The sequence below is a fragment of the Thermobia domestica genome, chromosome 13 (assembly GCF_964235325.1).
Source record: "Thermobia domestica chromosome 13, izTheDome1.hap1.1, whole genome shotgun sequence".
Classification (NCBI taxonomy): Eukaryota; Metazoa; Arthropoda; class Insecta; order Zygentoma; family Lepismatidae; genus Thermobia; species Thermobia domestica.
In genome coordinates, this window is record NC_137466.1 from 30,736,704 (window position 1) to 30,808,792 (window position 72,089).

Sequence of the window (72,089 nt, forward strand, 5' to 3'; positions counted from 1 at the left end):
GATGTCGATATTACCTCAACAACCTGTCGGTCTTCCCTATAGAGTTGGAGAAGTCCGACTCTTCTTCATCGTTCATTTCAATTGTAGCTCGATAGCCATACATTGCTTTTGTGTAACATGTATTGTATCTGCCAAGTGGTTGAAATAGTATACTTAACCATGGGCTATAATTCGTTCCTTTAATAATTCGTTACAATCTTCTAGTAGTGCAAATGTCCTTAGGTTATCGGTATTGCCCCAAATGATCATAATTTTAAATTCATTTAAATTAAAGTTTCAAAGAAATAAACATTTTTATTGATATAATTATTTCAGGTAATGGAACACCAACTTTCTGATGAATTATCACCAGATCGTGATATAAGAGGTCCAGACCCAGAGGCGTTTTTCTTTTGCTTTATCCGTTTTTCAATCATCGCAAGAAAATATAGGTTAGGTTTGGCTTCTAAAAATGTAGGATATTGTTGGCTTAGCATTGAAGCGAGTTCAGGAGAAAGCATCTCAGCACATGTACGCAACCAATTCTGACAGTTGTTGCTCAATAAAGAATACACTGTATAGTTTAATAAATTTTTCTTCACGCATTCCCAGACCCGTTTAGGGGAAATTTTCAGTTCCATCAATACGTATCCTGAAGATTTCTCATTAGGTACGCCATCAATGTAATTTGGAACAAGGTTCCCCGTTTTCTCGTCCTGTGTACCTGCAAAAGGATAAACCATTTAAAAAGCGCATTCTATCACATTATATTGAATATTTCTTAGCTATTAATTAATGTATAGTTAGCATTTTCTTTGTCGTGCTCTACTGTTATGGTTTTGTGCGTTCATCCGCACTTTCCTAACGTTATCATACTACTACCATCACTATGATAGCTATTATTTATGAACAAGCATTTTGCCAGTATTCATTTAAACTAGCACATCCGCACGTCCTACACAACCGCAGGACACTATTGTTGTCTGAATGATTGAATATGATACAAAATTAAAAATATTTATGACTAGCAAAGTAGTGCTAATAACACGTTAATAATATCTTTAATTAAGACTTTCTCGATAATTACTCGAATTTAAGACGTTCTCGAATCAAAGACGAACCCCGATTTGGCAAAGCGCTCTTTGACATTGGTCATTTTCGGTGATTTTTTATATCCCTCTCCCCTCCTCATGTTACGGGGCACAGCATCGGAATTATCGTTGTTCATCTCAGTGATCCCAAAAACAGAAGTGTCACTGTTCATTTTAGCGACCCCAAAAACTATAGATTCGACACTAATATCGGTCATTTTCGATCATTTTCAAAATGTCTCTCCCCCTCCCTTAAGTTACGCGTCAAAGTGATATGACAAAAACCATCTCAGATTCCAACTTCATTTAGGATGATGAAAATTTGATCGAGCTCGGTCAGGTGGTTGAAAATTTGATCATCTCCTCCTCCCCCTCCCCTACGTTGCATCGCCACACTGAGAAAAAAAGGACTAGGATTTCCGTGTGGATACATCGTATTTACGCCGGTGCGCTCCTTAAGTAATGCAATTTCATGTATAAAAGTACAGCAGGTGGGAACACCATGCCAATTCTGGAGTTCGGCGTCGAACTAGACTCGCTGTGATTGGATAATTTTATTCACATGATTGATGTCGTGTTAAAAACTATTACTCTCGTAAGGTAGGGAGTCACAGATTTAGAAAGAACCAAGAGGGGACACTCGTAGGAAGGTAGTAACAACATTATATACCTAAGTTACCACCGTCGGAATGGGTATGGCGTTAATTCTAGATTTGAAATGGTGGTCCCACAATACAAAATTTTCGCTGGACGGTGGTGCAGATCGTACTACTGATGAAACAACATTACTTAATGTGGTGACGCGCGTAACCTGGTAAAAACAGCATTTACATTCCGACTGGATTATGCATTTTTCTCCGTGCAGGCTCGAACGTCATCTATGTTGAAAATTTGATCGCGATCGGTCAGGTGGTTCAAGAGTTTTAAGTGTTTTTTTTTAATTTTATATATCTCCTTCCTCTCCTTCTCCTACCCTAAGTTCTATCGTCAAAGGGATATGATAAAAGTCACCCCAGGTCCGAATCTCATCTATATTGATAATTTCATTAAGATCGGTTTGGTGGTTTAAGCGTGATGAAGTCACAACGACTGTCACTTTTATTTTTATTTTTTCAACACACATGTCTCCCTTCCCCTCCCCTACATTGTGCCGACAAAGTAAAATGACGAAAACATTCCAGGTCCGAATCTTATCTATGCTGAAAGTTTGATCGACATCGGTCGGGTGGTTCAAGAGTTATTAAGTTTTATTCATTTTCATATATTTACCCTCCTCCCCTCTCCAACCCTAAGTTCTACCATCGAAATGAAAAAATAAAAAGGTAACCTTAATTTTAATTTAAATTCTGGCGTAAGTTTCTTGATTTCTACTTTAAGAATTTAATCTCATTCTAGTAATTTTTGAAATGTCGCAGATCACAAACTGCACAAAACGCAGTGGCGTCTCGTGACATATATTTTTGGTAGTTCGCAGCTGTTACAAATTCTAGAATTCTTCCAACATTCTAAATAAGAAAAATCATAAAAATTAATTAAAGTAACCATATATATATATATATATATATATATATATATATATATATATATATATATATATATATATATATAAAAGAAGAAGAAGTAGTACTCATTCATAAGCTAATGCTCCATTTCATTAGAATACCGAAATCACTTCTAATTTTCTTCTAGGCAATCAACTTGTCAATAACTCTTCTTAAGTTTAGTTTTAACAATTTTTTTCTATGTTGATATTATAGCTAATGCACTGAGACTGTTTTGACCTACAGCACTCCTTTAAATGCTTTTAAATTCTTTAATATCGTAAAACAACTTTCAGTTTCTGAAGTCAACATCGGATTACTTAGTATGATTTTCATTAATTTTGTTGTATGCCATTCTCTTTGTACAGGCTAACCACCAATTTCACGACAATATACTAAATGGAATCTCCATTAGACTGCAAACGTCTGCTACCTTGCATAGTTGAATTGCCAATATGCTGTTTTGTTAATTGTTAACAGTATACACGAAACACGCAATGTATCTAATGATTATGGTAGTTGCAGAAGCATCTTTAATTACGAACGTTTTGTTCGAATACTTTTGCATTGTTGTCTCAAGACACTTCGTAACTGTTTATTTTGTTATTCACGTTCTATGTCAGATATTAGGCTATGTAAGACGAGATGTTCTCCCACTGGAATTGAACCCGGGGCCTGTCCACCAAAGACATCCAGTACTTACTATAGAAATGAGGAGGACAGGACAGTTCATGAAATCAATCAAACCACGGAAAATACCAGAGCTAATAGAATCTTCAGAATCCTAATGGAGACATACAGCATATTCAAATACCTCAAAACCTGATGGAATCAATCAAAAGTGAGTGAATGTGACTTCTTTTTCTACAAGATTATTATGGGTCTTAATAGAAATGACCGTGCGAAAAATCGCGATAAATATTTGACGTACTTTCAGTGGCGGATCTAGAAGGTGAAAACTGGGGGGCCTACCAGAACCCAGACTATGACAGGTATATCAAGAGTTCACTATAACTTTCAAAATATATTAATAATACCTTAAATTATTTTTGTCATTCAAAAAACTCAGGGGGCCTAGGCTCCCTCGGTCCTGTGCTCGATCTGCCACTGCGTACTTTCCAGGAGCGCACCCAGAAAATTTTGTTGGATGAGTTCAATATTCGGGAGAGGTGCTCAATACTATAAGACACTACATCTAATGTACAAGTGATCCGATGTAATTCTACAGCCGACAAACGATATCTAATCGTTAAGTTCCGCCATCTATATTCTAAGAAAAAAATATAGAATTGATTTTTTTTAAAAGAGGAAAGAGTATAGATGAACTTCAGATCTTTAGACTACATCAGTCATTTCTCTGCTAAACAATTATAGTTTTATTATGCCGAACCAGATAGATTCAGCGGGTGGGTGCGTCCCTGGTGCTCATAATTATAATGTGTTTATTACAGTTCTCATACTTCTTTACTTTTCCAATCAGATCTCCCAAATATATTACAAAATTCAGGTCCACTGCTAATTCCATATTCCACTGTAATTCATATAAGACGCAAGAAAAGCTAAACAATGATATTTTCATTTCATAATCTATCAGCCATTTATAAATTAACATTGAAATTTCGACACAGTTTAGTTTTCATCTCCAGATGATAGTTTACTGGATAGGTATCGACCAAATATTTACCATTCGCCAAATACTCAAAAAAAAGTGAGAATACAATACCCTGGTACATCAACTATTTATTGATTTTAGAAAGGCGGTTAAGTTAAGAGAAACATTATACAACGTTCTTACAGAACTTGGAATACCGGGAAAGCTAATTAGATTAATTAAGACATTTTTAAATGAATCCCAAAGTAAAGTCCAGGTAGGAAAATTTTTCTACCACGAGTTTTCACGTCGAAAATAGCCTGAAAAAAAGAGATGCGTTGTCACCATTATTATGTAACTTTGTGCTGGAATACGCTATAAGGAAAATCAAAGATAGCTACCAGGGCCTAGAGTTGAATGGTATTCACCAGGTTATGGCATATGCTGATGATGTAAATTTAATAGGAATTATAGGAGAACAATAGAAAGAAATGCAGAGATCTTATTAAACGCTTGCAGGGACATGGGTTTAGAAGTAAATGCAGAGAATCCTAAAAACGTGGAAGTGCGTCAGGACCGTAATATGGCAAATTATGGATGCGTAGGGATGCACGCAAGACGCGAGAAGTCTCGTCTCGTCTCGCGTCTCGTCTCGCATTTGCGAGACGAGACTCAAAATTTTATGCGAGACGCGAGACGAGACTAAACCATGCGAGACGAGACGCGAGACGAGATTCGGTTAAGTCACGCACGAGAAGTCTCGCGAGACTTCTCGCAGTCTCGCAACATTTATGAATTACATTTAATTGCATATTTAGTGATTTTATATTTATTGACTTTTCTAGGTTGAGCGTTAATGCCTCCAGGAACAAAAAAGTGATTGGGGCAATAGACATTTTATGAGATTTATTATTATTCAAGGTTGATTTTCAGAATTAAAGCCGCCTTTAATTCCTAAACATCATTAAAAAAGAAAAACTTTGTAAATTGGAAATTTATTACAGCATCGATTTAGGACTTTATTTTGCAACACAAACACATACACGCGGGCGCGCACGAATAAATGAACTTCTGTTTTTGGTCTGAAAAGCGAATAAGACTCCCTATTGCTCCGAAATGTGATATTTCTGTTGTTTCTGTCTTTTTCACATTACTACTAGCGATTAATGTTGGGGGATGGCGGGGAAATCCCCTTTCGTCAAAGTTTATCCCCGACCCGGCTCGCAGAAATAACATGATATATTTACATGAAATAAGTATTTTCTTCCCATATATTTATCAAAAACATCCCCCTCTAGTTCGGAAGTTTAATTCAAACACTGGTTTGGTAGGATGGCCCTATAGGTTTGGTGGGAGATGGTAGGAATGGCCCTATATGTCAGTAATTTTATTTTGTAGATCTGGCAACACTATATAAGTTGAAAGCGAAAGTTAATAAAATGCGAATTCTGGCAAAACTGCAGTTAGTTCAACTGTATGATCTGAAAATTGATCCAGAAAGCTTTTTTGGTAAATGAAATGAAATGAAATCTTTGAGTACTGGAAAATATTGCTGGAGACCTCTAAGCTGGAAAACAATGTTGGATCCAGTAACCATTTATGCTGGTTTTGCTGTAAATTATGCTATTAATTTGACGAAAATTAATGGTCCAGCAATCAAATTCCAGCACATCATTTCTTTTAATTTGGAGCGGAGAGGACACAAGTTCGGATACCATGTTGAACTCTAGGTTCCGTCTCCTTAGGATGTTATGAACATTCATCCCATGGAAAGCAATGGCAAACCACCATGGATTTACCATGGCAAGGGACTTTTAGGTCAAATACCTGCCTTCGGACAGAATATCACATCATCATTCATTAACAGCCATAGAATAACACATTGCAAAATTTTGACCCAGAATATATGCGAGACTGCGAGACCATGCGAGAAAGTCTCGCGCGAGACGCGAGACGAGACTCAATATTTTATGCGAGACGCAAGACGAGACTTCACACTTGCGAGACGAGACGAGACGCGAGACGAGACCAACATTTGAGTCTGCGAGACGAGACGAGACTTTTCCATTTCTCGTCTCGTCTCGTCTCGCGTGCATCCCTATGGATGCGTTAAAATATTAAATAATACTTTTGATAAAGTGGATACTTTCAAATATTTAGGATGAATATTAACAGACGAAAATCATGTTTACGAAGAAATTAAATGTCGACTAAAAGCAAGGAATTCGTGTTACTATTCGGTTCAAAATCTCTTGTCGTCGCGAATTCTGTCGAGGAATTTGAAGCTTAAAATATATAAAACGATAATCATGCCTGTTGTTCTGTATGGTTGCGAAACGTAGTCGCTTACTCTGAGGGAAGAACATAGACTGAAAGACAAGAAGAACAAGATCCTGAGACGAATATTCGGACCCAAGAGAAACGGGAATGGGGAATGGCGGAAACTTCATAACGAGGAACTGCATAATTTATACGGTTTACCCAACATTATTAGGGTCGTCAAGTCTAGGAGGCTTAGGTGGGCGGGTCATGTAGCTAGAATGGAAGAAAGTAGAAACGCTTTCAAAGTCTTGAATGGAAGACCAATCGGAAAACGACCATTAGGAAGACCTAGGCGCAGATGGGAGGACAATATTAACATGGATCTCGTAGAGATAGGAATACAAAGTAGAAACTGGATCCAATTGGCTAAGGATAGAAGTCAGTGGAGAGCTTTTGTGAACGCGGCATTGAACCTCCGGGTTCCATAGGACATAGAATTAGTTAGTAAATGATAGTTTACTTTGGTTGATTGTGTATCGTATATTATTTGGTCGTATCTTCTTTCTAAACTTTTACAACCTTTCAGTGCACTAAAAATATACAGTAGTTTGCAATCACTCAACAGAATCCTCTACAAAATAGTATAATAAGATTTTTCTTAGAAGAAATCTTCCGAAAAATGCTGCCGTATCGAACAGACCTTACATTCACTAACATTGAGAAAGTATTTCAGGAAAACCTAACACTACAAACCTATCGAGGAGGGTATACGACATATACGGCATATATCCTTGTAATTCTTTTTATAGTTCAGCATATATTTACTTAATTGAAAGATGTAATGGAGGAATAAGAATGGATATAAGCTATAGTTTTGAAAACGGTGGAGTGCATGCCTATCAAAAATTCTAGCAATACATAGCTGATGAAAATTATGGAAAAAGAAATAATAAACAGTATCTAACACTATCTAACACATTTATAAATCAAACAGAATACCACCACACAACACGTTTTCACTTTTGCTGCTTCGAAATACACTGAGAGAATAATGTTTCTGCTTATAAAGTACAATCTCCGAAGTAAGTTCCGCTCCCCCCCCCCCTCTTAAAGAAAAAACCTCTTCATTTTTTTTAAAGAAGTGTTACAGCTGAACAAACATTACTGTAAATACCAATCACTGTTGCCACAGTCCTAGCCCTGGAGTGGGCTGAAAAATAGTACCAAATTGAAACAAAAAGGGCTGAAATCGTTACTCTATACCAATTGTAATACGTGCAGAGCTGTAGCTACGGAAAGGGGGGGGGGGCGGTTGCCCCGGGCGCTGGTAGGAAGAGGGCGCCGAACGAGCAAGAAGAAAGTAAAGGTGTCGGAAAAAGTAAACGACGCGGCGCCCCGTAAAAGAATTGATGCCCTATTAAATAAATATAGTTGTCAATTTACAAAGAAAGACATTTCTTAAAAATTTTCTTGCTCGCTCCCCTCACAACCCAAAATTTTCAATAACAGTCAGAACAAGTTTTTACTTAGTACTTAAAGAAAGTTATTATATACGATTTGTTAATGACTATGTGATACACAAGGTGTTGAGTAATTACATAGTGTGCGCAGAAGCGGTTTCAAAATCGGAAACTATCAAAGTCTGAAATACGTGTTCAGCGTTGTGATGGTGATGAGTTTGCTTAGTTAATCACGCTTTTCTACCCAATCGAACTAATCACGATGGTGAGAATAAAGGTTTAAAAATGAGAGGAGTGAAGAGACACATGCAAGCTGGAATATTAAAAATGAAGGTAAACAATCGGAATAATAGCATATTCGAAATCTTAGAGTAGGGGCTAAAAGTGTCAAAGCTTAACGCAACGAATTTCGTCTTTTTCAAAGACAAATTACTACCAGTGATTTGATGGCTCCTAAGCGAGTCGTAAGGCTTTCGGGGTATTGTATTCCTATTTTTTCCGAGTATTTTTGGAATGGTAAATATCTGGTCCATAGTTGATTGATTTCGTCTAAATCCAAACTGATAATCTCTAGTAATTTCTTCCGCGTATGGGATCAATCTTGCTAATAATATGTTTAAGAGGATTTTATAGGATGTTGACACAAGACAAATGCCCCGATAATTATTACAATCCACTTTGTCAACTTTCTTGTGAAATGGAACAATGATTTATTCTTTCCACTCTTGTGGCAAGTCTTCCTTATTCCAGATAAGGAGAATGAGTTTGTGTATCTTGTTCCACAATCTTCCCCTTTAGCTAAAATTAACTCGGCCGGAATTTCGTCTACCCTCAGAGATTTGTATTTCTTTAATTTCTTTATAGCAATTTCTACTTCTGTTCGGCTAGGTTCTGAAATTTATGGTTCTGTTGTGCATTTCACTTTCCCCACGAACATTAGATTTGGTTGCGTGTTAAGCAAATCGTCAAATATATATGACCGTTTTTTTAAAACTCGATAGAGCAAAATTTGAGAAACGGAGGTATATATGGGATAGATATGCTATTTATGCTATCAATCGAGCTGTGAATTCAGAACTAGCAAATCTTGAAATGTTCCATGTTTGTAGAATACTAAATCATGAGCACTTTCTCAGAGCTCGATAGAGATTATGTACAATAATAACAAAAATTCAATGCCTGTAAAAAGATCTTTTGTGCTCTACCGAGTTTTGAAAGAATGTTCCTTGTTCCGTCGTCTGTCTTTAATATATACGCTCTAGGTTAATACCCTTCCTTAAATTCGTTGATACCCTTGAACATGTCTCGATTTTTTTACTACATTAATTCATACTTTACTTCATCTTCAAGTTCATTAATTTCAGCTTTCAAAAAATCGCGTTTCTCTCTTCTAAACATCTTGGAAGTTTCACGTTTGATATCAACGAAATGTAGTGTAGTTATATCGTTCGGATTTTGTAGCCAACGCAGTTTCGCCTATTTTCCCTTCTCTGTTAGTCTGGTGCATTCCGGGACGAATCATGATTTGTTCCTACATATTTCCGCATGCCCGCTGAAATTTTAATGCTATCCGTAATTTGAAACCAAATATCCTCAACATTAGTGCTCTTAAAACACTATGGTGGACAAACACCATATGTGTGGATATTCTCTGAATTCTCTCGTTTTCGCTCACTTCCTTCAATTCACCATTTCATTCATCCTCATCATCATCGTTTCCTTTAGTCTCGACGAAGATAACATGGAACGTAAAACTTTTTATTCATTCCGCGTTTACTCAATGTCTCCCAGAGGGGAACCTTATAAAATGATCACAATAATATTAAGTATATGTTGATGTGTTAACTCCCTTTCTTCTCTAGCTCAAAAGAATTCAAAAAGATCATTATTTTTTGCCAGTCAAGAATAAAATAGAACATATTTTAGAATGTAATAGGATAAAATACAAATTTTGCAGTTTAACATTCCACGTTTATGTCCATTAATCTAAGGAAAACGAATGATTAAGGCAAGTAAATAATTATGGACGAATAGGTGGAATGAAAGTGTGGGAGGAAACGGGAGTACCCGACAAAACCCACCGACATCATGATGTACACAACAAACTTATTTAGCAGTGGATCAAACCAAGAACCCCACACACCGGAGGTAACAGCTTTATCAGTGAGCCACGGTGACCTCAAGAGAGAATAGAATGGATTGCGAGATAACAATTTACTTTAATTAATCATCCGTCTCTTCTTTAGCCTATAGTGCAAAACTGTAAGACGTAACAACAGAATAAAATTCATTAACATAATGTGTACTTTACAAAGTGTACATAACCTGGGGAAATAATACGCACCAGAAATGAATATACTACTACGGACTCATTGCATAATACTTTTGTATTTAAAACCAAAAACATGAATGTAGCCTATACATTGCACTTAGGACTCTATATATTTTCCCCATATTAATATGTACATCAATAAGAAGTTATAAATAAATTCTTAAAACTGCTAGTATCCCGTGAAAATTTTATGGAGTATATTTCAACAAAGCTTCCTCGAGAACTGAGATTGGCAGAAAAAACGTGGAGATTGCAACAGTGTTAGTTTTTGCCTCAAGCCCTAATATCAAAACAAGATGCAAAAATAATAACAATGGGAGCAGAGCAACACCATATTATTGAAACTTCATAATAGCACTGAGCCACCATTCACCCCAATGCAACGCTGGCCGTGTCATGTGGTGTACTTCCTCTCCTCACGAGGAATTTATTAAGTTGCGCAGAAAAGAAGTGCAGTAGCCCAAGCGATTCATATGATCGAATAATTCCCACTCAATTCACATGATCGAATAATTCATCTGCGCAAAATAGATGCGCGGAAACCTAACTGATTCAATGAGCGAATCATTCCCAACCAATTCATATGATCGAATAATTCAGCTGCGCAAATTAGATGCGCGGAAACCTAACTGATTCAATGAGCGAATCATTCCCAACCAATTCACTTACGCGAAGGGAATGCGCTGACAACCAATTCATATGAACGAATTAAATGATCGAATCATTTCAGTGAATCAGACTAAATGAATCAAATCTCCGAAATGAACCATTTTGCCCATCACTAATTTTGAACGTTACTAGACCGCAGTTCCTCCCCTCAGCTACCAGCTCTTCTCATCCGTACTACACACAGAACAGTCTATCATGCTCGCTGCTCTGTTGTGAACGTGGTGTGATGATGAGATGCATATATGCAAGGGGTAAAGCAAGCTGAGAGTAGAAACGAAACGACAATATAATAATATTCTAAATATTATTAAATATCTTAAGGAGCAACAAACAGCGCACGATATTATGGCGGTTCACGTGCTCTTGCGAACTGCACAAGGCAACGCCACTGAAGAAACGATTGTTTATTTTAGATATTGATAGCAGCCTCTATTTAGGATCCTAGATCACATAAGTAATGAACAATATTCTTCCTATATTTTTCCAAGGTTTCCCCCTTTCCTCTCACATTCCTCTCATATGCCACTATGATCTGTCTGCTTCAACAAGTAGTACATAAACCAAGGGGATTAATATGAAGATTTCACCTCAGCTAAAGTTTCACACAGTCATTTATATGACGCGTTCAATGCACAAGGGATTCAAATCTACTTTTGGTCATTTTTGATATACTTAAACTTTGAGATCTGTATCTGCAAACTTGTTTCAGTGCTTAAAATAGTCGTATCCAGATATTGCAAATAATGTAAAAATATTATTTTTTTCCAAATATTTAAGCGTATCGTAAAAACTTTGCCCGTTTTAATCCCAACTTTAGCAATTGTACTTGATTCCTTTGTGCTCTAAACGTCCCATATAAAGATAAGCTACCAACTTTTGGTTTATGGTAACCAAATGCTTGCTAAGTAGAATGATATAACCTATGCACTACTGATAATCGTAGAATATTATTGAATTGCTCCAGTAACTTTTAAAATATCAAGGGGGTACAGTGGCTTAGTTGTAAAGCGCTTAGCTTTGGTGAATGGGGTCCTGTTTCGAACCCCAGCCAAGTAAGTTTGTGGTGGACAACATCGTGTCCGGGGTATTCCCATTTCCTCCCATATTCTCATTCCATCATTCACTTGCCTTAATCATCCGTCTCTCTTAGCCTAACATCCATAATCGTGAGATGTTGAACTGAAACATTTCATTTCATTGCATTTTTTTTAATACCAACTGAACATTGCTTCAACACCCATACTATATTTCGTGTTCTCAATAAATGTGGAAAGTTTTCTGAGGATGTTGCTAATTGCTAAGAACTGTTTCATTATCTAAAATCAAAATTTTATGGTACACTATTTTCTTTACCATGAACTTAATGCTACACGACTTTGTTTCAACCATAAAAAATAATAAATTTGAGAAGCTACTTGTGGTATACTTTTTGATCAACTTGAAAGTCAGAGAAGGAAGTATCCCTTCTTTATATTTTACTGTTTCTTGTGTATTATTTAAAAATACAGCCTGACCAATACCGTGCATACTATACCTCCTATGGTTATGGTACGTCCTCCTTCAAAGTCGAAACACAACCCATGATGCGAGCATTCAACTTTGTCGGAATCCACTCCCCCAACAGGAGACTTGAAGAAGATGATGACAGCTAACCGCTCCTTATCATCATACTCCAGTTCAATGACGTATCCGTCCCCGAAAGATCGAGACTTGGAGGTGCTCATATTGGATTCCTGGATAGATCACTTCGTATGCTAAATGAAAAATATAAATTTCATTGCAAACTACTGCATAAATTTCCTCGACTTAATTTCGCATAAAAGACTTGATCATACGATATTTATTTTATTTATTTTGAGATGGAGTTAAAACTTTTATTTTTTCTATTTGGGTGTGTGTGTGTGTGTGTAACATTCGAATAATTTGATTATAGATCAAATATCACAATTTTCTTGATATTTTTCTTATGGATCTATATTCAAATTATTCGAATGTTACACACACACATACACACACAACTGCTTCAGAGCAAACAACTGTGTTGTGGTCCCAATGACTAATTTTAGCTTCTAATACATATAATTAAGATATGTTATTCTGCTCGCGAGGCCCGCGGCCAAGTGGCTCTGTTGCTCTCGGTTCTCAAGTTCACACAACAACATATTGCAATACAGGTATATCCATGGACTCTACAAGGGAGGGTATGTTTTCTCCCTAAGAAGTGAATAAATGGTATTAAGTTTCCGCGCAGAAGCAAATATTTTCTGAATTCAGTGCTGCAGTAGTTTCTTTATTGTTTCATATTTACAACTTCTGTTGTAAAAATAGATATTATGTCCAGGGAGTATTCTGCACACCTAACACCCCTAACATTCACCCACATTTCCTTACACACACCCCTGGGAGTAAAAATATTGTTTTCTGTGAGTTTGTGTAAAAATGTATATCATTATTCAGGGTGTGCAACCTCTTTTGTTTTGAACATTCCATTAAGTAAAACTTCCTGGCGTTCTTACTGATTATGTGTACAGTGAATACCGAGATGGTATCAAATAAATCAGTCTCAGAGCGACTTCTTTGCATATCCTTTCTCTTATTATAGCTATACTAAAAATACAAAACCAGAGCACAAACTTTACCCTCTCTGAGAAAAATCCCGTGGATGTATTTTTTTAAAATTAAGTCACGAAAACTGAATGTATATTAGTGCCTACTGAATAGGTGGCTGTTTATGAAGGTTTGTCTTCTAACTGGAATAATCCAATGGAAAATATTTAATCCATTTTTCGCCAGTTCCTTAAAGTTTGTGATCGTCTCATCAGCATTTCATTTTGTCTGCAGCCGATAACGATTTCAAGCTGATTATACCTTGCATAAGTAGCTTCCTACGATGTTGTCACTAGCGTACATTACGTTTTCCTGACTTGAATTGTTTTTTTTAAAAGATACAGCTATTAAGAAATTTTTCGACCAACGAATTCATATCAATGTGATTTTCATTATGTCTTACAAATATAAACTTATGGAAACAGACTTCACCACTGTCTTTCTCGTAAAATTATAGCCCAATTTGATATATTACATTACTCCTTTTCTATTTAAAAACATCGAGCGAGATACAAGATGGCCGACTTCAGGATGGCAGGCATGATAAGCATACCCTCAAATAGATGTCTACTTCCTCCAGTGTCGGTTAACCCTTTTAGGATTTTTGGTAACTTTTGTTAACATGGCGTAGTATCGTCTTTGACCAGTTATTTAGGTTCTATAACAGGTATTTAATCCGGGTTTTTGTCATTAGTAGAGTCGAGGATGGACCAAAGAACACTCCAGATGTGTTTTGGAACCAGATAGTCAACTTGGAGGAGCCAAGGGGGACGAAGGGTGTGACTTTTTTATTTTTTCTTAAGGCAAATTTCAAAAAAAAAAAAATCACACCTTTAGTTTCCGCGATATCAGATTGCAACTTTGCATACGGATTGTGTGTACCTTTGGGTATTTTTAATTTTTTTTCTGAAATCCTTACATAAAACCGGGGCCGGGTCAGAGGGGCACAAGTATTCCGAGGGGGTGATTTTTTCAGAAAAAAATTCGTTTATTTCCCGACTTTTCTGCTTCAGTTATATGATAAGGACATGTAGATGATACCGTTGGAAAGGGCTTGCTATATTTAAAAAAAAAAAAAAAAAGTTTGAACCATGACTCTAGACCAAATAGTATTGACTAGAGCAACCCAAAATCATAAAAATTCGAGGATGGACCTTTACATAAAACGTAACAGCAATTTTCACATACCTAGAACATGATTGTGGTTGTGTAAGGGTCCAAAGGCAACTAAGTTGAAAAGCATAATAAAGCATAATTTTTGAAAATAAAGCATGAAGCATAATTTAAAATATATAGCACAATTCTTGGAAAAATTTATTTAACTGCAAATTAAGACATTGTATTAATATTTTCTAATTGTATTAAAAATATTGTATTAATAATGTTTAGGTTGAGTCAAAATAAGTGTTACAAGCCAATATCTCGCGAACTGTACATCATATAAGAAAAATATTAAGAGAAAATGTACAATACAGAGGGGCCTAAGAAATGAGTCAATCATTAGGTTTCCCCGGCCCCCCATTTTGGGGGAGGGGGTTAACGTGAAATTTTCAAATGGGAACATAGGTCGAGTGATACCTCGTTCGAAAGAGCTTGAAAAATTGAACAATTTTTGTAGAAAACAATTTTTGATATGGGGCACCGTTTTCAAGATGGGCCCCAAAAATCGTCCTGTATCCGATAAAATTTCCAGTACTTATAAATAAGTGTTACAAGCCAATATATCGCGAACTATACATCATATAAAAAATATTAAGAGACAATGTACAATACAGAGGGGCCTAAGAAATGAGTCAAACATTAGGTTTCCCCGCCCTCCATTCTACTGAGAACATTTGAATGTACCTGTGTGTTGATGTTCATGCAGTGTGAATAGTATGGTATGATTTTTTTCTTATTGATTAGTAGTGTTCAACGTAAAATCATCATTGATGTTACATTGCCTAGCTGTTAGTGAGAGTGTTAGTGACTTAAAGGGAAGTGGCAGTGTGAATATTGTAGGTAGGAGCTGTAGTTGTGTGTTGAACGGTTCAAAAGCGTAGAAAGAACGGGACATCAACTTTGGTGATAAGTTTTCCGTACAAGGAAACGAACACTATCGCATTAATATTATTAGTTTGCTTTGGGTAGCGTTTGAGTAGAGCAATGGCGGTGTTTGATCATTGTGTAGATATGTTGTTGGTGTTGGGCGAATGTAGAAGAAACTATCGTAACGCGGCACGAATGTATGCAATGCGCTATACCCAACGCCAACAAACATCTCACATGGCATTTCTGCGATTGGAGAGACGTTTGCGGCAACATGGTAGTCTTGTCCGGGGACGAGGTATGGGTCGTTACCGCTCTGCAACCAATGAAGAACGTGCAACAGGAATATTGGCAGCAGTGCATGTAGACCCAGATGTTACTACGAGACACCTCACTCAGGCCAGTGGAGTTAGCCAAAGATCTGTAGTGCGTATTTTGCGCGAGTACATGTTTCATCCGTATCATATCATCTTACATCAGGAACTATCTGGCAATGATTTTCATGCCAGATTGCAATTTTGTCTATGGTTGGAAGGTATGGAAAACAGACAGCGCAACTTCATATCCACCATCTTGTTTAGCGATGAAGCTACATTTACAAACACAGGACACGTAAACCGACATAATATGCATTATTGGGCTAGGGAAAATCCACTATGGCAGAGACAAGTTGCTCATCAGCATCGGTGGTCTCTTAATATATGGTGTGGTATCCTTGGTAACCATATCATTGGGTCATACTTTTTGATGGACGTCTTACTGGTGATACCTATGCCGCATTTATCAGTGATGTACTATACCCGGAGTTGTTAGAGAATATTCCTTTCGCTGAACGTATAAGAATGCGGTATCAACATGATGGTGCTCCAGCACACAACGCACGCCAGGTCAGAGCCTTATTGGACCACCGTATGGCGAATAAATGGATTGAGCGTCGAAGTCCTATTCACTGGCCTCCACGATCTTCTGACCTAACCCCACTTGATTTTTTCCTCTGGGGTTATGTTAAGGATCGGGTAATGTCCAACGTACCAAAAACTACTGATGATATGAAGGCGCGTATCCAAGGTGTGTGTGCATCTATCACTCCAGAGATGCTACATGATGTACGAACATCCCTATGTCGCCGCTTACTGAGGTTTGTGGAGCAGAATGGAGGACATATAGACCATCATTTGTAACATGGTAAGTGCTGAAATTATGTGCTTTACAGTGATAGAAATTACAATTTTTAACATCGCACATACCCGTAGAATTACTAAACGTTATTCTACTACTTTACAGGATGGTAATGCTGTGGTAATGCTTTAGGTTGTGGTAATGCTGTTGTGACAGGCTTGCCTGAAATCAAAACAAATTTTGTAGTAAGCTGTTTGGTATTTCACGATCTATCAAAGAGGTATCGCTCGCCCTATGTTGCGATTTGAAAATTCCATGTACACCCCTCCATACAAAAGCGGGGCGAGGGAACTTCTTTAACACAAATTTCAGGCTTTCTGTATTGTACATTGACTCTTAACACTTTTCTTATTTGATGCGTAGTTCGCTTGATATTGGCTTCTAATACTCAATTTGAACACTGCACATTCTATCTGAATGTGGAACCATTTTTGGCGGCCATTTTGATACAGGCTTGCCCAAAATGAAAACAAATTTTGTACGAAGCTGTTTGGCTTTCCACGGTATCACTCAACCTATATTCCCATTTGAAATTTTGAAATTGGTCCCGGGGCCCCATGATTAGGGCCCTGGGGACACAACGACAACATCATTCCACATTGCCTATGATGTTTTCGTTTTTCATTTTTTGTTTAGTCGTTTCCTACTCATACGTTTCCGATTTATAAGTACTGGAAATTTTATCTGATACAGGACCAATTTTGGGGGCTATCTTGCAAACGGTGCCCGATATCAAAAATTGTTTCCTACAAAAATTGTTCAATTTTTCAAGCTCTTTCGAACAAGGTATCACTCGACCTATGTTCCGATTTGAAAATTTCGCGTTCACCCCCTCCACTCCAAAATGGAGGGCGTGGGAAACCTAATGTTTGACTCATTTCTTAGGCCCCTCTGTATTGTACATTGTCTTTTAATAATTTTTTAAATATGATGTACAGTTCACGAGATATTGGCTTGTAACATTTATAAGTACTGGAAATTTTATCGGATACAGGACGATTTTTGGGGCCCATCTTGAAAACGGTGCCCCATATCAAAAATTATTTCCTACAAAAATTGTTCAATTTTTCAAGCTCTTTCGAACGAGGTATCACTCGACCTATGTTCTCATTTGAAAATTTCACGTTAACCCCCCTCCACCCCAAAATGGGGGGTGGGGGAAACCTAATGTTTGACTCATTTCTTAGGCCCCTCTGTATTGTACATTGTCTCTTAATATTTTTCTTATATGATGTATTGTTCGCGAGATATTGGCTTGTAACACTTATTTTCACTCGCCCTATATATATATATATATATAAAAGGTCCATTTAGTTGTAGTGCGACATCTTCAAATTCGAATTTTAACTAGCTCAGAATTTTGTCCAATTTTTGTACGTTTTTGTCCACTCAAGAAAAAAAGTTTGTACCATTAAAATAAACGAGGGAGGGCCATTTCAAAATTTGGGGCACTTCGATCACCTGTAGTGTGACATCTTCAAATTCGAATTTTAACTAACTCAGAATTTTATCCAATTTTTGTTCACCCAAGAAAAAAAATTGTACCATTAAAATAAACGAGGGAGGCCATTTCAAAATTTGGGGCACTTCGATCACCTGTAGTGCGACATCTTCAAATTCGAATTTTAACTAGCTCAGAATTTTATCCAATTTTTGTACATTTTTGTCCACCCAAGAAAAAAATTTGTACCATTAAAATAAACGAGAGAGGGCCATTTCAAAATTTGGGGCACTTCGATCACCTGTAGTGCGACATCTTCAAATTCGAATTTTAACTAGCTCAGAATTTTGTCCAATTTTTGTACATTTTTGTCCACCCAAGAAAAATTTTGTACCATTAAAATAAACGAGGGTAGGCCATTTCAAAATTTGGGGCACTTCGATCACCTGTAGTGGGACATCTTCAAATTCGAATTTTAACTAGCTCAGAATTTTGTCCCATTTTTGTACATTTTTGTCCACCGAAGAAAAAATTTTGTACCATTAAAATAAACGAGGGAAGGCCATTTCAAAATTTGGGCAACTTCGATCACCTGTAGTGCGACATCTTCAAATTCGAATTTTAACTAGCTCAGAATTTTGTCCAATTTTTGTACATTTTTGTCCACCCAAGGAGAAATTTTGAACCTTTTAAATAAAGGAGGGTGGGGTAACTTCAAATTTGTTCACTTTGAGTACCCGAAATATGTGGTTTCCATATTCAAATTTTAACTTGCTCCAGTTTTTCAAATTTTGTCGAATTTTTTTCCTCACTCATATAAAAGCTCTAGTGCCGTTTCTTTTTTTCCCACTTGCATCAGTTTTAGTGATAAAGTTCAAATTCTAATTTTAATTATTCAAAATTTAATCTAGCTTTTCTTCATTTTTGTATCAGAATGAAAATTTTTTTTGTACCATTCAATTTAACAATGGAGGGCAATTACAAATAGTTGCCAGTTCGATCCCCTGTAGTGCGATATCTTTTTATTCGGATTTTGACTAAGAACTAAGTACATTTCTTTTACCACGGAGAACTTTGTATCATTCAAATAAACGATGGAGGGTCATTTCAAAATTTGGCCAATTCGATCTCCTGTAGTGCGACAATATTTAAATCCTAATTTTAGTTAACTCATAATTTTGTCCGATGCTTGTACGTTGTTGTAGAACCAAAAATAATTTTGTAATATTTAAAAGAACGAATTAGGGACATTCTTAAATTTTACCCACATGGATTATTTGTAGTGCAATCTTTAAATTCCAGCTTTTAACAATCTTAGAATTCTGTCTAAATTTTGTACTTTCTTCTATCACCAGTAAAAGATTTTCTACAATTTAGATAAACATCAAGGAGTCATTTCAAAGTTTGGCCTATTCGAACACCTGTAGTGCGACATCTTCATAGTGATGTCAACCTGTTCGGCTGGGCTGGAGCCTTTTCGGTTGCGATAAGCCATCGGCTCAGCTCAGGTGACCCGTCGGCTCGACTCAGGTTAGCAACGACTTGGTTCGGTTCGGCTCACGTGAGCCATGGGCTCGGTTTGGTTCGGCGGAATTGAGTCATCAGCTCGAACCGGCTCGGTTGCGACGAGCCAGCGGCTCAGTTCGGCTCGGCTCATGTGAGCCATCAGCTCTCTTTTTCTCGGCTCAGCTCATGTGAGACATCGGCTCGGACCGTCTCGGTTTTGAGATCCGTTGGCTCGACTCAATTATCGGTTCGGCTCGGTAGTGACTTAGCCGTGAGCCAAGCCACTCGAGCCGTTGACTACACTATCATATTCGAATTTTATGTAGCTCAGAACTTAGTGATTTTTACTATCAACAAAACTTTTGTAAAATTCAAATAAACGAGGAAGAGTCATTACAAATTTGGCCAATTAGATCACCTGTAGTGTGACCATCTTCAAATTCCGAATTCAAAATGCTGAATTACCATTAACTTGGAATGCCACCAATTCGTATTAAAGAATTAAGAACAACAGCGTCCTCTGCGAGTTTTGCACCCTCAGCAAATAACGATATTTTATTTTATACCCTCGCCGTTAATGAGAAATTCCTAATTCAAAATGCAGAATTACCATTAGCTTGGAACGCCACTATTTTGTTCTGAAGAATTAAGAACACCAGCGTCTTCTACGAGTTTTGCACCCTCCGAAAATGTCGATATTTCATTTTGTACCTTCGCCGTTAATGAAAAATTTCTAATTCAAAATGCCGAATTACCATTAACTTGGAACGCTACTATTTTATACTGAAGAATTGAGAACACCAGCGTCTTCTACGAGTTTTACACCCTCAGAAAAAGTCGCTATTTCATTTTATACCCTCATTGCTAATGATAAATTTCTCATTCAAAATGCCGAATTACCATTAACTTGGAACGCCACTATTTTGTACTGAAGAATTAAGGACACCAGCGTCTTCTACGAGTTTTGCACCCTCCGAAAATGTCGATATTTCATTATGTACCCTCGCCGTTAATGAGAAATTCCTAATTCAAAATGCCGAATTTCCATTAGCTTGGAACGCTACAGATAGTGATCAGAAAAATGGAAAAATCTGAACGAAATTACAACTTACCAGATTAATTGGGTGTCGGAACACCTTTCGCCTTCAGAACAGCCTTGATGCGACCTGTGATGGAGGCATAGAGGTCGTGAATAGTAGCAAGTGGAATTTTACGCCATTCCTCTTGCAGGGCTTCGGCCAGTTCTGTGAGAGAGGATGGAGGTGGAAATCGTCGCCGGAGTCGTGTTTCCAAGACGGACCACAGATGTTCAATTATATTGAGATCTGGTGATTGGGCGGGCCAGGGGAGGTATTGAACTTCATCCCGATGTTCCTCAAACCACGCTGCAACAACGCCAGCTGTGTGAATGGGTGCATTATCATCCTGGAAGATGGCGTCATTGTCCGGGAACAACATCCGGACCATAGGATGCAAGTGGTTTCCTAAAATTGCGACATAATCGTTGGCAGTGATTCGTCCGCTAAGTGTGACCACAGGACCCAATGAAAACCATGATATGGCGACCCACAGCATCACCGAGCGGCGCCATGTTTCACAGTTGGACGGAGATACTGCAGATCATAAGCTTCTTTGGGCGTTCTCCACACATAAACACGGCCCGTGGTTGGGAATAGGGTGAAGGATGACTCATCCGACCATATCACACGTTTCCAGTCCTCAACGGTCCAAGTTGCATGGTCGCGGCACCATTTGCGGCGTGCGAAAGCGTTATGGTCCCTGATGAGCGGTTTGGCCCGTGCAACACGACCCCGTAAGTTCATGTCATGTAATTCGCGGAGGACTGTGATTGTCGAAACAGGGTGGGGGAGGTGCTGATTGAGTTCCTCCGTCACTTGCTCCGCAGTGGCACGACGGTTCTGCGTGACAATGCGCTTTAATACCCGGCGTGCGCTTTAATTTTCTTCCGCCCACTGTTCCGCTTCCCAGATGTGGTTTTCCCGTGTGTTGTGTAGGCCGTCATCACCTTGGACACTGTCCCACGCGATACACCTAACACAGTAGCCACTGCCGTCACACTCACTCCACATAACCGCGCACCAACAATTTGTCCTCTTTGAAAATCTAAGAGATCTCCCATTTTACACTACCTCCGTCTGCTGCAGCCACTGGACACTGCTGTTCCACTGCGCCTGACGTAGTATGAAGACCGACCTAAAACACCACCACCAGCGATTCGGCGCTGCGGGCGTCACGACACCACTGCCAACCCATACATCTGACATATTGCCAACTACAGGTGTTTCAATTTTTCTGATCATCATCTGTACATATTCGTATTGAAGAACCAAGAATACCAGCGTTTTCTACAAGTTTTGCAAGCGCAGAAAATGTCGATATTTCGTTTTGTAACCTCACAGTTAATGAGAAATTCCAAATTCAATATGCCGAAATAACATTAACCTGGAAAGTCAGCAACACATTTCGAAGAAATAACAACATTAGAATCTTCAACCGTTTTAGTATTTTCAGAAAATGTGGATAATGAGAAATTTAAAGTTCAAAATGCCGAATAATCATTAATTTGGAATACCACCAATTCGTATTGCAGAACTGAGAACACTGGCGTCTTCTACGAGTTTTATATTCTCTGAAACTGTCGATATTTCATTTTGTACCCTTACAGTTAATGAGAAATTTTCAATTTAAAGTGCCTAATTATCATTAACTTGAGACAGCACGAACTCATTTTGAAGAAATAAGATAAGCGTTTCCTATGAGCCCTGCTCAGTCAGAAAATTCGTTTTGTGTCTTCACAGTTAAAGAGGAATTCAAATTCAACATCACATTTTGTCTACAGTAAAACAACATATTTTAGCAAAAGGATAGTTTAGTAATGAATGATTAATTAAACTGTACTAATACGCAGATATTATGTTACAAGGTAGTTCAATTAATTACGTTAAAATATGACTAAGTATACTGACAAATTACATTATTTTATTATTAGCATAGTTAAAAGTGGATCTTAAAAGGAAGAGGAGGCATGAGGTCTCGCTGTTCCTGTGCTATCTTTGCCAATTGATTTTTTTTTTTTTTTTTTTTAGGAAGTAGAGAATGCCATAGATATTGTCAATAACTTTTAACGACATAGATAGTTTTTGGAAGCGGGGTCACGGCGTCCACTTGCGTTGCCCCACACTTTTACACAAGATTGTTTGCTGGAAGTTATTTCAATGTGCAAAACTCGTAGAATAAGCTGGTGTTCTTAATTCTTCAAAATGAGTTGGTGGCGTTCCAAGTTAATGGTAATTCGGCACTTTGAATTTTGAATTTCTCATTAACTGTGAGAGTACAAAATGAATTATCGACATTTTCTAAGGGTGCAAAACTTGTTGAAGACGCTGGTGTTTTTAATTCTTCAGTACAAATTAATGGCGTTCCAAAATAATGGTAATTCGGCATTTCGAATACGGACTTTCTCATTAACTGTCGGGATACAAAATGAAATATCGATATTTTGTGAGGGTGAAAAACTCGTAGAGGACGCTGTTGTTCTTAATTCTTTAATAGGAATTGGTGGCATTCCAAGTTAATGGTAATTCGGCATTTTGAATTTGGAATTTCTCATTAACTGTCAGGTACAAAACTACATATCGACATTTTCTGCGGGTGCAAAACTCGTAGAAGACACTGGTGTTCTTTATTCTTCAATACAAATTGGTGGCGTTCCAAGTTAATGGTAATTCGGCATTTTGAATTAGGAATTTCTCATTAACTGGGAGGGTTCAAAATGAAAGATAGACATCTTTGGAGGGTGCAAAACTCGTGGAAGGCGCTGGTGTTCTTAATTCTTCAGTACGAAATAGTGGCGTTCCAAGTTAATAGTAATTCGGCATTTTGAATTCGTAATTTGTCATTAACTGTGAGGGTACAAAATGAAATATCGACATTTTTTGCAGGTGCAAAACTCGTAGAAGACGCTGGTGTTCTTAATTCTTTGAAACGAGTTGGTGGCGTTTCCAAGTTAATGGTAATTCGGAATTTTGAATTCGGAATTTCTGATTAACTGTAAGGGTACAAAATGAAATATTGGTATTTTCTGCGGGTGCAAGACTCGCAGAAGACGCTGATTTTCTTAATTCTTTAGGTATAATACGAATTGCTAGCGTTCCAAGTTAATGGTAATTCGACATTCTGAATTTTAAATTTCTTGGTAACTGTGAGAGTACAAAATGAAATATTGGTATTTTCTGAGGGTGCAAAACGTGCTCTACCTTATGGCAGGTTAAAATTTAAATTTCGCTTTAGTGGCAAATTTTGAATTTTGAATTTTGATTTTTCAATTGTTATTTTCGCGGTTTGGTGATGGCACAAAATTTTGAAAGAGGGTGCAAAACGGTGCAAAACTAGGAGATGATGATGATACTGTTAAATCTTGAAAATGAGTTAGTGGCTGAAATACCATTAACTTGGAACACCATTTTGAATTTCGAATTTCTTAGTAATGGTGAGGTACATAATGTTTCAATCAAGGTGCAAAACGGTGAAAAACACTAGTTAACAAAGGTTTTGTTACATAAAAGGAAATACCTGTTCTTAAAGGAACTTTTTGCGCTGAATTCGAATATGCACTCGGTTTTTCTCCATCACGTACGATTTTCCCGTAACAGAGGGATTTTCGGGAAAATCCCTCAAAAATTTCCCTTTTCGTTTATTTTACACCCCAAGATCTTGTCCCCTTGCATATACTAACATAGAAATTATACCTAAGTATACTTTGATTCATATTTAACAAACCCTCCAAGTTTCGTAATAATCGCTTTATTCTTTCTAGAGAAATAAATATGTTTATATGTATACTGTGTGTACTGTTTATTGCACCTTATAGTAATGCTTTCAGATCTCTTAAGTTGAGGTAAAACGTTTTGCTTTATTACCACAAACACATATATAAAATATAATACAATATAATTTACAAGTGTGACAATTTACAATAAACAATAATACAAATGTACCAAAAGGTCATGAAAAGACAATCAAAACTATCACAATATATGAAACTTCCATTGGGTTACAAAAACGTACACTACTCCCTTCTTTTGTAAGAAATGTTGCATTCTCTAACAAGAACCCAACAATAGTCCCCCATCATTGAAGGATCCCATCGTCCCTGGTACCTTTTCTCCATTGCCATTATATCTTGGTGGAATCTTTTCCCCTGTTCGTCGCTGAGAGCACCTAGGTTAGCAGGAAAGAAGCTGAGGTGGGAGTGCAAAAAGTGGATTTTTAAAGACATCCTACAACCCAACTCTTTGTATTTCTGTATCATGTCCTGTACGATTTCTGTGTAACTCTCAGCTTTGTTATTGCCCAGAAAGTTGCGCACAACACACTTAAATGCTGTCCAGGCAGCTAGCTCAGCACTGTTTAACTTGCTGTCAAAGCTATCATCAAGCATTAATATCTAATTTGGGGACCAATAAACACTCCCGCTGAAATCTTAGCATCACTCAGATTAGGGAACTTATCTCGCAAATACTTGAAACCTTCACCAGATGTGTCCATGGCTTTGACAAAGTTTTTCATAAGTCCTAACTTGATATGAAGTGGCGGTAGTAATATCTTATTAGGATCTACCAAAGGAGCGTATTTGACGTTGCATTCTCCAGGTACGTAATTCACTCTAGGTTGCCATTCCTTCACTTCATAATGTTTGTCATCAGCTCGCCTATCCCATAAACATAAAAAACATTGGTACTTCGTGTAACCGCACTGCAGTCCTAATAAAATACTAACTACCTTGAGATCACAACATATTTGCCAACAATGGTCCTTGTAATTTATAAGATTTAGCAAAGTTGACATGGTGTCATAGGATTCCTTAATCTTCACTGAGTGCGCAAGTGGTATAGAAGGTTTTTTATTTCCATTATGTAAAAGGACAGCTTTAAGGCTGACCTTTGACGCGTCGATAAATAACCTCCATTCTTCTGGAACGTAAGGAATTCCTAGCTCCGCCATCAACCCATTTATATCCGTACATACGCACACATTATCTTGCATTGAGAAATAGCTTGAAAATTGAACATGCCTTTTCCTGTACACTGATATGTTCGTTTCTAATTTACAGAGAGCAATACAAGTGTGTTGTTGACTATTGTAAATATTCATTTTTATGTCTTTGTTTGTAGTAATAAAGCAAATCGTTTTTACCCCAACTCAGGAGATCTGAAAGCATTACTATCAGGTGCAATAAACAGTGCACACAGTATACATACAAATATATTTATTTCTCTAGAAAGAACAAAGCGATTTTTACGAAACTTTTAGGGTTTATTAAATATAAATCAAGGTATACTTAGGTATAATTTCTATGTTACTATATGTAAGGGGACAGGAGCTAGGGGAATAAAATATCTGAAAAAGGGAAATTTTTGAGGGAATTTCCCGAAAATCCCTCTGTTACGGGAAAACTGTACGTGATGGAGAGAAACCGAGTGCATATTCGAATTCAGCGCAAAAAGTTCCTTTAAGATCAGGTGATTTTTCTCATGTAACAAACAAAAAGTTTAAATTTGTTAACTAGTGAAATCGGTGCAAAACGATGAGATATAAAAGAATGAATTTTGGGATGGTGGCGTTCCAAGTTAATGGACCTCTTAATCCTGTTGTACACAAAACCATGGTTAATTAAAAGTTCTAATTACACCCTAGTTACATTTCACTTGTTTTAGTTTGACCACGAACCACCTTAAACTCGATCCCTACCATATAGCTATATGCAATTATTCAAGGACTTACAGTTAGTAATACACATTCTGTTGATTTTTGGTTTGGTTTTTTTTAGTTTCACGTCCCATGATTATGCTAGGGCTTCTAAAGGAGTGGTGAAGCTAATGATTATAATGGAATCCGAACCACTTCGGTCGTTCAACTGTACCCCCACCGGAAATCGAATTCGGGACCACTAGACCAAATGGAGGTCCTCACATTGTGGTGATTTAAATCATTGAGTCAGTGTTGTCAAATTCGAAGATAAAAAACTAGTGTGTCCGTGCTCCAAAACTAATGAATTTGAACTATTTGTAGGCCAAATATATACAGTAGAAATGAATTATTTGGCAACTAATGACTTGTACTAATGAAATGATTTTTAACATGGACTAGACAATGTGCTGGATATATTGCAAGAAATTATGATCGATGAACAAAATCAATTCTAGACAGAATACCACGAGATAAAAACAGCCTAGGAAACGTCCTTGTACAAGAAGGTTTGACGAAATCAAGGACAACTGGGGAGTAACCTGAAAAAGAATTGGTCAAGGTAGATAGTTGTAGTGAAGACTTGGAAGGATCTTCATCCAGCAGTGGGTTGATAATGGTTGATTATAATTATGGTCATGATTTATCATATCTGAACCTCGGTGATAAGTCATAATTTCCTAATTTTACAGGAGAAGCGAATAACCGGTTCCTTAAGTAAGACCTAAAGTACTGTTTTTCAAACTATACTAAGTAGTTACAAAGTAATAGGATGCTTTTACACTTAACATTATTACACCACTAGAAAAAACATATATTAAAAAAGTATTGTTAACTCAATTTCGACCAAAAAATGACTTAGCATAGTCTATCTCTAAAGTTCATACATACATACACACAAAACACACACACACACACACACACACACACACACACATATATATATATATATATATATATATATATATATATATATATATATATATATATATATATCACTTTTACTGGGTAAGGTAGGGTAAAAACGGATCCAAAACTTAACAAAATTCGTACAGCGAAAAAAAATATTTTTGATTATTCATATTGCAGCAAAACTACGAAAATTAATAGAAAAGAAAACTAGAAAGTTAAGAATCACTTGTTTTGCCGGGACAGAGAAAATAGATACCTATAGCTCGAATTACCTATATACTTATATAATATGCATGTCCATGTTTCGCAAGTAATTTTCAATCAATATAAAATTTGAACGTAATGAACGCATGATTAGTTTTCTCGAATAAAGTTCACATGCACCACTGAGAGCTCAAGAATAAGCTTAATCTATGTTAAGGCACTGGACATATGCTTATGTAATACATTACGATCTTATGAACTTGTATAAGAAACAGAATGTACTTAAAGTGAGACGCGAAATACACGAAACATCGGACTTTGAATCTAACTTGTTTGGTGATCCAACCCGAGGCCACAGATAGCAAAGATGAGTGCCGTAGCTCCCACCACAAGGTTAAAGAAGTTCCTGTTTTAAAGTGTCAATTAAACACTGACATGTGAAACGGTAATAAAGCATTTGGTCAATTTGAAACAAAATATAATGTAGTAATAATTTACTCTATTTGTTAAGATAATGAACGTTATATCCTGTTTTTAAAATGACAGTCAAAGCAGAATGTATTGGATAATAAATGAGAAATTGTAAATTTCAATTTCGGCGCGATTAAATACATTCGTACTCTTATGCGTTGCGTTAGGAGGTATTGAACAATTTTGATTCAAAGGAATGAAATAAACTACTGTATAGTACTAGAGTTAATTTAACAGAGTTTAATTGTATAGGCAGCACTGACTCTATTTGAGACAAAGTCTATTGCTGAAAGTGAGATATGGGTTACTATTATTGCTTTATCCCAGGTATGTTATACTCACTGATGATTGAAGCTGGAACACACACATGGAAAACATTAACGCTAGCAAATTAGCTACGAAGAGGTACATCACACCATAATTCTAAGTGAAGAATGAAGGCAAAAAATAAAAAGCGGAAACGACAGACTGTACGATAATAATACTTTCACAATTTTAATTTCACACTACTTATTTCGAGACTTTCGAGACGAGACCGAGATCAAGACAAGCATCTGTTGACCGAGACGAGACCGAGACCAAGACGGCGATTTTTGACTTGAAGACGAGATCGAGACCGAGACCGCTACTTATCAACCGAGACGAGACTGAGACTGTATAAAGTCTCGTATCGTATCGTATCGATAACATCCCTAATTTTAACTGTCCGTGGTAAAATTGAAAGGTACAAAATTTTTACTACGTGATACAAAACGTACAAAACCGGAAAAAATTTCAGTTAATTAAGTTGCACTACAGGTGTCGCACTACAGGTGTTCGAAGCTGCCAAATTTTGAAATAACTCCACGTTGTTTATTTGAATGCTATGAAATGTTTTGCTGGTGATGCAAGAATGTACAAAAATTTATAGAATTCTAAGCTTGTTAGAATTCGAAGACATCGCGCTACAGATGATCGATGTGGCTAAGAATTAAAATAGCCTACCTTCGCTTATTTAAATGGTACAAAAATGAAAAAAAAATATTAGTTAATGAAATTACGAATTTAAATATTGTTGCACTACAGGTAATCGAAACGGCAAAATTTTCAAGTAACGACCTCTTCCTTACTTGAATGGTACATTTTTTCTTGATGGTACACAATTTTTACGAAGTTCTAAGCTAGTTCGAATTGGAATATGAAGATGTCACTCAACAGCTGTTTGAAATGACAAATTTTAATACACTTCTTGTTTATTTCATTGGAAAACTTTTTCTTGCTGGTACAAAAATGTACAAAAGCTAGAAAAATTGTAAAATAATTAATATTCGAAATTGACGATTGGCACTATAGGTGACTGAAGTGGTCGAATTTTGAGATTGCCCTCCCTCGTTTATTTCAATGATACAAAATATTTTCTTGGGTGGAAAAATATGAAAAAAATCTGCCCTACTCAAATTCAAATTTGAAGATGTGGTACTACAGGTGATCGAAGTGTCCCAAGTTTCAAAATGATCCTTCTCGTTCATTTGAATGGTACAAAATATTTTCTTTGGTGAAAAAAATTGGACAAAATTTTGAGCTAGTTAAAATTCAAATTTGAAGATGATGCTCAACAAGTGAACGAAGTGCCCAAAGCTTGAAATGCCCCTCTCGCTTATTTACATGATACAAAACTTTTTCATCGGTGGAAAAAAGAACAAAAATTTGACAAAATTCTGAACAAGTTAAAATTCGAGTTTGAAGACGTCGCAATAGAGGTGATTAAAGTGTCCCAAATTTTCAAATGGCCCTCCCTCGTTTATTTGAATCGTACAATTTTTTTCTTCGGTCGACAGAAATGGATAAAATTTTGAACAAGTTAAAACTCGAATTTCAAAATGTCTCACTACATGTGATCGAAATGTTCCAAATTTTGAAATTTCCCTCCCTCGTTTATTTTAATGGTAAAAAATTTTTTCTTGGGTGGACAAAAATGTACAAAAAATGGACAAAATTCTGAGGTAGTTAAAATTCGAATTTGAAGATGTCGCACTACAGGTGATCGAAGCGCCCCAAATTTTGAAATGGCCCTCCCTCGTTTATTTTAATGGTGCAAAATTTCTTCTTGGGTGGACGAAAATGTACAAAAATTGGACAAAATTCTGAGCTAGTTAAAATTCGAATTTGAGGATGTCGCACTACAACTAAATGGACCCATATATATATATATATATATATATATATATATATATATATATATATATATATATATATATATATATATATATATATACATATATATATATATATATATATATATATATATATATATATATATATATATATATATATATATATATATACAAATCTTTGAGAACATAACAATGCAACAAAGAAAAGCTTATTTTTATTTCTGTAAATTTTTCGGTGTAATCCTTTGAAGTGGAGAAAGGAAAAGAAAAACGAAGTAAAATAAAGATTTTATAGTTAGTACGCCCCCCCCGCCCCCCGAATCAGAGAAGTGTAGATTCGAAATGTACAAAAAGTTCACAAGAACTTCACACTATATTGTTATATGTACCTCTTGAACTCTAGCACTTTCTGTACTTTTTGGTGGCATCTTTTATTTTCCTTTTCTCTATATATGCACCTCTAAGGTGCACAAAAGTGATAAAATGAGTGACTCGAGTAAAAAATTTCTTTACAGTGCATTAAGTAGAAAGTTCAGTGCATAAGTGCATAAGAAATTGGTTGCATAAAATATGAATAAATAGATCAAGATATTTAGAATATTTAATGTATAGTAAATATTATGCATTATACATGATTAATGTAAAACAATGATTGAAATTAACAATAACGCATTATAAAGAATAATTTGACAAAAATAAAGCATAATTAAACAAAAAAATAAAGGATGACTAATATGGGTTGCTCTAGTAATGACGCAGTAAATTTTTATATGTATATACGTATATACGTGTGTATATACAGAGAGACAATAAGTTCAGACTTTCAATACTTTTTTCCGCCCTTTGTTTTCAAGATACAAGATTAAAAGTTTGAACACATATTATGTACACTCATGTCCAAAATGATTGTCGCATATCTATAAGAAACATTATAAGAAATACCGGGCGAATTCGTTATCAAATTATATTGATACAACATATTTATTGCGACATTTCTATTGCAACATAATTATTGCGACAATAATTTTGGACATGAGTGTACATAACAACGTATTTTTACCCCCTCCAAAAAAAACTTTAGATCCCTACGGAACCCAGGCCCGGGCTAGAGGGACGTGTTTTAGTGGGATTTTCAAAATACATTACGAATTTTTCCTTATTTTTCTAGTTTAGGTGTATGATACTTACATGCGAGTGGTACCGTTCGAAAGGGCTAATTATACTGAAGAAAATGGAGTTTGAGCCATGACTCTAGGTCAAACACGAATGACGCAATACATTTTTGAAATATATATATATATATATATATATATATATATATATATATATATATATATATATATATATATATATATATATATATATATATACGGAGTATATATATGAAAAAAATGCGTCACCTGCAGACTTTCAAAACTTTCTCTCAACCTTAGGTTTCAAGATACTAGAATGAAATTTTGCACTCGTATTATGTACGTAACAACGCATTTTTCTAAAATAAATAAATAAATAAAAAGAACGAAAAAACAGATCCCTGCGTGAAACCAGGCCTTGGCGAGAGGGGAACAACAATTTTGGAAAAAGAACTTTTTTTTTCGAAAAATCTCGTTTTTTCTTTTGTTTTGTTTTTTGCGATTTTCCCGTTTATGGTGTATAATACGGGCAAGCGAGTGGTACCGTTTTATAGTATGATCTACACTGAAAAGAACGAGGTATAAACCATAATAATATGACAAACAGTAAGGAAGCAGTAGCTGTTTGAGTGTAAGTCTAAAATTTACCTCAAAAAGTGGAAATCCTAAAAGGGTTAATGTGCTTTTTTCTATTTTTCATCCATTAACCGTCTAATAAATAAAATAAAATTTTGAATAAAATAAAATAAAACTTAAATGCATTGTTATGGCGTATTCTGATCAATCTTATTTTTGGCCACTGCGACCGTCTTTATGGACAAAAGTGCTTTAAATTTTGCTTACACTCGTTTCTTGACATTCCACACTTCTCTGCCAAGTTTGGTTAGGAAACTAGATTTCGACATCGATATTTTTACTTGTAAAAGAAGAAAACTATGAAATATGCCTAGTGGTACAGAACCTTCTTGAAAAATTGCGAGGCACAAGGGTGAAATATATATTTTAAAATTCATTCACTGACTAAGGCCGGCCCTGACTAACTTGCAGCTTCAGTATTAAAAGAGGCCACATGTTGCTAATCGTTGTACCATAGGTCCATAATTCATAACCTAAAAACATCAACAGAGCTTGATGCCTTTAACTCTGATAGACTTTTCCAACGCGGGTGGTAACGGTGATTTTCCCAACTTGAACTGAAGTTGCCACATTGGTTACAATTTTGATATCAAATAAACTATGAGTATTTTCTATTGCCCCACCTGCACCACATTTTATCCGAGGCTTGAGATAGCAAAATCAAAATGTATAGTAGCCATACAATAAATATCCACTTCTTTTTACTTAGTAGATGGTCATAAGAAAGAGCTACACTGACAATTTTGTTACTTTTGCAGCTCAAAGTATTAGTTTAGTTATGTTTTTCACTTTCAACGGATAAATAATTACACAAGTTTCGTATTAATAAATGTGATGCTTCAGAAAATGTTAAAATTTGACGCCCCTTTAAAACTTGCCGCTCTAGGCTGCAGTCTACTTAGAATATTTAGAAATCCGGTTCTGTATTTGCATATGTTTAGAAAAACATTTTCATACATTGACAAAGGATTACTCGAGAGCAAGAAAGTTCCCTCTTGTATATCCCACACAAGAACGCCTATACTTTTGCAGGTGTTTGTATTTGAGAGCAAATGGCTAATTATATCCGGATAATACACCTGCACGTGATCTCAGCTCTGATTCCCTGTAAGATTGCTACCTGAATAGTTTGTATTATACTTTAGGCCAGTGGTTCTCAATCTAATTCCTATCACGACCCCCATTTTATCACATCCTCTTACCAGCGACACCTTATAATTTCTGGTTTGTGATAAGATTATGTGGGATTTTTAATATACCTATTGCGGAAATCTCACGATATCCATCTATTCTATTTCTATGATAATAGTAATCGATTTCTTGCATATAGTGTATACAGTAACTGCCCTAAAAGCGAATGGTTTAAAAACAAATTGATCCAATTCATTCTATTACAAATATCAAATCCGATCCATCATACTGTTTCAAAATGGAAGCTGTTTGAAAAATTTAAAACTTCATAACTCTCTTAATTTTGGGTCGTATGATAACAAAAATATGGTGATTTCTAATTTTTGTTTAAAAATTTGAACAGTTGTTTAAATAGTTATTGAGTATTTTAAATGACTTGATAATGTGCATCACAAAGATTGAACCGGACATTGCCGCACTAGCGGAATCACATCATGCTCAGATATCTCATTATTTTTCAATGTTAGTCGTATTTCAGTATGCAGGTTTTGTTGCATTGGTATTTTTCTGGTATTTCTATATGCAGTTCTCATTAATTTGATATCGCATCTTTATCATTTACACTGAGTTTTGAACAATGTTGCATCTGTTGATAATGTTTAGTAGACTTGTTTCTGTTATTACTAAAAGAACTGTATGTACCGTCCTTTTAAAAGGACACTCTGCAATACTGACTTTAAGGCGCTCTCGTCTATGCTCTATCAATCCAATCTGCTTATACGTGCATGTGCCTACTGTCCTTGTTAAGGGAAACCTCCTCCCGGTGAAACTGGAAGTGGGGATCATCTTTTTTGCCTTTTTTCGTCATAAGGCAGTAATATGAGCTAAAATAAAAAAAAAATATTAAAACAATTAACAGTAGAATTTTTTTCAGGCATAACTGGGATAAGAGCAAAATTATGCCTATCAGAACAAAATTCAGAACAATATTTAAAAAATATTTTCCGGTATTAGATTCTAATGATATTTATCTCTTCCACTTATCTTCGCCCCCATTGCCTAGGGATCGCTAATCCCAGGTTGAGAAACCCTGCTTTAGACAATAGATCGCGTTTTATTTAGCATCGATACTTAAAAATAACCAGAGTTCAAATCAATCAATTTAGATTATTCTTGTTAACAAACTGAAACCCAAAATTCTAATAGATTAGAGTGATATCCTGCTTCCAAAGTTTCTATTCACTTCCATCAGGCGAATGTCTCGAATGCCATCTTAAATATGTGATTTAATTGTGGAACCAATTTATTCAGGTAAAGTTAACGTACTAACCTCCAATCACATCTCCTCTAATCTGGTAATTGCTGTGAGTACTGTTCCACACAACAGCTTCAGATCTCTAGTACACAAACACGTGATATCATATTCTTAGCAGATTACAGTAACACTATTATCTTATCTATGGAACCGCCTATCATTTATACAGTACGTATTTCTTATCCTTCCTTGAAGTGCAATTTCTCCCTCTGAACGTTATTATGGTTTACTGCTGCTAATACATATAGATAAACACTTCGGTATTTACCAATAAAAGCATCATATTTATTTAGATAGCAATTTCTTTCCTTTAAAATGAAATATAATGACTTTTCAATTAAATAAGCCAAGAATATTACTTGCTACTAGACGTCTGTTTCAGGCAACCTGATAGTAAACTCCCCTACCTCTTACCACTTCACTGTTGCCAACCCCGAAAAACAAAATTATCGATTTTCGTCTTTAAAACTATCGTATTCTGCAAAAAATTATCGTATATTCGTTACGAACGTAATAATTTTAGAAACATGTATAATACTACTAATAATAGCACTAAAATATAATAAGCTTACCTAGTACCCTTCAGTTTCGAACTACAAATCGGTGTTCACTAGCCTCGGTTGCACACAGATGCAATAAATAACATTTACATTTTTGTACAAAATGCCAGGAAAGTCCATCTGTAGCCTACTTGCAACAGAATTATATTTTCTCATCATTGTGTTGCACCCATCGGATGTGAAGCCTATTACTTTTCCAAGTGGAATAATACTATTTGTTAAAGTATTATATAGGAGCTCATAAACCAGTGGCACCTTCATGTGCAGTTTCCACATTTTTATCACAATAAATTTGTAACACTGCAAAATATTTTGTTTGTATTTTCGTATTATTTTCATTGAAATATCTCGCACAAACACGCATATTTTTTGTAGTCGAAATATTTGTAGACTCATCGACCATTAAGCTGAATTTTTGTTTCTGTAACGTCATTCAATTCCTTCAAATGACATTTACTAATGACATTTTTATCACACCCGTTGTCTTAGTTCTACATAATTGAATCTTGTTAGCAATTTTGGAATCAGAGAACGCACTTTTAATTACATGTATTACGTGATCTGGCGTATTCATAGAAATATTATGTTCGGCTACAGTTTATTTGCACATTCAAAAACAGCAAAGAAGTGTGCGTTCTAAAATTATCGTATATTCACCTATTATCGCAAGGGCATTATCGTATATCGTATTAAGGCTTAAATTATCGTATATCACGATAAATTATCGTATGGTTGACAACCCTGTACCACTTACTACTACAGAAGGGGAAAGCAAGTCGTTGACCTTCACAGGGAGGGAACATTTTGTAATAGTGCCCATGCACGGTCCACGATTTGTGCAAACAAGACTGTTTGTGCAAACAGTTTGACCGTGTATGGTACTGTATGAACTGTTTGCGCAAACATTTGTGCAAACTTTTTCAACATCGAACTCGTTCAAAAATTGTTTACACGAACATAATGTTTGAGCAAACACGTGGACCGTGTATGGGCATGTTTGTGCAAACACGAGCTTTATTTCCGAGTAAGAGGCCTAGTACAGACGCTTATTTCTTGCGGTATGACATCAATGAATAGGAATCAAGAATTCTGGAGAGAATTTATTGAACTTTATCGAAATTTACCTGAACTGTGGAAGATAAAGAGTGAAGATTATAAAAACAGGAATCTGAAAAATGCGGCATATGAGAAATTGGTGGATAAAATGAAGAAAATAGATTAGAAAGCGGATAGAGAGTCAGTGAGAAATAAAATCAATTTTCCAGTATTTCACCATATGTAGTTGAATCCATTCGTAAATAATTTTTATAGTTTACAGTCGAACTTATCTTAAGTTCGGATAAGACCGTTAGAGCGTCCCACTCTTAGATTGCAGTACAGAGTAATTGGAGCACGCTGTTATGAACGTTTTTGTCATTTTCATATGTGTATTCAAAGTAAATAAGAGAAGTGGAATTGCAAACGAAACCAACTTTTATTGTCAAAAATTGTCAGCATCTGAAACAGCATTAAGGACTACTATAAATGAATCAATTACAAAACTAATAACTTTTTATCACCAGGAATGAGGAGACTTATTATTAATAGATATTGGTCATATTATATATCTATATCTATATCTATCTATTTATCTATCTATCTATAGCTGCTTGAAAGTGGCTTATTTGCGGACTCGTAATTTATAGGTCTAAAAATAGTACTACGGCATAATAAATTATAGTAGGTACAGTGAATTGCGTAGAATTAACCAAAAAAGTAAAAGCCGACTAGTGTTTCATTGCAAAAATGTGCTATCAACTGAGAAAAATATGTCCCAAAGTGGTCTATTTGCCGACTATGAAAATCACAAAGAAAAGTGTTTTATTTTTAGAATATTGATGTTTGATAGGCATTAAAGAGCTGAAAGGAACAATTTAGTCTTTATCAACTATATTATCAACCTTCAAATAAAAAAGTTTGGATTTTTGGGACAAAAAAGTCAGTATGTTAGTCAAGAATGATGTTCGGTCATCACAGGGAAAAGTGAAAAAAATTGAATTTTTAAAATTTCTGATATTAACTGTTGTGAATATCTGTAATTGTTTAATGTGGTATTATTAGTCTTTAAAATAGGTTTTCCATCTTGATTGAGCGTTTAATATCCAAATATTTATTATAAACTGAAAAAAGTGGTCTATTTGCGGAAAAAAGAACCAGATTTCGCCAAAATCCGGAATAATCTAATTTTCTGTAAACGTTTAAAGAAAATAAGGTCTGAAACATATTTCCCTTTAGAGTGAGATTGTATTACATGACAATTTTTACTTCAATATTTTCATTAAAATGCTTAATAATGCACCTACAATAATTAAAGCTGCTTGTGGTCTATTTGCAGAATTCAGTGTCACGATCTCCTACCTGAAACCTTCATTGTCATTTGACCGGTGTTTTAAATCAAATATTTGAAACCGAGTGGAAGTTAATGGTGACATTCAATTTATGAACACGAATTCCTAATTGACATGAGAAAATGCACCATACGGTTCCTTTAAATCGTTACATGATTAATGTTCTTGCCCAATTGATGTTTTATTACGTGCTACTTAGTTTGCAACATTGTGTTTTTGTGGCCTAAATGCGGAGTAAGGCTGCCAACCTTGCACAGTAGATAAACTACGATATAACGATACACAATAGATAAAATTTTCGTATGTCGAACATGAATTAAACGTGCCACACGATGTTTTTTTTTACGAAATTAAAACTAGATTCCAATCATTTAAATATGGGAAAATACAATTATATTGCCAAAAAAGCAAAAATTATTTATCAACATTAGGGAGGAGATGCAGAAAATTACACAGACAGAGACGGAGTTTTCTTATCTTACAAGTTAGTCATACTTGATATTTGTGAGACTGCTTTCACATACATCTATAATGCTGCCTCCCCCCCCCCTGGACTCTCAAATTTCGAGTTGAAACTAAAGTCAACAGTTCGTTTTTTGTGTTGTTGGCTCTTTGGAAGAAACAATCGTTTGTTTCGATAAACATTAAGAGATATATACAAAACAAAGTTGGGGCAAATTCACACTAACTCCCTAACTTTCAAATTTCGATTCCAAACCAAAATCAATCTTTTGTTTTTGATTGTTTTGAAAAAAAAATAGTTTGTTTCGAAAAACTTCAGGAGATATTTGCAAAAGAAAGTTTGGGGCTTCTTTACATTGTCCTTTAGTTTCAAAATCCGACTCTAAACCAATATCAATCGTTTTCTTTTCATTTTTCATTGATTGTTTTGAATAAAGAAAAAAATATTTCGAAAAGTTTTAGACATATTTAAAAATAAATCTGGGACTAACTTCACACTGACCGCACTTTCAAATTTTGATTCGAAACCGAAACCAACCGTTTGTTTTTCAGTTGTTACTGATTCTATTTAAAGAAATAGTTTCTTTCGAAAATTATTAAGTATTGCTGTACATATAACAAAAACAATATGAGTCCGCTTCCAACGTTCATTGTCATAAAATGAAAACGGTATTATGTAGCAAGATGAGGTCATCTGTAATCAATTAAGCATCCCAAGAATATATTGGATCTCCACTCTAATATCTCTACTAAAACTAGAAGTGATATAAATTTTAACCACTTATGATTTCAATAATAATTGAAAAAAATATGCCATTAAAACTAAACACCACCACGTGGTGTATATGTGACACTTGTTTAATGTATAGAGAATGAAGCACTATTTTTATTCAGTCTTTGTTCCATCAAATAGTATTACTCTTTTTCTTCTCAACTTGTAATAAATAAAGCAATTTTAAAGCGTTATTATCTAATCTGTATTCGTTGTGTTTCACTTCTTACTATCAAAGTATAAAAGAAAGTAATGAAATACCGTATTGGTTTCTTACGGAATCTGTATCGTATCGGGTATTATTATTTGGCCTTTTCCTTTTAAAACTTTATCATAAAATATATATTCTACTTTCAATTGACATTAATTATTATGTTGTGTATCTAAACACTTGAAATTATATGAACTTCAAAGTCTGGACTCCCCTTGATGAACTTCTGCGTACGTTACCAATTGTGTTTCTCTTCACATTTTTTAACTACTTTCTGCTTTGAATGCAATTTGGAAGTGCAGGGCAAGCGTGAAGATGACCACCAACTTTATTATCAAAATATTTTAATTCTTTTCGATTTTCCTTCAAAACAATCATTAACACGCAAAAAACAAATGATTGAGCTTTTTTTAAACTGAAATTTGAAATTTAAAAGACTAGTATGAAGTTGGCCCACCCAACTTTATTTTGTAAATGGCACTTAATATTTTTCGATACAAACTATTTCCTCTTAAACTAATCAATAAGAAACGAAAAACAAACTTGACTTGAGCTTTGAATCGAAATTTAAAAGTAGAATAAGCAGTGTGAAGTGGCCCATCAAATGTATTCTGTAAATATCTCTTGTTGTTTTTCGATTTTTTCTTCAAAACAATCAACAACGATCGAGAAACAAACCACTTTCATCCAAACCACATCGTAACTATATTCTTATGTTTATCGAAACAAACTACCTTTCTTCAAAATAATCAATAACAAACCCATATCAAAGGACTGATTTTAGTTTTCAATCGAAATCTGTAAGTAGAGGAACCAGGCCAAATCTTTCCATATTAAAAATTTGTTTTGTAAATACATCTTTATGATATTCGAAATAAATATTTTTTTCTTCAAAACAATCAATAACAAAGGATTGGCTCTGGGTTTGGATCAAAACTTAAAAGTAGGGGAATTACAGTAAAAGAGTAAATATCTCTTCAAATTTTTGAAGGTAACTATTTTTTTCAAAAGAATCAATAACAAAAGAAAAACAAACGATTGGCTTGGATTTTGAATCAAAATTGAAATGTGAGAATCGAGAGTAAAGTTAGCTACACCCCAATCCAAAAGTTAACTACAGTCCAGTTTGTAAATATCTCAGTATGTTTATCTAAACAAACGATTTTTTCTTCAAAACAATCAATAACAAACGAGAAACAAACGATTGAGATAGGTTTTAAAACAAAATTTGAAAGTGGGGGACAGTGTGAAGTTTGCTTTATAAATATATCTTGAAGCTTTCTGAAACAAAAGATTTCTTTCTTCAAAAGAATCTATAACCAACAAAAAACATGTTATTGATTTTGGTTTTGAATCGAAATTTGATAGAAGGCCACTTCACACTGCCCCCACTAACTTAATTTTGTATATATATATACAGTAAAACCTGTCTTCAACGGACCCTTTATTAAACGGAAAACTGTCTTAAACGGAAATATTTCACGGTCCCATGAATTTTGGAGAACAAAACGTGTAAAACTCCCTTCATTAAGCGGAAACTGTGTTACGCGGACAACGGAAAGAAAAATAAACATTTAACGGAAAATTCTGTTCCGGACTACAGCGTTTAGATGTTTAGACATTCTGTGGGACATATACATTATACTGTTTGCGATAGAATGTTCGTTCTTTTGTTAAATATTTCCGGACAGTGTTGACCTTCCCCAACCACTACTCATATTCACCCCCCACAAATTGTCCTTAATCCCCGCATCTTAATCAAGAATCATAAGGAATGTCGGAAAGAAGAAAACGAGATAGAGGAAGAAGAGTAATACGATACCGAGTTCCAAGAAGAGTGTAGAATAAATACATATCAAAATGCTCTCAGAAGTTTAAAGGAACTGCAAAAATTTGCCTTACGGAAAAATGATTCTGATTCACTTAGTATAATTTCTCAGTTTAAAGTGTATGCAGAAAGTCAAGCAGCCAAGCAGCAATGTACACAGAAAATCCTGCTTGGCTCTTAGAAAAATAAAGAAAACGTGTGCATAGCAAATTTTGTATTCATTTTAATTTTTTTGTGTATTTATTCGTAGAAGAAAGAAGTACGAACAATGTACGTACAGCAATATATTTTGTCAGTATGCCCCTTTATAAGCATGTATTAAAAAAAAAAAGAAAAAAGAAAGAAAGGAAAGGTCTACCTCCACTAAGCGGAAACCTGACTTTAACGGAAATATTTGCAAGTCCCACTCGATTCCGCTAAAGACAGGTTTCACTGTATATATATATATATATATATATATATATATATATATATATATATATATATATATATATATGTGTGTGTGTGTGTGTGTGTGTGTGTATGTGTGTGTGTGTGTGTTTTCGAAACAAACGATTTATTATTCAAAACAATCAATTACAAACGAAAAACAAATGTTTGCAGGCCCGTATTTATAGATTGTGCGTTCCTGTGCTCTACATAATTTGCCACCCCCTCCCACACAACCTTATGATTGATGATTATGATATTGAGTTTAACGTCCCTTTCAGCAGCGATGTTACATGAGATGTGGACCTACTGAGTAACGTGAAATCCGAACCACACGAGCTCCCACCGGGAATCAAACCCGGGTGTCTCACGCCATAGGCGCGTACGCTAACCGCTTAGCCACGAAGGAGCTCCAATCAAACTTACGTCTCAAACAAGGAAACAAGCTTTGGTTTTGCAAACATACTAGCTCTTGTTAAGTAGCAGTTTAGGTACTACAACTTACAAACGTTACAACGTAATTTTAAATGTCCTAATTCTCTGAACGATGACTACGATGTGGTATTCTGTCCAAAGGTAGGTGTTTGACGCGAAGGTTCCTGGGCAAGCTGAACCTATGGATAGTGCCATTGCCTTCCATGGGATAATGATGACGTACCAAGGACGGGACCTACAGCTTAACTTGGGATCCGAATCAAAAGTGTCTCCATCGGGAATCGAACCCAGGACACTTTGATTACAAGGCAATGAGCTTAACCGCTCATTCATTGGGAACACATTCTCTCAATACTGGCATGTAATTTATTCATTTATGTTTTAATTTACTGTCCGGAGAAAATACATTCTATTAATTTCTAGAGAGAGAGAGTAGCCTACTAGAGATCTAATGGGGGCGTGATTTTGAAGCTGGGATTGGATGACATCCATCACTGAGACACCAATAATTATTGGTGATAACTGATAAGAAAAATAACTGTTTGCATTATTTACCATCAGCAATGGTTTAGTACCATCCATATTAATGATACAATAAGCTGTTTTTCTGCCTGTCTGTTGTAGCGCTTTTCAACTCGAGAACCATAATAGATAGAAAAATGAAATTTTAATGTTTTAAAGCTCTAAGAGAAATGATCAAAATGACTGTTCCAGGTTCTTAGGACACACTTGAACTGAGGTATGGGGGTGCAAAGTACCCATAAGAATAACATGGAGCATTTTTTTAAATAATCGAAAGCGACCAATAGAGTTGAATTCATAGTTTTTGAGGTTGATGAGATATTTTCTCGCGCTTGTGCGGGACTCTGCGAGTTGCTAGTTTTAAATGTTACTTTATTGTAAATCGTAAAAAATCCAAAATTTTGCAGTTCACTAAATTCCACCGCCCTGTGCTCGAGCAGAGAATAGCACTTACGTAAATACGGACCTGAATGTATGGCTTCGGTTCCGAATCAAAATTAGAAAGTTGCTGGTGGGCAATTCAAAAACGTCTTTCACATATTTGCTTTAGTTGTTATCAGGGCCTTATATATATGAATTTCGCTTTGATAGGTGTAATGTTACTGACTCAGCAATTGTTGGCCACTAATAATATATTTTTTTTAGCACCATAAATATTTATTTTTCCAGAATTTCTCGAAAAGTACATATAAGGTTTTATCCTCCCGCATGTCACTTTCTTAGGTTCAACTAGCTTTATCGATTGATATGATATGCATATCTCATCTTTGGACAACTATTGTACAATAATCTATTGTAGAATTTAAAGAGATAATATACGTAGTTGTTTTAGAAGTATATTAATACGAACATCGTATAAACCTTAAGTGTAGAAGTAGATTATTACAGAATGAATTACTGTAATATTTCCTGTAGTTATATTCTTCCATCAGTTTCAGAGTATACAGGAACGAAAGCTAGTTAAAAGAACAAAATATTCCTGTTAGGAATAATATTAATGTCAAATTCTTCCCTGCTAAAACGCATTGTAACGTACTTCATTATATAAAACATTTAGTAGCTCGTTTACGAGATTCTCCTTTTTGTTTAGTACATTACATTAGTTATAAATGTATATATATTAATAACTGCATATATATTATATTAATATTAATAATAATTATTCGATTTTGAGAAAATACAATGTAAAATTTTCTTAAGGAATTGCAATGATATCCCAGTTCGCCACTAAAATTTGCCAAGAATGGAAGGATGAATTTATACCTCATTTAAATAAATATGTTCCAGAATAACTTTCGTTTAAAAAATGTTGACGCAATATGGCGTATATTTTCTTTGAGCCCCTCTGGAAGGAGCTGAAATCATTGAAGTATAAAGATATTGATTACACAGCATCCGACGATTTAAAAAAATCCAAGATATCAGATAAATGTTAATCGATTTTGATAAAAGTTCTTTAGTTACTATTTTTTAAAGGGATTCTTCACAGTCTTTAGTGCTTGGGATCAGTTAGGAATAAATCGATGGCTTTATCCCTAGTATAGGGTAAATTCCCCCTAAAGGGGTGAAAGGTGGATCAAAGCAACCCCATTATGTAAACATACAAAACAATTTTTCAGGATAAGCTACACTATAACTTTCGTAATAATAATAAAATTGACTCAATATGGTACATAACTTTTTGAGGCTTCACAATCATCCCTACTACCTTAATTTAAAGTCAACCGAGAACTAGACACTGAAATTATCTCATTTCCCCGGTGTTCAAATAAATGAGTGTTCTACAATTACATACGTAACATTGTTCTATTTTGACATGTCAATAATAAGGGAGTGAATCCCTCTTGATTGTAAATAAAATATTTCCACGGCAATTTCATACGTCTCCTTTTTTTTATAAAACATATTGTGTATTTTGTTCGAGATTATAGACTTTCTCGTAGGGGTGTAGAACGAGAATATGGGAGGAAAGGGAGAACACAAGAAAACCCACGAACACAATGTTTTCTTTAGTTAACGTCTCACGTTATGCATCTAGATTAAGGGAGACGGTGATGATGATAATGAACGAAATTGTGGAATGAAGACGAGCGAGAACAGGAGAACCTCTTGAAATTTCGATGCACACACTTTTTGCCACCACAAAAATAACTTAATGAAAACCGGGATCGAACAGGGGACCCTATGCACCATAGATAAGCGCTTTACCATTGAGCATCTATAGTTGAGTTCTTTACCTATTTAACGAAAAATGGATTAAAGTACTGTATTAGAAATCTAAATTTATGTTGTCTATAAAAGTAATAAATTCTACATAACTTAAATATGTATATTGATAAATATGTTACATTAAAAAATACAGTAAAATTTCTGAATACAGTATTTCTTATAGTCACACGTTTAAAATGAACATTATGGTGTGAAATGCACTTGAATTATGTATATTTTTTAGAGTGCTTGTAGCACGTTGCAGTGCACTTGAATTTTCTATATCTAAGCATCACTTAATTTCTTATCTCAATTTTAAAAAAAGATCAATTCATCTTTAATTCATATGATTAATAAGCAAACAAGTTTCACTAACATAAACTATCGTCATTTAGAAATCCTAATCCAAGAATATCAGTGTCTTATAACTTTGAGAGTATTAAAAGATGACTATATTAACAAAACTGTATTGACGGGCTTCCATGATAACTTATTAAAAGGTACCAAGAAAATTCTGTCGCTTTTTGTGGAGATCTGTGTTCAATTGGCTCTCGCACCGTGAGTTGAACGCGGATGGAGATAATGCCAAGGTCACTTGTTGTTGTGGGTATATCCAACATAGTACCTGGCTGGGTATATATGTATATCCAACATACTACCTGGCTGTGGCAGTTCACTTACACCGTGAACTTGCTTAAGGACTGAGTGAGCATGGGACCTCCATAGAGCGTCATAAGTCCGTGTATGGTGTATGAGTTCAAACTCGGGTCAAACGCCGCTGCAGCGGGGCGGAAGATATACCAGGCCTTTGGTGAGAGTGTCGTGACTAAGCGGACAGTGCAGCGATGGTTTAACAAGTTTAAGGACGGTGACGAAACACTCGAAAACGCACCACGTGCCAGAAGACATGTACAAAATGAAGCTCATCAGCCATAAATTCAGGCGAACGGTTTCCAGACATACGAGGAACTGGAACTACAATTCAGTGTAAGTGGATAAAGCATTCGGCAGCACCTCCATCAACTTGGGAAGCACTACAAGTCGGGTCGATGGGTCCCACATGAATTGACTCCGGGCCAGAAGGCAACATGAGCAGACACATGTTTTTTTGTTTTCTCGTCTGAGGAAGGAGACATTTCTTGACAGGGTGTTGACATGTGATGAGAAGTGGGTCCTATACGAAGCTCCACGGCACCATCATCAGTGGTTAGCATCCCACGAACCGGTTTCAAAACAGCCGAAACTAGCACTGCACCGAAGAACGTCCTCCTGTGTGTTTGGTGGACTGCTTGCGGCTTCGTGCATCGGGATCTGTTACAAGCAGGTCAGAGCATCAATGTAACTGTGTATTGTCAGCAGTTGAACCGTGATAAAAAAAACCCTGGTCCCACAACAATATCATTAGGTCAAAAAAAATTCATTTCATTATTAATTATTATATTATCATTCTTCTATTCATTTATTAAATTATTATTCTCTATACTTATTACTCTATTAAAATATTAACATATTAGATTATTTAAATAATGCCGACAGGGCCTATAACTGTGAGAAGGAATTCCTCGAAGTGAGTTTAATAACTGCTTCATATGTCCAACTCGGATAAGTACTATAACTTTTCAGGGCTACTCTGTGCAGGAAAACAACATCTGCTTGTCCCCGATAATATTTCTCTTATTTCTATACTCTTGCGCTTTATTCATCTATATCATACTAGCAGCGTTCACCCCGCTTCGCTGCGGTCACCCCGGAACGCAATAAACTTTGTTACTTAGATAATTTTTACTTTTTCGCTTTCAAGTGATATGATAAAAACCATAGAAGATTGCAGTAAATCTTAACATTATATCGCCTGTCATTTATGTTAACCCGCCCCGCTTCGCTGCGGTCATCCCGGAAGTTTTCGCTTTCAAGTGATATGATAAAAACCATAGTAGATTGCAGTAAATGTTAACATTATATCGCCTGTCATTTATGTTAACCCGCCGAGTGACACGGTCATGCGGGTTGCATATAAATACGTTTATTTTTACCTATGATGAACTAACAAAGGATTTGTACGTTATGGACACTTGAATGGTCAATTATCTCAAGACACTGGTAATTAAAAATTAAAGTGATATGATAAAAACCATCTAGGGTCCAAATCCTAATAACCCCCCAAAAATAAAAGAAATTGGTTCAGCCGTATTAGCGTGATGAGGGAACAAAGGATTTGTGCGTTCTCTTTTATATAATAGATTTATCTACTTATTCTTTGAGTACTCTTAGCGCTTAATTATGCCTATAACTTCTTCTATAACTATATATTCGACGATGCATGCTATATTCTCTATAAATATTCACTATTTATTACTACTCTCTTATTCTTATTTATTCATTAATCTTTATTTATTATTTCACTCTTCTTCTCTATATTCACATTTATTATTATTAAGTCTATGTTATGTATCTATGCTTGCTTATTTCTCTTTACGTCTATTGTCTTTAATTGTCTACTTTCTCTAAAATCTATTCACTACTAAAATTTCCTTCTTCTCACTACTCACATTCCTAGAAAACAACTCTTTTCCTCTTTCCTTCCAGCTAATACAAATGAAAAGATTAAACTAGACAAATTCTTACATTATAAATACCAGAATATCACTATATTCTGCTTTTACTATTTTAGATGCACTCCTTACATCTATTACTATTCTATCCTAATTATTCTCTAGGATACCGAATTAATTACTCACTAATTTATCACTAGCTTAATTTTAATTTACACTAAGGGACTTGGCTAAAAATGAAGGATCTCTCCACACAAAAAAATTTGCACTGCTTTGCGCGTGATGTACGAGTCAACACCTGTGTCTCTTTTCAACAATCACGGAAGACTTATGTGGCTTGATAAATAAAATATTCTCATCGAAGTTTGGTAATCGCCCAATTCAACTCGAAGAGAATGGGATTTCCTTCCTGATTAGAGTTTCCCCTAATGAAAGGTTTCGCCTAATTTTCAGGGTTTCTTAATTTTACTTATGTCTAGCTTACATCTACTTCAATTGCATCATTCATTTCTTGTTTTTTTTCATTCTTGCCTTTTCTTACATCTAATTTCCTAACACAATACTAATAACAAAATCATTCATATTCTTTTTCTTTGTTTTTTTTCTTTCTCCATAGTCTTTCCTACTTTTATTCTATTTATTACGTCACTAAATTAAAAGTATATGCCATAAAGACATAATTCACTAAAAATAAATTGATAGTCAGATTTCTACTTCTTTATTACTAATAATAACACTACTATAAATTCACATATACGCGTATTTCCTTTATTACTAAAATAAATTTCTTAAAATTAAATCATTAACCTAAATAAGTACTTAAAACATTGATAATTACTAATATTCCTATCCTTACCCTATATATATATATATATATATATATATATATATATAATTTACTCTGTACAATTTTCTTATTTTATGTCTTCATCGTCTTTAACCAGATAACCATGGCGTTCGTTGTTTGAAGAATGAGGCAAAAGCCACTAAATCTAGTAATAACTTATCACTAGCTACTATGATTTTCGCTTGTTTTTCATACTGAGCTACAGTAGTAACAAAATCAGAAATTCTCACTGCCTGAGTACACATGAATTTATTTCTGAATCGATCTAGCCATTGATTTACCAATTCCTGACTAGCTCCACTAGTAAATAAGGCTTTATAACCTTATATTTTAATTGATCCTCCTTAATCGCAAAAAATACAGCATTGCGTATTAAAGTATTCCTTTCAGATATACCTGTTAGTATAGACAAATAGTGTCTCCTAAAACCTAACTCCACAAGATCGTCTACACTAAAATTCTTTTCAGAAAATTCAATTAAGTAGTAATTCTTATATCTACGTCCCAGAAAGTTACATCTGAACGTCTGTTCCTTAGTGTCGTTGTAGGTTGGATTATATTCAGTGAAGTGCTTTAGAACACCTAGATCTAAGCAATAATACCTCGACTTGCTAAACATAGTCGCGGGCTTCCCATTATCCTTTAGCACGGGATAATGAACCCTATGATTGTTCTTCAAAGATAACATTTTATGTTCTTAATGCAATTACCTACTAACTGAACAATGTATTGATTAATTTTAAGTCTAATATAAGTTATTTTTAATCTATAGCAAAATAACTGGTGTGATTTTATTATTATTTTCTGCTCTCCTTTCAACCTTGAGTCAGAGCAAAGAACTAGAACAGTTACTGACATACAATGAGCGTTCGTGTACCGTCGTCTCCGATCGGCAACATTCGTCTCTAATCGCTTGCGCGACAATCTTGCGTTCGCTATGCAGGATTCACACAGCTCGCTCTCTCTATGCATTCATGAATTTCTTACAAAATATTTCACTACGTTCATTCTTATTTTTACTACTATAAAATTGTATTAAATTATCACTAAATATGTCAGAAATATACTTGAATATTGTAGACAACACCACCATAAAATTACTGCGTTCTTTGAACGTTATTCGTTATACTAATTAAAATACCACTACAAACACATTACTATAATCCAGCCGAGAATCGAACTCGTGACTGTTACTCACTCCTTACTATTACACTTCATCGTAGAGAGGGTGGGAAGGGTGGGTTTTATTTACTAATATAACGTAATATCCTTTCATTTCAAAAATGGGTGGGCCGGGAGGGACTTAATTATTTACTAATGTACCGTACTTCACCGTACGTACTTTACACAAAATTTCTCTGAGAAAGACCCAGACCATCTCCGCCATGGTATGAATTACTAGGACCGCTACAATAGTCAAAATGACCTCACAGCATCTCCACTATGGGAGGGCTTAATTTCTGGATCCCAAAACTGGGATAAATACAAATACGAAACTTTTAAGTTCATTAGATTTATAACAATATATCTCTCATAATTAAGATTTTACTGTAAGATTTCGTGATGCTTTTAATGACGGATATTAGGAACGATTTGCCAGACGAGTATAGCAACGGTCGAGTATTGAGCCTTTGAGCCCTGAGTCGGTGTAACACATACCTGTTGGCTTTGGTGTTGTTCCAACGACGACCTGGTGTCGAACCTAGCTCCTCTATGATGATACTCCTGATTGCTGAACTGCGAGGACGAGCATTGAGGTATGAAATCCTCTCAATAGCTTATCTGGACGTGACGTTCTACGTTGTTAAAATAATGTAGTTTACGATGAATTTCCTTTCGCTGTCATCTGGCTGTCTGGCGATTTAAACTCAGTTCCCCAAGAACTCGATCACTAAGAACTGATCTGCAAATACTGATCAAATTGGCCTCCAAGGACTGATCCTCAAGACACCAAGGACTGATCCTGACAGATCTCCAAGGACTGATCCTCAAAACACCAAGGACTGATCCTGACAGATCTCCAAGGACTGATCCTGAACCTCTCTCATCCTCTGGTTTTGCTGAGCTTGGTCCAACCTCCGTCGTCTGCTTGTCGGCACGTGCGACCCCTTTTCACATGGAAAAACAAATTCCTTCCATGTGTCAAGACTCAAAAACTGCAACTCTCGACACACTCTGATTTCTCGATTCTAAGCAATTTCCGCATATCCGTGATTTCGTGAAATTTGTGAAATCTTACAGATTCTCTTTGTACAATGCATAGAATCTGGCTAATGCGAGAATAGACGCATTGTCTACATTTCCTTCCTACATTGCCAGACTCTCAACGAAGACATTCTTATTAACATTTATTTACGACAGACTGCTGACACTGGAATTAACAACATTGTGCAGCTTGCATTATATTTCATACATAACATTCAATCACCTTAACCTTAATATACGATTCTTGTAACGTAAACATTAAAATAAAATTGAAAATATACAAAATAATTAACTCGAAAAACGAGTGTTGCCACAATATATATATATATATATATATATATATATATATAGTGGACTCAGTGGTTAGAACAATCAAGTACTCCACTCTGCATATAATAGTGGTTAGAATAGAAATCGTGGGAGGGTCTGGATCATATCACGAACCAAAATGTATTCGAACCAAGGTAGCACTCACGCGTACCCACCATCCTTGATAAGCCCGCTTTATATCTGCAGAGTGTATATAAATACCGGTACTTAATTCTGATGGTTTCTGTCGTGATGCTTGTGAGAAACTTGGATAAAACGACTGAAAACAAAACAAACATATTAATAAATTTTACTCAAACAAGAATTATTGTACACTTCACATATACTTACGTGCACGTTTTATCAATATAAATTTTAATAAACCTGTTTCTATATATTTAGTATCTTTTAGTCCATTTTTATTGTATTTCAAAAATTAGAAATAATAGAAAAAAGAACTACGGGTTAATTTAAAAATGACATGATATTATTATTCCCAGCTTATGTTTAGCTTGGGAGTACGTGAACACTTACCACAAGTTGATTCATAAAGCACTTCACTGCACTGCACTTTAATTGTGGGGGGTTTAAGGGGAAATTTGGTGTTATTGCATTAAAAGGGAATCTAATTTCAGCTTCTTATTTAGACTAAGAATGGAAGGCTCCATCCTAGGTGTCTTGGCTTGCATATTCCATTATGAAATTTATGGTGAAATCAATATACATTCAATAAACTCATGTTCGCCGTGTGCTGTTGTTCTTTCAGGTTACTTAGAACTTCTTATGATGAATATTAATGTTATCAAATGCAAGGATTAAATTTTCCTATCAAACATAAACGAAGAGAACAGGCTTTTGCGGCGTGCATTCATGTCACTTCAGCTAATTTGCATAAATATAACACTTATTCACTTATCTTCGCTTAACCATTTGTTTTTCGAAGCTATGTCCACTTTCTAGAACTCGTTTATACTCTTAACTTCGTGGCACTACGAAAGATGACAATTTTCATTTTAGATTTCCATGGCGTTCAATTTGCCTTGCAGTTCATCGAGTCCATGATGCGTACGGGAATGCCTTCCTTCCCGCCTTCCATGTACAATGTTCATGTTCTTACGCCAATTCATGACAAAGAGCAACATTGAAAAATTGACGGAAAACATTCATTTGCAAGCAATATACACACTGACAGGTTTTATAGTTATTTGCCATTTAAAATAATGCAGTTAAAATATCAAAACAATAGAAATAAATGTCGATGACATTTGCTCTTAACGAACTAGTTTTTGAGGAATTACACCCACTTCACCACTTATTGTGTTCTGATCACATAATGAAAGTCACCACTGCAAAGTGTTGCCAACACATTGAAACAGACAGGACCATTATGTAAGGTTTGCGTCAACGTATAGTGTATATAGCCTAATTCCACTTCAGATAGGACTAACTGGGGAATTTAAAATGGAATGGGAGTGAGGGAGGACACTCGCTTACATATATGGCGCGCGGGAGGGACGATGATCTTCATCGAAGATTATCAGAATCCTGGAGTCTTGAAATTTTCCTCTTCTTAAAATTTACTTTTCCGGTTATTACTCCTCTTCTTTCTTGTACTATTAATATTTGATATACTATGGTTCACTAACACTTTACACAAACGTTAATGGGCTATTTGTTTTTATGGGCTATTCATTTTAAATGGGCTTTTTTGTACAAGTACAAGATAATATCTTTGCTCATAACACAATATTTTAATACAAATTGAATAACATTGATTATATATTATATTTTCATTTTATATCACCTACATATATATTTCCATATTATGTTTATTCATATTAAATGACCTATATAGTTTGTACACCATTACATATATCGTAAATTTTCAACCCTTTATTTGTATATGTAAATGTCTGACTCGTGTTATCATATCTTACACAAAACATTTTATTACATTACACTAACTATACTTAATTTTTGACACTTTATAAATTGCAAAGGTAAATATGTTATGCGTATACATACTTACTTATAACTAATTTTCAAAATAATTTTAATAATGTATTATTTTCATTATTCAAACATTTAAAATACAGCATTTGAACGACATTGTATCAACTTATTAGTTAACTTCAAATATAATGCAATAATATAGTAACATGAGAATACGAAATAAGTTTTCTTATTAGTAAATAATTTTTCAAAACACATTACATATTAAAAACTCTATTTTCAGCATAGCATTGAATAATATACGTTTGTCGAGATTTAATAATAATTTATGGGCGCATTTAAGATCCACAGCTAAATTTTTACAATGTAATAATTCAGTTGTGATTCTCTCTGACCACTCGACAGGGTCTGCCTTGCTAAATTTGGAAGATACCTAAACACAATGAATCATTTGTTTCCCTATCCCGAGATGAGGGCGTAACATAGAATACAAGGTTAAATCTAAAATAATAAAGAATGGAACTTAGCAAAATTGCTTACTCAGAGCTTTAAAGAAATATTATATTACCCAAAATATATAGGGGGAAGGGAACCTCATCTCAATGACTTGGCATACATCTTTACTAATTTTTCCATTACTTTGGAAAAGAAAATATCAACGGCGATCTGGAAATTGCATTGCGGGTCACAGATGCCTGCTTACATCATATTAAATAACCTTTTCTTACATTCCTTGGACTCGCTTATTCAATAACACATAAGGATTTTGTAGATTTACCAACGCAAATTCCAGTACATCGAATGAGCATAGATTTTTACAGTACACAAAATTCGTTTTTGTGTATTCGTTTGTTATTACTTCTTGACTGAACCCTTTGAGACAAACATACAGGTATTGTTGTTAATGCGTTGCAAAGAACAGTTTCTACACTACTTTCTATATCTGAATTTTTAAATTCACTTGATATTACATCGTGATACTTTTCAGAACTGTGTTTTACAGCTAAATCTAACCAAATCTTTCGAGTTTGTTTTGTAGGTTTCCACACCTTAAGTCGATCTACAGAATGCGAGCCAATTGATTTACCAGTTAAAGAATCTAACAATTCGAACACCTTTTCTGAATTTGATGGTTTATTCACACAAAGATAGGGTCCCTTAAACACATTAAAGAATTTCGAAATTTTCTTATCTGTTGCGGAACTTAAGTTTGTCTGTTTAAAAAAAAACTAAACCATTCACCTGTATTTTGTGTTTATTCTCCTGTTGTGAGTTGTACCTCTCATTTCGCTTTCGAATCACTTCTCTTCTTTTAAAATCTGCCACTACCAAATTATTGTCCCAACTTTCATTATCATTTTCACTTGTATCATTCGTAAAAATACCAAAATGTTCGAAGACAGGTTTTTCAGCCTGAATGTTCAAATGTAAACTAGCTGGACTCGCGCCAAGACTACTTGATATAGAATAATTCAATAGCACAACAACTTGCGGTATGAATTTCTCCCACAAAACAATCTAAATTACCTGTTCGTTTCCCGATGGATTCTCTCGACTGCGTTCGAGGCCGGATGGTACGGCGTTGTATAGAACATTTTAACACCATATTCTTCTATTTTCTGCTTGAAGTTTTTAGAAATGAAACAACTACCATTGTCCGCCAATATAGCCGAAGGTATTCCTAGATGCATAAAATACAATGATTTCAAGCATTTAACTACACACTTTGTAGTACCATTCCGAATCGGATAAAGAACAAGGTAGCGAGTAAAAACGTCCAAAACTGAAAGTATAAATTTACATATTGAAGATGGCACGAGGGGTCCAATGATATCAATTGAAATCAATCTCCTAGGGCCTTTCACCTGTATGGTTTCTAAATGTCTAGCTGGGGTCTAGTATCGACTTTAGTTCGTTTACACTCGAGACAGTCATTAATATAGTTCATCACGTCTCGCCGCATTGATTTCCAATAACAAATTTCACTGATAAAATTTACCGTTCTTTCACATCCGAAATGTCCACGATTATTATGCATTTCTTCAATTACCAAATTTACTAAAGAAGGTGGGATGCAAATCCTCCAACTGTTAGGAAAATGAAAGTTTTTATACAACAAAATTCCGTTTTCCAGTTTATAGAATTTCTCTATGTTTCTATTTTGCATATTACTGTAAGGGTCGTTCGGTTTCTCAAAAATTTAATAATTGTATTGTATTCAGGATGTTCTTTTTGTTTTTCGGTTAAATCTCCTGGTGTGAGATTCCTGAAAAATGAAGGGAGGACTTCTAAATTGTTTATGTCCAAAATTTCAGTAGGAGGGGCCAAAACTATTCTTGACAATGCATCACTGGCAACATTCTCATTCCCCGAAATATGCTTTATTTCTAAATCAAATCCCTGTAGTTCAAGACTCCACCGAGCCAAACGAGAGTTCAATGGCGAATTTTATTTAAAAACACTAATGAGTTATGGTCTGTGTAAACTTTCACATGGTGGCCATATAACAAATGTCCCCACTTGCGTATTGCTGTTACAATCGCATACACCTCTAAATCGGTGATAGTGAAATTTCGCTGTGCACTATTCAGAGTCTTACTGTAAAAACCAAGTATGTGTTTTTCACCATTGACTTCTTGTAATAATATACTTCCAACTGCTACTAACGAGCTATCAGTCACTAAACAAAAATCGTGATCTAACAACGAATGATTTAACAACACTTCTTCTACTAAGGATTCTTTTAACTTAACAAAACATCTACCTCGTCAGTCCAAATCCACCTTTTATTCTTTTTCAAAAGTTCAAACAACGGATTGGCTAGATGAGCGAAATGATGTACGAATTTGGAACACCACTAAAACAAACCTAATACTCGCTTTAGTTCCTTTACATTTTTGGGATTTGGCAATGTTCGAATTGTTTCGACGCATGATGGATTCTTTTTCACGCCTTCAGGTGTGACTACGAAACCAAGAAATTGAAATCTTGTATTGCAAAATGAAGATTTCTTTACATTTACAGTCATGTTAGCCTCTTGTAATTTAGTAAACAACAAGTCAAAATTTCTAACTGTTCATCAAAAGAAAAAGTTGGTACTGAAATATCAATATACGTGACTAATTTATCAAATAATGGATGACCTAACAGAGCCAAAAGACAAGCCATTAATTCTACACCTCCATTTGCATATCCAAAAGGGATAGATGTAAATCTATACATCTTTCCATTCCACGAGAACGCTGTGTAATCTCTACAATTTTCAGAAATTGGGACTTGTGTATAGCTTCCTATTAAATCAATATTTGATACATACTTTGCACCCTGAAACTTTAACAACAAGTCATCTATCTTGTTCACCTTCAATTGTTTTATGTTTACATGGGAATTTAAAACCGTCAAATCTACTACTACACGCATCTTACTAATATTTTTCTTTGGCACGCAGAAAATTGGGTGTGAATGAATTGATACACAAGGTTCTATTACACCGCATGGTAACCACTCATCAATTTGTAAATCAATATTTTCTTTGAATTTATATGGTAATGTATATTCTTTTTACTAACGGTTGATCAGTATCTACTTCAATAGCATACTAAAATTTATTACAACGTCCGGGAATATTTTCAAAAATTTTCCTATGTTTCAACAACAATTTGAACAATTTTTCCTTCTCAAAATCAGACAATTGTGCTTCCTTAACCTTTTCCCGTATTTCTGAAATTGAAACAAATTGACTTTCTTTTTGACTATCCATTGTATTACATACTCAAACTCTATCTAACAATTTACAAAACGATTTTTAGATCTCACAATCAATCTCTGAAATCTGTTGTGAATAGTAATCAAACAAAAATGTATCTTCATTAACAATTTCTAAATTTAGCACTTTCATTTCTTTTTTATTACTACAAGAATTTCGAATTTTACCGTAAGCTTGGTCAGAAAAAACAACATGATTAACCCATTCTTTTTCTAATTTACACCTTTCACTTACCAAATTATTTGCTATGGGACATTCTACATTTACCTTTCCAATCTCAAATAAAATTTCCGATTCATTATCACTGCCGCTAATAACATTCACATTAGCTTCATTAGCAGCTTGAGACACAAAGTTTACCTTTTGCTGTACACCACTTTTAGTTAAAATTTTTGTAACTTTGGCATTGTCAACTTGACCACCTAGCATAGGTACGTTAACGATTTCCCCTTCTTTTTCAACCGTAATAGAATTATCACCAAAATCTATCTTTGCCTTGGATTGAGTAAGGAAATTTGTACCCAATAAGCATTCAGTATTTAAATCGGAGACAACTAGCACACGTACGTCAAATCAAACTTCCCCTATTTCAATACACAATATTGTTTTAGTGATGGGTAAATTCCCGGGAAGATATATTTCGGGAATATTCCCGGGAAGATTCCCAAAATGGGAATTTATCCGGGAATTTATGTACAATCAGAAAGGAAATTACATTCTATTACTATATTATGATTTCAAAGTTGAATTAATTTTTATATTACAGCATATTATTACTGTTGTCCACAGAGGATTCTTTAAAATGTATATTCTCAACGGTACTATGTTACTTTATTAACACTTTATTATATGTAGAGACTACGCATAAATGTATATTTATTTATAATATGTTCTATCAATTAAATATGTGTGAAAAAATTATATAGTAACAGTTTAAATTAATATGTAAGTGGATTTGCTCAACTTGACTCTATTACTGACATTATAAACACATTAAAGTTATAAATGTTATAAACCAATTATATTGGGAAAATGCTAGAAGATACATGTCTCAACAATTTATCAACATTTGCGCATACACATTTATGTTCACAAAGTTTGCAAGATACTTACTTATCTTTACATTTTAGCACGTATCATTGTCATACACGACCTTTGATTCTACCTATTTCTCGAAATTCCATACCTTAATTCACATGTAAAAGAAATCTGACTACTTCTTCAGAAATTCGAGTCAGAGAGAGGAGACAGACCGACGTCTATTACTAATGGTGATTCAGGGTTTATTAATAGTACTTCATTTCTATTTCTACATAATTCTAAATTACTTTACAAAATGGTTCCTTTTCATCATTTGTAAATTAGTACTTTGCTAATTTTGGCTGTTCTTTAGCATTGGGGACCAGCTTTTGCACGTACTTTTTTGCGATATTCTATTCCGATGCGGTTGTTTTATGGTTTCATACGTTAAATTACGTTACCAACATTAAATTCAGACAGCGTTGCAGACCGAGTGTTAGCGAATGAAGGCGGGTTAGAGCCCCGCATGGCACGTTGTTTTCTATCTTCGTTACAAACAATTCACTTTCTTTTCTCACATAAATCACTTCCACTTACCTTTCCGTTTTGTATAAATCTCCTACTGCCCTAAAAAAAATGTGTTCGATACTTTCTTGACTACTTGAACATCACTATCAACTCATTTCCTCCGTAAATGATCCTACTTTTTGCTAGTTTTGCCCCCCCCCCCCCAATTCTAAACAATTACCCTATTTTTTAGTGCAAATGGAAATGGAAGTTTAAAAATTATATTATTAGTTATATAAAGTATCGTCAAATAATCTTAAATTTTTTAACCTCCAAATTCTTTAAAACCTAGAAGTAAATCATAATATATTAAAACAAAGTAATTAGTCATATCGTTCTTATAATTTGGAAGATAAAGTAAAGAAATGGAAATAAATTCCTTCCCGGGAATTTATAGGCCAGGGAAAAAACCCGTGAATATTCCCACTGCCCATCACTAAGACAAACACTGATGATTCCAGGGGTGGCTGGGGAGAAAATCCGCCGGGCTAAGAACTTTCCCACGGTGCATTTCTCAGATTTGTCTCAACGTGGGTTACCAGTATTTTCGCAAATATATGTTCGCCTCCTGCTTATTGAAGTAGTGGTGGCTCAGTGGTAAAGCGTTCACTTCTTTTGGATGGGGTCCCTGGGTAGGGGCGTCATTTAGGGGGACAGGAGGGGACAATTGCCCAATCCAAGAGTTTGAAGAATACATATACTTTAATCGATTGTGTACTACTATACTACTATAAAACGTAAAAGTTTTATGTTGGTGGTGCTCTTGCCCCTCTCAGGCAAAGTATGAAATGACGCCCCTGTCCCTGGCTTTCTCCTATTTGCGCCAAATGGTATTTATGGTGGACAAACACCATATGTTGGATTTTCTCCGGTTCTCTTCTTTTCGCTGACTTCATTTCGCCATTTCATTCATTCTCAACATTATCGTTTCCTTTAGTTTACACGATGAAAAACTAATGGAACGTAATTAAGATTTCATATCATTTCGCGTTTATTCAAAGTCTCCTCGAGCTAAACTTTTAAAATGATCACAATAGTATTAAATATATGTTGATGTGTCAACTCCCTCTTTTTCTCTATCTTGAAGATCAATATCTTTTCCAGTCAAGAATAAAATAGAACATATTTTAGAATATAATAGAATAAAATAGAAATCTTTCAGTTTAACGTTCCACGTTTATGTCCATTAGCCTAAGGAAAACGAATGATTAAGGAAGTAAATGATGATGGAAGAATAGGTGGAACGAGAGTATGGGAGGAAAGGGAGTACCCCAACAAAACCCACGGACATCATGATGTACATTACAAACTAACTTAGGAGTGGACCAAACCAGGGACCCCACGCACCTGAGGCAAGAGCTTGAAAATAAATTTTTATAACTGCTCGTATCCCGTGAAAATCTTATGAAGTATATTTCAACAAAAAATTTCCTCGAAAAACTTAAGTTGGCACAAAAAACGTGGAGATTGCAACGTCTTTGTATCAAGCCCTAATATGAAACCAGAATGCAAAAATAAGAAAAATGGAAGTAGAGCAACAGCATATTATTGAAACTTCATAATTGCACTGAAGCTTACGAGTTCCCGAGTCCCATTCACACCAATACAACGCAGTCCGTGTCATGCGGCAAAGATGATACACGAGATTGCATTTCCTCACAAGGAATTTACGAAGTTGTGCAGAAAAGAAGTGCAGTAGCCCAAACGATTCATATGATCGGATAATTTCTAATCAATTCATATGATCGAAGAATTCATTTGCGCAAAAGAGATGCGCGAAAAACTAACTGATTCAATGAGCGAATCATTCCCAACCAATTCACTTGCGCGAAAGGAATGCGCGGATGACCAATTCATATGAACGAATTAAATGATCGAATATTTTAGTGAATCAAAGTAAATGAATCGATTCTCCGAAATGAATCTTTTGCCCATCACTAGGCTGGCCGGTAAATAATAGTGCATGCGCATAATTTTCCAGCTGGTGTACTAGAGCTCTTTTATTGAGGCATAGTTGCCAAGTCTAGGCTGTCTTTATTGCACTCGTCTGAACGCACGGTGATCCGAACACATTTACATTCAACAGGTTGCAAGAGATTGATAGTTTTCACTAGTGGAAGTTTGCTTAAGTACAAAACTAATACAATTTTTGATCATCATTGTGATCATTTTCCTTCTTACCATTATCTTCTCATCTCATAGTTGTGGATACTGCTTCAGTTCGGTTCTCTTATCGCATATGATCATTGACCATGGAAAGTCTTTTAGACATCCTTTCAAGATAATCGAGAAGCGGAGAAATGGACGAGGTAGAACATACACTGAATCAAGTTCTAAGCTTTCTCGTTCTTCAATCAGTGGCAACCACCAAGCACCATGCGCACCACAACCATTTAAGAAGTATATACACGCACATAGCATCTTGAGCTCCTGTCTGACTCGCACCGCTTTATCGTCCTCAGCAGCTTATCTACAACTCAATCTATAATGTTATTTTCAAGCAAAGCCCAAAATAATTATAAGGTAAGACTGGGTTACTTTGCTCATCAACGGTAACTTTGCACAAAATATGAAAAGATTTACACAGTCAAGTGTTGGAAAACCGTGAATTGGAAAGAGAAAGTTTCCACCACCACCGTAAGATAAAACATCTAACTTCATTTTGGCTATAACGTTGGCGGTTAACATCAACTCTAATTAAAAGGAGGAATTTTTGTTGTAGAGGCAGACTCGTAGTCAAGGGGGATAAGGATGGGCTCATCCTGCCCTAAATTTTCTGAGGCCCCCGTAACTAAAATCTTAGTTCGAATTAACAGAGGATACAGGGGATTCGTAAAAAGTTTTGTCCGGCTCGGATCACGGAAGTAGCATAACACCCCACCAAACCTAAACGAAATACTCTATTCCCGTGAAAAACCGATATGAACTGCTGGGCATCGAAGTGACAACAAATCAAAATCGAAAAGTGAAAGTATGCAAGGCAAACAAGAAACGGTAAACATACCTACGAAAACAATGCATGAGAAAAAACGCTACCCTAGACAGAAGAATAGCAAACCAAGTGGAAATAAGAAAATGTTAATTCTAGGGGACAGTCACGCCAGAAACACAGCGGTTCTGTTAAAAGACATATTAAGCAACAGTTATGAAGTGTCATGTACCACGAAGCCGGGTGTCACCATGAGTGAAACAATGAGAGACCGTGGTTCACTATGCAAGGATATGAGTATGAAAGACACACTAATAATCATTGGCGGGGGGAACGATGTTGCACGTGGTGAGGGTAACAAAGCTGTGGTAAATCTGTACAAGTGTCTAAATATGTTAAATAACACTAACGCAATTGTAGCAGGTATTCCACATAGACATGACTTAGACGGTAACACCTGTGTTAGTAGGGATGCGCACGAGACAAGATTTGAGGCTGTCTCGTCTCGAAAATGTGCTGTAAAAGCGATGTCTCGACTCGAAAAATGTATATGCCTCTATTGGAAGAGCTGTGTCTCGCCTCGAATTTTGTCACGAAAATTCTGTCTCGACTCGTCTCGTGCGCATCACTATGTGTTAGTCTGCATTTAAAACAAACAAACAGCAAAATTTTGAAAATGCAAAGGTTATTGTAATGTAAGGTATGTTGATTTGAGCTTTATGAAAAGGGATAATTTTACTAGGCACGGACTATATTTAAACAACACTGGGAAAAGTTCAATGTGTAATAAATTTGCTGAACTTGTAGAATCGTCATCTGTAGTCTCGACAAGTGTCACACCTTTGCCATGGCAAGCATCGTTAGACTATAATGAAAATCTAGGGCCTGTTGTAAGATAAAGTAGCAATAACGTATGCGAGACCCTTGATACATACGCCAATATTAAAGTAGAGTGTAGTAGTATAGTAGTAGATCGTATTAACAGAATTAGTTTAATACAGAGGCCAAGTAGTTCAATCTATAAAGAAGAAGATTGTAATAACATAACTGAAAATGCTCAAAAGAGAGAACGACGGAAGAGAATGCGTATGATGTTATCCAATGATTTTTTATGGTAGGAAATACTGACACTTTACACCTTCTTTTTCATAATGTGCAAGGTTTAGAGAACAAACTTGATCTTCTGGAGATATTGTTGGAAAGCGACTTCCCAAATATACAGTTTCTTTGTATATGTGAGCACTGGTTAGATGCAAATATCGTTAATATGGGAAGTTTAAATGGTTTGAACATTATTACTCACTACTCTCGTACAGTCAAAAGTCGAGGTGGTGTCGCAATTTTTGTTCGCTCTGAGATTGACGTTCAGAATGTTTGCGTCCAAATGTATTTTGAGGTAGTCGCATCAAAACTTCAAGAGTTAAATATTTGTGTTGAGTGTATCTATAGGACCCCTTCTGGTGAATTAGGAATTTTCTTCAAAAATATTGAGAAACTTCTAGCGAACTTATGTAGAAAATTTAGTAGTGTAGTTGTCTGTAAAGATATAAACATACAGTGGTTAAAGAATTCAACTGATAAATCTAAGATTCAAGATGTGTTAAATTTATACGAACTACAAACTATTATTAACTTACCTACTCGTCAAGGAAAGACAGCTATCAACCAAATTATTACTCCAAGAAAGTAATTTTAAATGTTTCTTTGAAGTTCTTGAACTTGGATTTTCTGATCATGAAGTCATTTATTGTAGAATACCTACGGAGAAGCTGGTGAAGGAAAGTCCAAAACCGATAACGAGAACAACCAGATTATTTTCAACGGAAAATATAAATTAAATTTGTTTTCTATTATCTCGTGAATCTTGTAACTCATTGTACGACTTACCTAGTGCTAATGACAAATTCAATTATTTTGTTGATGTTTTCCTTCATAATTTTAACGTAGAATTTCCACAGTTACGGAAAGGTCTTAATAACATGAAAAATTGGGTTTGCAAGGAATAAAAATTTCAAAGCAAAAGATTATATATTATAATAAACTCAAGGAAACCTCTGTTAATTTACCAGCTGAAGTTAATTCCCATATAAAAAGATACAAATGAATATATCAGAATGTTATTCGAGCAGCCATCAGAATCCACAGACACTACAACACACGAATACAAAAACAAAACGAAAGAGGCGTGGTACGTAATAAATAATTCATCAAAGACTGTTCCAATGCGCGAATACCACAAGCTAATTATAGAAATAATTCTTTCGCTGATCCTGCTGCTATTACTGAAGTCTTTAATCACTATTTTCTTAATAGGAATTTACCACCTGGAAAGTCGGATCTCGCTGTAGAGTCAAATATTCCATGTAACAAGCATAGTATGTATGTAACTTCGGTAACTGAAGAACTATTATTAGACTGTATCAGAATGCTTTAGTACCTTTCAAGGTTATTGGGGCCAACTGTCAGGTTTTCATTTCAACAAAACGAATCGGATTCTCTGCTTTAGCACTCGTTTATTACGTTCATGGACGTCGCCACACTTGAACCAGAGTTGCCAGATCTTGTTTTCTTACGTAAACTAACTTACAATACAAAAGAGCTATCCACAATACACAATATAGAAGGCTACTAGTATAAAATTATAATAACAATTACTTTTCTAACATCCCCCTTAATTGTAGATTATAATTTTTTTGCTTGTTTACTCCAAATTTAAGCACTTTCTGAAGTCTTCAAACTTATTTTTGCCAAAAGGTTTAGTAAAACTGTCTGCAATCTGAGTTTCAGTACTTGTATACTTCACTTGAATTTTACCCTCTTATACCTTTTCCCTTACAAAATGATACCTAATGTGTACATGCTTAAGTCTCTTGTGGTGTTCTGGATTACTGGTGACTTGGATTGCAGACTGATTATCTTCATAAAGTATTATTGGAGATTTTATTTTTATTTGTAAGTCACTTAGAATTCCTTGGAACTAACACACTTCACTTGCAGCATTACTTGGGGATATGTATTCTGCTTCAGTTGATGAGTATGCCACTGAATTTTGTTTCCTATATGTCCATGAAATAACACAATCATTCAACTTGAACACAAAACCTGTTGTTGATTTTCGGTCTGTTATGTCTCCTGCCCAGTCAGCATCTACATAACATTCTAAACCAAGAGGCTGATTACTACGTTTGTACAGTAAACCTTAATTTAAATTACCTTTAACATATCTTAACACCCTCTTAATTGATTTCCACAACATTTCGTTTGCGCAGTATTGATACCGGCTGAGAAGACTAACATAGGTACACAATTCTGGTCCTGACCCTTGAACAGCATACATCAGGCACCCGATTGCTTGTCCACACTTCACTTCAAGTTCCTTGCTGCTTTCATTTTCTTCCGATTCAACAAATTACCACTTTGGTTCTAAAGGTGTTTTGATTGGTTTACAATCTTCCTTTCCAAGTGCTTCAAATATGTTGACTGGCTCAGCTTGATTACACCCTTCTTCTCATCACGTTGAATTCTTATGCGCAAATAGTTCTGCACACTCTCCTTTTCAGTCATCTTAAATTTGTCATTGAGTTTGGTTTTCAGATTTCTCAATTCTTTATCACTTGACCCTACTATAATCAAATCGTCTACATAACAGAGTACAGTACAAACTCGATTTACCGTCACCCTCGGGACCGGGACCATGACGGTTAAACGAATAGACGGATAACAGAAATATCGTTATAAACCTCTACAGTAAATAGAAAGGTTCTGGAAGAAATAAATAACCTTATACAAGTGAATAATACATGTTTATACTGTATTTAAATTACTATACTGTACATACATACAAGAGTAACACTGAACTGGTAGTGAAATAACCACACATTTAAAAATAGTCTGTTGTCTTCTTCTGCTTCTTCGAACGCCGAGGTTTTTGTGCGGCAATGTTGCGTATTTTTCTAAGAAGAAGTATCTGCGTGGCATTCGCTTCCTCTTGTCTCTCAAACCAGTCGATTTACTGGGTTAACATTTTTTCGGCTTCGGAGTGGCTAGTGGCTGGTCGTTGCTCAGTTTCAGGTTATTCATCTCCGTCGTAAGCTTCGTCATTGACCTGCAGAACATTAGATATAATTTCGTCGTCACTCAAAAGTTAAAAACCTCCATCCATTATATCGCATTCTAACCAGGTTGTTATTTCTTCTGTCGTTAAAGTTTCACTGTCCAATCCGTTATTGCAAAGTTGCACAATTTCCTCAACACTAACCGTATCATCAGTAGGAAGTTCAGGTTCAGGCCAAAGCTTATTCCACCCATTTTTCAGACTTGAATCTTGAAGATCCGCCCACGCACTGGCAAGATTAAATATAGCATATATATAGCAAGATTATATATAGCAAGACTAAATGTTGTAGGTTTTCCAAAATTCCTTAACTGTCGTTGCATCGTCAGATGACAGCAAACTTTCAATGAAACTTCTTCTGTACCGACGTTTCATGTTTTCAATGATCCCCTGGTCTATAGGCTAAATGAAGGGAGTTGTGTTGGCTGGAAGGAAGAGACACATTATTTTACCATCGTCACTTTTAAGTTCATCAAAGAGATGTGATGGAGCGTTGTCCACAATGAAAACTGCTTCCTGCGGCAACTTCAACTTGGTGAGATGAGCTCTAACTTGAAGTACAAACACTTTGTGAAACCATTCCGCAAAAATGGTTTGGTCCATACAAGCGTTTTTTTCTTTTTTTGTGAATAATAGTTCACAGGAAGAGCATTCAAATTTAAATTTTTAAATGCGTTTTTTTTTTTTTGGATTTACCAATCACTGCTAAGGGTAACCTATGCTTGCCAGTTCCATTCGCACAGACCATTGCAGTGGTGCGATCTTTCTGGACCTTAAAGCCTGGTGCTGTCTTTTCTGAAATTGATGCCAATGTCTTTTGCGGCAAAGCTTTCCAGTTGAGCCCAGTTTCGTCGCATTTGTACACTTGTTTTCTCACAAGTTTAAGAACAGTAATTTTTGCCTGAAACTCTTCTCTGAAGTCTTCTATGACTGCGCTGTTTGAACTAAGTTTCTGCCACTTATGTCCAGTTTTCGAATGCTGTGACGAAACTTAAATTTATCAAGCCAACCCATGCTAGCTTTAAAGTTAGGATCCCCATCTAACTTTTTATTAAGTTCGTTTGCTTTTGTCATTATAATTGGCCCTAAAATTAGGATTCCTTGACTTCGAGCTTAAATAAACCACTGACACACAGCATTGTCGAGTTCTTCATATATAGCATGTTTCATAGTTTTACGAGTTTTTACATCTTCATCGGTACACTGCATTTTTGACACATGCCGCTCAATCTTTTCGGCATCCCGTTTTATGTCATTGATGGTCGTTCTGCCAACACCATAAATCAGCGCGATACTTGTTGCAGTTCCTCCTTCCTCAAACGTTTAATAATTTCGAGTTTTTGGTCAAGTCCTAACACGACTCGTTTTCGCTTTTCAGCCATCTTCCAAGCATAGTAATCAACAGTAAGTTGATAAGGAGTATGTACACTCTGTACGCTTTGTAACAGTACTCGTACTGTACACACTAAATCTGCGTGCCAAGTCAAGGTGTCCAGTGAAACTGGCAATAACTGATTGAGTTACCAAAGCAGTAGGAGTGGGACGGAGCCTACGAAAGGGCGGGGGTGGGGGTTTTCCGCGTTCAATAACAATGGACAGTCGCGTTCAATAACAATGGACTAAGAACATAGTCATGACGTCAAAGAAAATTAAACTTTAATTTAAACAAAGAATTTTCAATTTTACTATATATTTATGGAAGCGCATCTAATCAGCAATTCTCTTAAGGGTTTCAGTACTGTACCAAGTTTTTGTGTGTAAGCTAGCATGACCGGAAGAGACGCATGACTACTTCAATCCATTTCGCTTACACGTTATTCCGTGCTCTGCACGGCGCACGGCGTCAATTACGGCACATTTAAAGTATAGTACTGTCCGGAGTAGTGACGGATAACAGAGAGTGACGGTTAATCGAGTTTCTACTGTACATAAAGCTTTTCTTTCTTGTTGCATTTGCTACATAGAAAATAATCATATTTTGACCTATTGAAACTAAGAGAGATCATGGAAATATTGAATTTTTCATCCCAGCATCTAGGTGATGCTTTCAAACTATAGATTTATTTCTTCAGTTTGAGCAACTTGTCTTTTCCCAAACCGGACAATCCTTGTGGAATTTCTAGGTATATTTCACTTTTAATATCTCCATTTAAGAATGCGTTCTTTACATCCATTTGACATATTTCAAGATTTTCTTGAACTGCAATGGCTAGCAATATTCTAAATGTTGTTAACTTGGCTACTCGCGAATATATATCTCAATAATCACATACTTCTTGTCTTTGCGTGAAACCTCTTGCAACTAACCTTGCTTTATACTTTTTGCCTACGCTACTGTCATTTTTTCACTCTAAATATCCATTTTCAGTCCACAGTATTATGATCTTTTGCTTCTGATTTATCTACTACAGTCCACGTTTCATTTTGTTTCAAAGCGTCCAACTCACTTTCTACGGCTTCTTTCCACCTTTTTGCGTTTTCGTCAGTCATGGCCTCCTGATACGTATTCGGTATCTTTAGATCACTTTCACTTAGGAGCACAAAATCATCAAATCTTGCTGGTTTCCTTATTTGATTTCTGCCTCTCAACACTGGTCCTTTTGATTCATTTTCAATATCATTATCTTCTTCATCTAACGAGTCTTCATTTCCTGAGTCACTAGAGGTTTCATCTGTTTCCAGTGGTTGAAAGCAAACCGTTTCTTCTAACTCTTCATTCTCCTTCTCTTCAAAACTGATTTTACTCCCATTTTTGTCTTCTCGATCTGACTGCACTTCACAAGTCTCATTATTAAAAATTACATCTCTGGCAATCTCAAACTTTTTTGTTTTAGGGAAGTAGATACGGTAAACTTTACAATGTAAGTCATATCCAAAGAAAATTCCTTTTTCACTTTTTTCATCCCACTTTGCTCTCTTGCTTTTGGGTATGTATGTCCATGCTTCAGTTCCGAAAACACTAAAACGAGACAAGTCTTTTACTGATATTTCTTTATTGAACCATACTTCAGCTGGTGTCTTTCCTGTTTCCTGTGAAGTTCCTGTTATATTTCAAATATACACAGCAGCATCTACAGCTTCAGTCCACAGTTCCTTTTTCAAGGATTTTGCACACAACATAGTTCCCGCTGACTCCACAGTAGTATGCATTTCTCTTTCCGCCTTACCATTTTGCTCGGGTGTATAAGGTACACTTCTTTGGTGAATTATTCCACGCGAGGTTAAAATTTCTTGCACTTCACGATTCACAAATTCTAACCCATTATCTGTTCTTAAAACCTTTACCTTTTGTCCAGATTCATTTTCAATTTTGTTCAGAAATAGTACTAAAAATTGTTTCGCTTCATTCTTGCTTTTGAGAAAATACACTGTTCGATAGTGGGATAGATCATCTTTGAACAGAAGAAAATATCTTCAACCACCAAGAGATTCTTCTTCCATTGTTCCCTTTAAATCTGCATGAACTATTTCCCCCATTCTTGTTGTGATTGTTCGCGAGTTTTTTGTAAGCGCATGCGACGATACAGTAAATTTCCATTGCTTGCTAAAATCTCCAATAGAATATAATTTATTGTTATTGGGTTGCCAAAAACAAATTGATTGGTTAACATTAAATTCACACGGTTTAAGTGGGATAGCAAAAGAGGATATACTCTATCATTCATACGCAACCTTCTTTATTAATTATGTGCAAAGAACTCAACAGTTTATTGTAAAGGTTTAGAGAAATCTGTTTGGATTAAGAGAATATTTGCATTAGATAATTTTATTAATTTAGAAACAAAACATTGTCCTTCACTAAATGAATTGTATGGACACACATTTAATGAATATTGTTCTTTTCACTAAAATATTGTAAAGGAACCAGGATGTGCAAATCGTAACGCACAACAGTTCAATTATTGGTGGAAATATGAAAGATCAAATATTAACTAATGCATTATCAAGATTGTAATGAGGAATTGTAAATGAAATGCGGGGATGTACTTTTTAAAAAATGTTGTAAAAATTAAAAAAAATATATAACAAAAACAATAAAAATCGTAAATATATATAATAAAAAATGAAAAAATATTTGTGTTTTCTTTTCAAAATTTTGTTTACATGTTTATAAAAGATATCATCATTCTTTCTCAAATTTTTCTTGTTAAATATTTTCAAACACATTTGAAATGATTGAGTGCGAATAATATAATGCAAAAAGAATAATACAAAATACCCGCACAACACAGAATTATCGTCCTGATATTGTTGACTGTTTGTAAAATATATTTTAGTATTTTTGATAAAAAGTTTTTTACTTCCTTGGGGATGTCCATAGCAAGACTATCAAAATAATATCCCTGTTTTTTCCCATCGATGTACGTTGCAAACCAGTGCATCCCACTTGAATCGGGTGTATCAAGATTATTTACAAGTGCAGCAGGTGATTCTACCCGTACAGGAAGTTTGTCAATGGGGTAAATTCCAGTAACACTTCCACCATTCACTATAGCAGCTAGTAACACTTTTAACAATTTGTCACTATACATGATGAAGACCATTTTTCTTAATTGTAGTAGTAGGTATGTAATTATCACTGTTATTCTTATGTAAAACATAATCATATACTATTACTTATTCACTATACAGTAATGCTTCATGAACACAGCACCTATATTGTCCGAAACGATGTTTATTATGCGCACACTTGTGAACGGGAAAACTCAATGCACTATACTTTGGACAGTCTATTTTTTCTAAATTTGTAACACTTCTTTAAAGAATGTCTTCAAGAAAACACTTTCTAGTTATTCCGTAAGTGTAAATACCTGTAGTATTTGAACAATGTGATTGAAGTAGTTCCTTAAGATGAGAATACCCTACATCGCCTTCGTGCCAGGTAATGCCAGACACATTCTCACTTAGATACTTGTTTGTACTTATGATTGGCTCAAATAACTTATTTAATAGATATGGTGGTTTAAATATCCAATTTTGCAAAAAGGAACGTCAGGATTTACAATTGCTAGCTCCTTTACAATAAAATCATCTTCCTTATCGTGGAAAGCAGAGAAGTGCCCAACAACCCTCATTATACCCAACTGAATAAATTAGAAGGCCTTATCAGTATAAATATTTCTATCTTTGTCTACTTGTGCTAAGGATTCAAATTTTGCATACACAATACATGAAACAGGTTCAGTTAAAGTTTCTGACATGATACTTTTAAATTTACCGAGGAATCACGAACTACATCCCATGTATTATGGTCTAAACTTTCTGTTGAAGACAGAATAAAAGCATACAGAGTATATCCATTTAGATATTCATCAAGAATAATAGTATGTGAACAATTTTGATAATATATACCAGTACCAGATATCAGAGTATAGTAACTTAGAAGGTATATATCCTCCTAAAGGTATAAATCCTTTAGGAACATTACCCAGGAAGAGATTATCAAGGTTGTAAGACTTGATTGTGTAGGAATTCTGAAACCATTCGCGTATTTAATTGCATAGATAAATCTGCAGCTACATTAATGCGTCGTACATGAAGAGTATCTTCCTCAAGTGCAAATTTATAATTTGTATTTTCAGGAGACATTAAGCAAAAGTTATCTTTACTGCGATGTAATTTTACACGTAAATTTACTTTATTAGGAAGCATACGATCTTAACGTTCAATGTCAGTATGAAGACGGTCATACATTTCAAAAGATTTACTATTTTTCACCTTAGCACTTTTTTAAAAAAACAGCATATGTATTATCTAATTTATTAAATTGTTTTGCAGTATCTTTATGCCACATGGCACATGCTAAATGTGTTTGAGAAGCATCATAAGAATAATTTAAGAATGTTTCAATGTATGCACGATAAGAATAAGATCCTGATGAGGAACTAATTAATTTATCATTTAACGAAATGTCAATTTGGCTAAATAATGAATGTAGGAAATTATTTACTGGCGCAAGAGTATAATCTTCAGTTAAATCTGTACCATCAGCTTTTGTAATTTTAGAACTCACATAAAGATATAGATATGCAGGATGAATAAATTCCCCTGTTTCTCCAGGAATAACAAATCAACTAGCTCCCTCTGATGTTAACGTAGAAATAGGACGATATTCTTCATTTGTAGTTGCTTCAATTGCTGTATGTATCATAGGTATAGAAAAGAAATCAAATTCATTGGTGCGACATTCAGAACTATCTGAATTGAAGAGCGACACTATGAAAAGGTATCGTTTATATGTTTACGTTTTATTGGTGGTCCAAACTTTACAATAGCAGAAGCCTTCCTTTTGCGTGACCATCTCTCACCGTTACCAGTTAGCAACTGTCCTACTTTATTAGTGGCTTTTGTCTTAAATTAGCAGCTTCTTTTACAGGTGTACGAACAGATTCTTTAAACGGACGATTTTCCAATACGTCACCCGTAACTTGTATACCAGTTTCTAATGCCTGAGGTACTACAGTTTTGCACCTTGTTTAAGAAATGGTAAAGCAAAACAAAATTGTCCTTTAAAGAAACTTCCTATATCATGTACCTTTTGATATATAGGTCCTGAAAAATATGGTATTCCACGTCCACGGTGATAAGAGACATGTCTTCATCTCATCTTTATTATTATTATTTAGCAGATGCAGGACAGCGTTTAAAATATAATGTTACGGTCAGTGTCCAAGATCGAAATTGCAAATTTCGCCCTGCGTGATTTATTAAAACAAAATTTTGCAATTGGCATATAATGAATATCTTCAAAGGTGGTGGTCTTTCCGTATTTATTATCAAAGAGTGTTACTATACGTAATAATTGTACTTTTGTATCACCTAAAATTGATATTGTACAATATCTATATAAATAAAAACTTGATGTGGATATCCGATACCTAAGTGTGGTTTTTGAATCCACGACGTTCTTTTACAAGGTCCGAATTTTCAGAAAAACTTAATTGTAAAGCTAATATACGTGAATGTGTAACTGATTCTACACGTTCATCACATTCAACAAGTACAATATTTGAAAAACTAAATCTTTTAAATATTGTGTTTAATTCATCTATTAAATGATGAATGGTTGGATAATATCCAACGATAATTTACTTTTCATAGGCTCTTCATTTTTAAATTTATACCATATAATATTTTCACCTTCGGTAACACTATAACATGTTAGCGGAATATGCACTTCACTTAACCCCACACACCAATCGGATTCTGATAATTGTATATTATTTTTAATTGATTAATAAAATGTGTTGTACTATTTGTAGGATATACATTTGTACTAGCGTTTGAAACTAATGTAATGTAAAAACTATCATCAATACTTTCAGAAATCATTTTCGTTTAAAGTGAAGTGTCAAATTTGAAGTCCCGAAACGAAATGGTAATTTTAAACCGTGTTCATCTTTTAAGCTTACTTCTATTATATCAAAATATTTCTTTTTAACTTTACCATAATGCGGTGTGTAAAACACAAAAGATTTTACATGACCATGTTGTATATTATATACACTAAATTTTCGAATTATCGAGCCTATTTTTGTTATTGTTTTGCAATATCAAAGCATACATTAATTGTGTTGGGAATATCATAATCTAAATTACATGGA

The 72,089-nt window shown here is 35.1% G+C and overlaps 1 long non-coding RNA gene across 2 annotated transcripts; it reads right to left on the bottom strand.

Moving 5' to 3' along the window:
* Positions 1 to 268: 268 nt before the first annotated feature.
* LOC145668073 (uncharacterized) lies at positions 269 to 51,322 on the bottom strand. Of its 2 annotated transcripts, none has more exons than XR_014127967.1 (3): positions 50,671 to 51,322; positions 12,460 to 12,679; positions 269 to 703 (listed from the first exon to the last, which is right to left on the bottom strand). It is a non-coding gene; the product is annotated as an uncharacterized LOC145668073 (long non-coding RNA). The 2 variants fall into 2 exon arrangements; XR_014127966.1 differs by lacking the exon at positions 50,671 to 51,322 and adding an exon at positions 34,425 to 34,516.
* Positions 51,323 to 72,089: the final 20,767 nt, after the last annotated feature.